This window comes from Seriola aureovittata, chromosome 2, assembly GCF_021018895.1.
Source record: "Seriola aureovittata isolate HTS-2021-v1 ecotype China chromosome 2, ASM2101889v1, whole genome shotgun sequence".
In the NCBI taxonomy this organism is placed as follows: Eukaryota; Metazoa; Chordata; class Actinopteri; order Carangiformes; family Carangidae; genus Seriola; species Seriola aureovittata.
Genome location: NC_079365.1, coordinates 6,969,359 through 7,041,447, shown reverse-complemented (window position 1 = coordinate 7,041,447; position 72,089 = coordinate 6,969,359). Strand labels below are relative to the sequence as shown.

Below are 72,089 nucleotides of genomic sequence, written 5' to 3'. Positions count from 1 at the left end.
ATATTAAAGTGTGCCCTATATTCTTCAATGATTAACGTATATACCATGGATGCTTAGTGCAGACTAATGCTAGAAATATCTGGTTCATTAACCTGAAATGAAAATGAGACGTAATTTCCCGATGCTGCTAGAGAGACAAAAAGCAGATGAGTTCCACCATGAAATGGCATTTCTATAGGAAAGTGATAAATTCAATCAAAAAGGTCTGTGCAGAGAACCCATGAGAATCAATCCTGAGGTTTGTCATCTAAGAACTGCAGGCAGATAGCAGATCAGATCATGCGGGAGGAGTGAGCTGCTTGTCTCCTGTCATCACAGGACAGATTTGTAGAAGAGAGCTTCTGAATAGCTTTGGACATTTGGGCATCTCAGTACCCAGAAGGCTTTGCTACTTGGAAACTGCCAGCAAATGTGAAATGTCATCTCAACGTATTCTTTATGACCTCTTCATTGATTTCAGAAGTGATTGGTTTCTATCTGCCTTTTCTAATCCTTGATGATCTCCAGTGTTTTTAGAATGACACAGTGGGAGCAGTGATATTACTTTTACTTTCATTCTCTTTTATTTTTGCAAATTATGGAAATATGGAAAATCGAGTTTAGAGGATACCCAATCTTGTGTTCTATTTAAAAGTCTCCCACATTCAGTCCAACAGTGATCATATAGTTAATAATATGAAAGATTGAAAGACATGCAGGCCAAGGCCAATAAAACTCTATTTCCAGACCCCATCTGTTATTTTCTCTGCAGTTTCCCAGCTATCTGAAGTCTATCTATCTGACTTTCAGGCTTTTTTCTCTACTGACTGTGTAGAATAAATGAAATATATATAAAAACTTTCATGCGGCCTGAGATGCTCACTGCTTGGGTGAGTCATATGTGCCAAGTTCAAAAAGCCTTCACAAAGTGCAGACACTGCAGTATAAATACTGTCTTTTACTGTAATTGGTAGCGGCTCAGGTGATAATTTGTCTGCTTAGAGACTCAGTGTTGGTGCATCACCTTCAACAAGAAAGGAAAGTAAGGAGCCCACGTAAACAGCCTGTAGTGGGACTAATGAATGAATTACAGAAAAACCCATAATGAGCAGCTGGCCTGATATTGATAAAGAAAATAGAAAAAAAAAAATCGCACTGAAAGAACAAATCCAAATTAACATTCATGAAATTCATGCCGTTTTTCCAGTAATCTCTTTTTTCACATTTTTTCACTTCACACAAAATGCAATAATGTGACCAACAAATATTTAATTTTCAGCAGCAGCAGCAGAAGTAGCAGCAGCAGGTTCAGCACCATGGACAGATCCATGTGTCTTTTATCCAAGTCTGTATGTGAAGGTAATACACAAAGCAGCAGAACAGGGGTCTGCTTCGTCTCATTTGTATGTTTTAACTCAACCTGCTCACTATGCGTTCACAAAATGTTGTTGTTCTCCTCATGAGCCAATTAAAGCACTGCCTTTATCCCAGCCAGTAATCTCAATCCTCCACCAGCTGCCATGTTTATTCACATAGAAAGCTGCTCATAGACTCCCTGATATGTTTTCTGTTTGAGCAGACAATTAAGTTTTTTTTCATATTCATATATATGCCAACTTAAAATGGGACATTATAGATGATGCTGTGTTATGTTATATTCACCAGGACACTCAGCAGAAAGAGCAGAGACAGATACAGCTACTGTGGGAACAGAATGATACAGAAACAGGGTCACAGACAGCAAATATAATGCAGATTTATATTCTTATAGACTCAGCAGCAACACAGAAGATTATCTTTTGAGATTTTCTCTCAGAATTTATCTTCAAACAATGACCATTAATCTCAATATCTCCAAATCTCAATAAAATATTATTTTTGCCCCACTGAACTCTCAAATGTGCATTCATCTTTGTAATGAGGGTTTATACACTGCAGCTCTGCTGTAATATCTCTCTTTGTGTAACTGTTGACAGTCTGTTATTGCTGAGACAGTCTGATCACTTTCTGCATTGACATTCTCAGTCACCTGAGGAAGAGTTGCTCTTCTACTTTTCTTTACATTTTGCACTGATGCACACAAGTATGGATTATCCACCGGGCCTATTAGGCCAGTGCCCAGGGGCCTCTGAACTCTAGTGGACCTCCAAACCCCCCACCAACTGTGGCCTCATCCTGGCTTAGCATTCTTTTTTTTAGTTATCAAATCAAATAAACTAATTTGTGTGAGTGTGTGTGTGCGCTGAAATATGAAGCAATGAACGCAGAGTTACTTGCAAATAAAATAAAATATAATTATTGGTGTGCTGGCTGTATCTGTATCATGATGATGATGAGTCAGGTCTCTTAAAACATCGTGGAAAACAAATGTTGGGTCAGTAGAGCGGCAAAGAGAAAGGCAAAAGAAGATATTAAGAGAAAGTGAAATTCGGAAAAACAGACCATCTATCTGGCCTTTTTTCAAAAGTCAAGCTTGTTAGCAATAGTGGTGCGGCAGAAGCCATTAACGTTAGGTCAGCGAAGCATCAGCATAAAACTGGTAACTGCCCCACCCTGATCTTCACTTGAGCTCGAGACCGATGTGGATGGCAGGGACCTGGTGGCAGGTAGGTTACCAGTTTATCAGCCCCACAATTTATCTATTACTTTTTTATCAGTTTCAGCCAAAAGTTACTTTTAGCAAACTACTTCAACCATTCAGACCTGGCACCAGGATGAAGTGCTGTTAAAGACTGATAGGGGGCATTTTTTCCCTACAGTTCCTTGATTTAACTTCATGGATAAATAATAACAACATAATGATCATATAGTGTCTTTGGTAGAAAGCATTGGTTGTTCTTGGAAAACATTTGGCTATTGTGTCACTGTGTCTCTGTGCCAGGATGTGTGGTAAGATCCTGTATGATAAAGGTTACATATATTATTAGAGAGAGAGCAGTATATGAAACCATCACTCTGTGTGTGTGTGTGTGTGTGTGTGTGTGTGTGTGTGTGTGTGTGTGTGTGTGTGTGTGTGTGTGTGTGTGTGTGTGTGTGTGTGTGTGTGATGGAAGAATCTGAATCATAGAACTGTATTGGTGGAGGTGGGGCAGTATGCGGCTGTGTATGCCACAGCTGCACATTGTTGGGCTAATGTGTTGATATTGCTGCTGGTGGCTGAATAAAGTATTCTTGCAGTCATGTTGTAAAGCCTGTATGATTGAATATATCTCTGATATATATATATATATATATATGAATGTTGATATTGCCATCCATGTCCCAACAATGAACCCTCTTTCAAAGTCACTTTGATCTTTTCCTCTTGATACAAAATCAGCATCAATTGGGCCTGCTCAGCCTTTTTATACCTGCCACACCTGTGTGGAAGCATCTTCATTCATTACTCCACTCATTTGTTCAGGTTTTTCCTTTGACACCCACCTTTTCCAAGGTCGCTTCCAATGTGCTTCTGTTCAGATCAAACTTGACTGTGCAAACAAGACAGAAAAACATCTTGAACTGTACATACTGACCTGGGCATGGCACTTCTGTAGCACCCCAACATGATTGCATTAGGTGACAGCTTTATGACAGAGTAATTTTACATGCTGTTACTGTCATAAAACCAATTTAGTCGTGTCTCCGGGGGCAGAGGCTTAGACTGTAAATTATTTCACTTCCACAGACTGGAAGCTTCTGATTACTGAGATACAGCTGGGGATTGTTAAATGCATTGAAGTGTGACAGCCTATATCTGTCAGAAACAAATCCATTTCAATTTAATACCGTTCTTTGTTGATATGTCATTTTCATAGAGATATTATTTCCTTATTTCCTTATTTCCTTGATTTATGGACTTTTATTGGTGTGTTCTGTACCTAGCACCTCAAGAGGATACCTGCCAACACTCCTGTTTTTCCCAAGAGACTCCTGTATTTCAAGGTCAATCTCCCAGCGCCACCCTGTTTCGTTCTTCCTCTCAGAAAACTCCTGTAATTTGCATGGCCCTAAACCTTTATTATAAGTGCTCATCATACACTGATCCATACGTTTAGTTTGTTTGTTTGACGTTATCCAAGTTGCCAAGTTGTGTATGAAACACAGCGTGGACACATTATCTACACACGTACATACAATTTCAACCTATCTGTTACCACAACCTGGCAACCCACACATGCACACACGCACGCACGCACGCACGCACACACACACGCACGCACACACACACACACACACACACACACACACACACACACACACACACACACACACACACACACACACACACACAAACACACACAGTTACACTCATAAAGTCCACACTATGTGATGGCTCCCTAATGAAGCCCACTATACAGCATGTCTCAGTAGACCTGGAGCTGGACACTGCACACAGCAGCTTCCTGTCCTGCCACCACTGACAGATCCAAACCCATTCAGATAATTCCAGCTACTAGAATGTAATAAATGTCAACAAAACCAAAAGCACAGCACTGCAGGCTGTGACAAATGCAAACCACAAATACAGTTTCTTTATTCATCATGGCCCATTGAAGCAAAGCAAGACATTCAAAATATGTGAATTTTTTCTATTGGAATAACAGCTTTGAGATCCCCTCTAAAGTCTCCAGTTACCAAATAAAGCGAACAGCTGTGACTGCAGAGGAACAGCTGTTGGCTTAAGTGAACAAACTCATCCAATTACCTCCATCAAAGATTGCCCCAGGCATGCATGCATCTGGAAAATACTGATGTGCAGTTACATTGTTGAGGAAACTTTGTTACTGCATGTGTTAGGGTCAATACTATTATTTTTTTACTTGTTTTATTTGTTTGTTTGTTTTATTTCCAGTGAATTAAAGCTGCCCTGGTTCAATGAGAATTAAATGTCTATGATCTCGATGTTGGGATGAATAGACAGGGATGTGTCCATATAACAGAGCAACCTCCATGAGTGTTGCTGTGGAGATGTTCGAGATCACGGTAAGAGTGGCTGTACAGTAAATGTCCTTGATTACGTAAATCTATCACATGGCCCCTGCCTCCACGGCACAGCACGATTTGTTTGTCTCCTAAGATGCCCTTATTGTGGTGTGCTTGTTACCAAGGCAACTGCTGTTTTCACAATGAGAATGTGTAGGATGCCAGAAGCAATGCCAGAATTTGGTTCAATATAGATAACCTAGGCTTTACTTGCACATTGCAACAGATTTGTTAAAAAATTGATATGTACTACAAATAGCTCCAGTTATAGTAAGAACATGCAGCCAAGTCAGTTGACTTGAAGGAACTTCTTCTCAAAACAGATCAAAAAAGGCTGTTCTGATTGCTTCTGTGAGAGAAGGAAATGTGGTGAATAATGGATTAGGATCAGTATGAGACATACTGTATATTGTGTGTGCTTGGACAATCTGAACCCCAGGCAAAATTATACCTCTTCTGAAATGCTGATGTTACATAAGCTCCATTGGGTCATGAAATACATTTTTTACCAACAAAGGTAGAATAAATTAGAAAATGATAAAGTAAACTGAACCAGTCCAAGAATTGGATTTTGATTTTTGTTGCACTGTTGTGTACAAGTATCCAGAACAGTATCCAAAATCTCTCTCCTTATGTACAAAGGCCTTCATGACCAAGCTTTATTGTATCTTAAAGACCTCATAGTAGAACACTTTGCTGAAAGTGTCTCCATCATATCTCTCATGCATTTATATTACACTACTGCATTTCATTAACTTTGTGTCTTGTCTCTCCAGTGGTTTGTGCTGCAGGATCCATATCTGCCACTACTACTCAACATTCATTGTTATTTTTAATTTTATTAATTATTTTCTAATTATTATTAATTGGTGCTGCTATCATTGCTGCTGTCATTTATAACATTATTACACAATACACCTATATGTATCACTGCTATTATTACCTTAATAACCAGTCTGACTGTGCTTGAATCTCCCCCATTCTTTCCTCTCAACCCAACGAGACAGTCAGCCATCAACCCTGAGTCTGGCTCTGTCTGAGGTTTCTTCCTGTTAAAAAGGGAGTTTTGCCTCTCCACTGTGACCATCTCGGGCAAAATGGCTGTGTTGCCTTTACCTCCACATAAGACTACTCTGGTCAATTTGGCACATTTTCACCGCCTAGATTATGCAGTCTCGACAGAAGTTGTCAGAAGTTAGGCCTACCACCTGCTGTCTTGACACTCTACCTACAGGTTTTTTTAAAGTGTTTTTTTTAATTGCATAGCATCAGATGTACTACATATAGTTAATAGTTCTCTCCACCTCAGGCCTTTTTGCAAGGGCCTTGAAGGCAGGAGTTATTAAACCTTTTTTAAAAAGCCTTATCTGGATGCCTTTTATCTTGATGCCCTCAGTAACAAATAACTACAAGCCCATATCAAACCTACTGTTTTTAATAAATATAATTAAAAAGGCTGTTTTCAGCAACTTCCTTGGTGCAAAATAAATTCTTTAATGCTTCTCAGTCTGGATTCTGACCCCATCACAGCACTGAGACTGCACTCGTTTTAAAGTTTTACACAACATTCAACTGTGACGAACAATGACGCATCAAAGGTTTCAGTTTTGGTGTTGCTGGATGTCCGTGCTGCATTCAACATGGTTGACTATTTGCTGCTGGAAAAGTGGGTTGGATTGTTTGGCACTGTGCGTAAGTGGTTCAAATCATATTTACAAGACAGGGACTACTTTGTATTAACTGGTAATTATAAATCTGAGTGAACAAAAATCACATGTGAAGTTCCTCAGGGGTCCATTTGGGGGCCTCTTGTATTCAACATTTACATGCTCCACCCTACTCAGATTATGGAATATCATAACGTCTCTTACAATAATTATGCAAATGACACAGAACTGTACATAACAGTGTCACCAGGTGACTATAGTCCCTTACATGTGCTGAATAAGTAAACTAAATGCAGCAGAAATCTTGGTGTAGTTATGGAGTCTGGCCTACATTTCAAAAGCCACTTAAAGACAATTACAAAAAAGTATTGGGCCTAAATACAATTTGGATTTACTTGTATGCCACAATAAACATCCAGACTTCTTGAGTCTGGTACAAGTTTACTCAGCATCCCAGAGTCAAAAGCAAGTAAGGTGAGTTTAGTTATATGCTTCCCACCTGTGGGGACAAGCTTCCTGAATAGAGGTCTGACAAAACTGTCAGCTCATTTAAACCAGGGCTTAAAACATTATTGTTTGCTTACCAATAGTTTACAAATGTAACATATTTTTAATCTTTACTATTCTTTTTCTTGTTTTTGCTTTGTTGTTAATGTTTTTTAAAACTATTTTAAATATTTTTAATGGATTCTATGCCTCTGTAAAGCACTCTGAATTGCTATTGTGGTGTGCTACATAAATGGTGCTATATGATTAAACTTGCCTTGCCAGGTGCTTGCTCACAGTGGGAACTGTTAGGTCTCTATAATATAGTAAGGTCTTGACCTTACTCTGGAGAGTGCCTTGAGATAATATCTGTTATGATTTAGCCATATATAAATAAAACTGAATTGAATTTGAAGTTTTCATAAATTATGAGGACTGAGGATAACAACAAATGTATCAGTTATTAAATAACTGGTCTTCAAGTGTGTCAGGACAGATATGGATCAGTGCCAGGTTCAAAGAATGGACCAAAAGGCATCTCATTCCTGACCCCTGTCCTTAATACTTTTGACCCTTGTCTTAACTTTTTATGCTTAAACATTTTCCAAATTATCCATGTGTTTAAAGTCTCTTGGTGACAACGTCAATCACATACAAAACCACAGCTGCTACAGCTGCCCATATAGTCACATAGAATCCGGCCTGAGGACCAAACCAACAAGGAGGTACTTACCCACAGGATGAATGATTCACTGAATAATTCAACTCAATCAGGCCAGTTTAAACATTAATGGGTGAGTGGGAGTTCCTCTCGGCACTTCCCTGGGGACATACAGTAGTTGAGGAGACACTCTAATTGCTAACTCTTGCCCAGTAGAAGTCTTTAATTAAAGTGAGTGGAGAGTACTGGAGCTTCCTTGGTGCTCAGCCTGTCGACCTTGGGAGAGTGGCAGAGGGTGACAAGCAAAGTGGTCTCCCTATGGCCCACTCTCTCACAGCCCTGTTAAAATTACATGGAGGGATATGACCCTTGGTTATATTAAGCCATATAACAGTAACTGAGTCAGTTTGAATCCACTCACACCAAGTATTACTATGTGACGTGCTACACAGACAAATCCTAAGGTCACATCTACCATAACATTTGCCTCCCTTGATTCCCTATACCTTTCCAAGGCTTGCTTTATATTATATTATATTATATTATATTATATTATATTATATTATATTATATTATATTATATTATATTATATTATATTATATTATATTATATTATATAAATATGACTGGTTGCAAGGTTAATAATGCATTTACAAACAGTACCTGTACCTATTAAAGCATGAAGTCATGATTCTCTGATCTCTTCTGGTACACATTTCTGTTATTGTAGGGGTGAGTGACGCCACAAAGTTTGGTCCGGATCCGATACCAAGCAATCCCAAGGTCAAAATCACCAATATTGATACCAACACTTTTATTAAAAGTTAAAATGTACTATCATGCATAAAATAGTCATTTACCTCAGAAACCATGTGTCACCATTTATGAGGTGAATGGAATATAAAATTTACCCATGGCACTGGATGCACTAGCACTGGTGTAACAAAAACTTCAATTCTACCCACAGTGAATGCATTTCATAGAAATGTGTCAGAGTGTGGGAGAGCTTGAAGTTACACTGGCCCATTACAGCTAAAATAACTCTGTGTCTCTCCTCAGCACTGATTGAAAGGCAAAGGCATCATTCAGTGAATATCTCAATGCTAAACCAGGTTACATTTCAAAAAACTCCCACAACACCACAAATAACAGCTCATTAATAAAACAGCATTTCAAGCAAGACAAATTAAATGGCAATTTTTGCTTTGAAAAAAAATCTCATCCGGTAATGGCAAATCAATATACCATCCATTATCAATGTGCACAGCTGAAATGGTATCAGTGGTTGCAGGATAAATGGAACTAAAGAGGGGTAAGAGTTGTGAAGGTGGGTATTTATCAAACAGTATTACTGCAAGAACACATCACAATGATATGCTGGTTTGCTAATAACTGAAAGCTGTGTTGGAGGTGCTGAATTAAACATGCAAGGTTGACAGGGCAGTCACAGTAGGAAATATTTATTGGAGAAGTGAAGGGAGCATGTAACTCCCCATTCAATCATACAGGTCTTAGCTCCAGATAGATTTTTATAAAGAATATTATGGAAAAAGATGAATGTTTCATTCTGATTTGTATATTATGTGTAATATACATTATATATGTAATATTGTATATGTAATTGTATGATCAAATCAATCAAGTCCCCATATAAATTCCAGACAAAATAATTGAAATGCATTTTTGAGTTATCTACCATCTCACACCGTGCCATCTGGACACATCTACCTTTGTTGTATCATCCAAAGGACAGATCATTTCAGGTAACCAATTAACATCCCATATTCCAAAGTCATGTAGTCTGCTATAGTATAAGCCAGCTATTCTGTTAGTACCTATTGTATGTCACCAGCTGGAGTGCACAGCAACAGGACAAGCACATTCAACATACAAACCTGAGTGGTGGCTTACGTAACTGTGTGGACTAACCTGAGTAATCACGCTGTGGAGTCATTAAACCGACAGAAGTACAATGAAGAGCCCTCACACCAACCCTCCCCCCTCCCAAAAAAACCATTAGCACCACAATCACCACCTCCGCTCACACAGGTCTGCCTACCATCAGCTCCAATAACCCACCCACCTGCCCACCCACCCCACACCTCCCTTGCACTTTTGACCCTACTGACGTACAATAAATTTCATGTTGTTGGGGAATCTATTGATCCTCATCATCCTCGTCCTCATGGTCATCATCATTGTTCTCTTCTCTTATTCTATACGTGGGCTTAAGAAGACACTCATCTCCTGTTGTTTTTGAGTGGCCACTTTATTGTATGGGTTGATCTGAGAGCCTCTCTTGAACCGAGAAAATCATCAGTGAAAATTGATGCTTTGGAGAAGCTTTAGTGTCATTGACTATGGATGCTTCTCCAGTGGCACAACAGAGGTCAATGAGAAGAGCTGAGAAGTCCTCAGCTGGTTCAGTGTGTGTAAAAGGAGCTGGACGAGTCGCCCAAAAATGAGTATTCTAAAATGAGAAGTCCACCTACACATAAAACACATCAGTGATGGTTAATATGAGGTTTTTTGTTTATAATAGCAACAGTATCAACAAATGAACAATGAGCAATGAACACTGCTTAATTTTTTTTTCAAACAGTGATAAAACTTGAAAGTCAGTCTTTACCTTCCCAGATCTCCAGGGTAAAGTACATTGCTTTTTCTGGACCTCACTGTGTGCTCATAATCAGTGGCAGTTAAAATAGATTTTCTAAGGCTGGCTCTATTCACTGGGTCTCAAAGGAATTGTTTGTCATTTTGTAAAATATGCTTATTTATTCTCTTTCCCAGAGTAAGATGAGAAGCTTGATGCCACTCTCATGAAGTAGAGTCAATAAGCTTAGCTTAGCATAAAGACTGGAAGCAGGAGGAAACTCAAAATATATATAAATATGATTTTTAAACACATGCCTGCCAACACAAAGCACATTCACAGGCTGTAGCTCTTTTGCTTAACTTGTGCACAAACAATAACATAAAAGAGATACTTTGTAGTTGCAGAGGGAGTTGCAATTAAAAACAGCTGGGTGCAGGTAGCGATGAGGTAGCCAGGCACCCAGCGGAGATGCTGCACAGAAGTGCTGGGTAGATTGATAACCTGTTGTTTGTCGAGAAATACTTACTTGCACACTACAAACTTGCACACTACAAACTCCTTCAAAAACCACAAATTTGTGTTTTTGCATTTCATCTGGTCAGAACAGACAGCAATTAACAGGAAGTAGCTTTAGGAATGATCTAGCTGCACAGTCAACTACCCCTAAGAATCATGGAGCTGTGCAATATAAAAAGCCTTTTTCCACTATAATGTAAATACAACATTAAAGGTCACTGTGGCAACAAGTCTTCCAACCTGAACAATCACATAGGTTGTTTTTTTCAACCATCTGATACGACCCATAGGAGTGTCTCCTACCATAGCGCCCCTATGGCAGCAGGCATACTGGACTTTGGTTGTCATGGTTATAAACACGTGGACTGTATAATAACAGTCATGGCTTGGTTAGGTTTAGGCATGAAACTATTTGGTTAGGTTTAGGAAAATATTGTGATTTGGGTTAAAATAAGTACTTCCTCAACTTTAGACAATCTTTGTCGTCATAGTTACAATAATAACAAATTGGTTAACTTTGTCAAACCATGGATAATAGAAACAACATAAACGACTGGTTTCACATGGGAATCGAACACTGCTCTGCTGTTTTATATTCTGTTTTTCATCCATCCACACCAACCTCCTTGTATATACTACGTCACCACACTTTTCCCTCTGCTCCTGAACAGGACAGTCTCATCTGTGGGCATACATCTTTTAAAACTTTGGTCAGAGCCAAGATAGCTGTTTTCCCCTGCTTCCAGCCTTTTGCTAAACTATTGTCTCATGGCTTTTTCGCCTGAACAGACATGAGATTCATATTTATCAACTCTCCAAAAGTAAGCAAATGAACTTTTTTCCGTAAATGTTGGACTGTTCCTTTACAAGCAGTTATTTTCTTTCTGTCCAACTCACCCATCAAGTTTTCTTTTTTTTGTGCCTCAATTGCAACAATAATCCTAGATTTTCTGCTAAATTCAAAGCACATGTATACAATAACAATTTACTACACTCATCATCCAAATAGAACAAAAATAGTAAAAGCGTATTTATGTTGACCACCTCCAGCTTTGCAGATATTTGCTGCCTTATCAAACAACATTGTATCTGTGTCAAGAGGATTGGGTTGCAGATTACTCTATTGTTGTTTGAGTTCACACACAGAACAATGAGTTCTCAATGGCGCATGGTTATCAGTTTTAAACATGAACCTAAAATAAAAAGAGGCACTGGGCATTGTTTGATGAATCATGCCATTGTGAATCTTGGATTAAGGACAGTTGAAAATGTCGCCAAAATATTTCAGGAGAGGCAGGGTATTCAGAGTTTCAGTTTTCAGCAAATGTACCACCAATGTGGCCAAAAATACACTAATCTGTTAATGACACACTAAATGGACAGCATCCAAGGCAAAGACTCAAGTGACGTATTTATGTAGCCGTATAATTTTTGCATCCACTGTCTATTGTCTTCTTTTCGGCAGGATGTTATTAGCAAACTCTGCTGTGCATGTGCACAGGCGAGCTCTATGCAGGAGACTTGTTTTGTTCATTTATTAATAATTTCATCATTCAGCTGTGTTTTTCCACTGCCTCCCATAACTATGGCAACCAGCCGCAACGACTCGAGGAGAGTCTTGGTCTATTGTAAGGAAGGAAGGAGAAAAAAACTCTAATTTTTTCTTACAGCAGATGTTCACTTGTGACTTTTGGCTGTATGAAGGCAGTCCATCTTCCCAGTCAATGGAGAGCCTCTCATCTCCTTGAAAAAAACTTACAATCTGCCCACAAACAGACGTAAACCACATCTCACAACCTACCAGCTGCTTGTAATGCAGACACTGTGTGGGGTGCAGCGAGCAGCAGGCTAGCTCAGGAGGATTAATTCACATCTTCGCTCTGCTTCCACTCACTCATACAATACATCTCATTTCCCTACAGTGTCGATTTTTCTTGCCTCTCAATTCATGTGAGCATCCCACATCCCCCACTGTGTTGTTGCAAGACTTGATCTGTCTATTCCAGTGATGTCTTTTACTGTGGGAACTCAGAGCTGGATTGTGAGCTTTGCCTCGGCTCCAAGACCTGTAGGTGTGATTCCTCTGATTCTTCTTAAGTGTGCATCCCTACGGCTGAACACTCAGAGCATGGATGGATTGCTGAATGGGCCTCCTGCCTGCAGGGGCCCAGGGGGGGCAGGGCAATCTCTGTTTGAAGTGTGCTGAAATGTATTGTTTGAAAGTCAATCAAGAAACTACAAAGAATACACAAAACTACTACAAAAAAGTGAATTTACCACAAACAGATGCAAATCAACCACAAAGAGACACAAAAAGATGCAATATGACCAAAAAAAGATGCGAAAAGATGCAAAATGACAAGAAAGAGATACAAAAACATGCAAAATGGTCACAAAGAGACACAAAATGACAACAAACAGACACCAAATGACCAGAAAGAGATGCAGAATGACCACAAAGAGACACCCCTATGACAGCAAAGAGAAGCAGAACAGACATAAAAAAGTTAAAGATGACCACAGCGCGATGTGAAACAACCAAAAAGAGACATAAAGAAACAGACACACAAAACATCCACAAAGAGAAGCAAAAAAAAAACAAGAGGAAATATAAACAGAGACATAAAACAACACAAAGAGTCTCTCAGTGTGGGCGTCTTTCTCCTGTGTAGAGCGGGAGGGGGGTCTTTTACACGTCTGTGCCCAGAGGCCCATTGTTTTCTTAATCTGTCCATGCTTGGAGGGGTCTGGTAACATTCAGCCACTGATGCACATCAGAGCTCTCTCTGGTAGCAGGGGGCCACTTGTCAAAAAGAGAAGCTCCTGCTGGAGTTTGTGCCTTCAGTTCCTACTATGCAAACAACATTGGAGGATCAACGGGGGGTGGGGGGGGTGGGGGGTCGCCAAAGGATCAAAATTCATACCTGAAGACAGCATCCCCTGCAGAGGCCATTTGTGTGTGTGTTCATCTTGGTAGGTCATTGGCGTTTCACCTACAGGGTTGTCAGCTCCTGTATGTGCCACAGATTGGGAATTTAATTTAACTTGCATCAGGAAGAGACATAAAAATATGCTGTATCGAAATTATACATTGTGCTCAAAGGTCAAAGCAGAGTGGGCGGCTTGTGCAGTGATGCAGGTTAGCACGGTGCTGTATGACTCAGATATAATCATTGTTGTTGTTTTGCTCTGGTTTCACTCGGCCTCTTCATGCCTTATCAATATTCATTTTATGTTAAATATTTTACTGTTTTTTTTATTTTAACCAACAAATCTGTGTTTCTGAGCTGGAATTTTACTGCAACGGCGCAACAAATGCTCAAATCCTTATCTCCTGCCCACGAGTCTGGCACTGTCTCATGAAAACAATTTGCCCATTAGTCTTAGGTATTAAAAAGCCGGGTTGCTTATTTTTTTTCTACTTCAGATCTGGAACCCCTTGTGTTTACCTCATTATAAATGCTTGCGGTTTACATTTTAACAGCTTTAAGCTTATTATTTCTGAGAGTTGGAGAAAGGATAAAGGAGTTAAGATGTTCCTTTGTGGTTTGGTGTGTCTGCACTCTATGTCTCCGGCTCAAATGAATTATGTTTATGCAGTAGTAAAACAAGCCTGGAAGAGAAGGTTGAATATTATTCCATTAACACATTTCATAATATGATGATTACAGAAACAACAACCCACACTGGTCACAATCCTGCTTTAAGTAAAACAATTTTTTTCATCAGCTCTTCCTTTTTTCTTTTTGTTTTTTTGTGCCTCTGTGGGTACTAAAAGCAAAAAATGGAAACCGCTCCTGTGCCTTGGCATTAAAATTTCATGGTCAACATATGTGGTGGGTTTCATTTGCTGGCTTTATTATGGTCTTTCATTCCTGACGGTAAAAGACTGGCAATGTTTGTGCTCATTTGTTGATAAATGTTTACACCAACATGTCTCCAGTGTGCATCAGCCCAAAGTTGAGCAATAATAGACAAATGGTGATTCAACAGAATAAACACATGAGCTGTAACCAAAAATATGTTTGGAGAGGAGTAGTAGGAGAGTTTTTTTTTGTTTGTTTTTTTGTTTTTTCGCCCCCACCATCACCAGCCGTTGAGCAGCTGGACAGCCTGAGGGATAAACAGTATTTAGTGTCCAGAGGGCACAAAGGAAAAGAAAGACCAGCAAGTCAAATGGGTCTTAATAACAGCACCGTGGTGAATCTTTGAAAACTGTATTTGTTATAAGGCTTAATATAGATTCTGCCGGGGAGTCAGCGAGCCAAGTGAGGTGATGTTGTATGTTGGTGTTGCATGTGCTGGCTCGTGGCAGAAATAGAAGAAGAAAAGAGCAGAACACTGGAAAGGTATACACCAGATGATGGATGATGTTTCCCCCGAGGCAAGTGCGATAACATTGCTGGATCTAAACAACCTGCATTATGAATGGTTTTGTTCAGTCTAGCTAGTTCATGTGAACATCCCGAGGTAATCTCAAAAGGGGCTGAAAACAAGCGGAGACCATCTTTGATTCACAGCTCCTCTCTGAGAGTGGAAAGGTGATGATTTTTTAATTTTCGGATAAAAAAGATCATATGTGGTTCCAAAGTCAGGAGTCGCCAAAACATTTTTCTTCCTCTTCCATGAGTAGAGGTGCGTGTCTATCCATAAGGCCTGTTTCTCGATTGTCCCCACTGGGGAGCGCTCTGACGTCCAGTGCGTCTCTGCGGGGAGTAAGTGAGTGACACTGCTCAACCTGGGGCTTTTGCTAACTAAGCCAATGAGTTCCCTGCTCCCTGAGGCAACAGTCTCTGCTCTCAGTGATTTATCTCTCTGCAGAGCGGAGATGCAGCACAAGGCCGGCTCAAACGTCACTTAGCACATGAAAGAAGGATGTGCAAGCCGCAAGGTTAAATGGGATCAAGACATCAATAATTATATTAAGCATGAGAACAGGAAATGTGATGACCTTATGTCTGCACACTCAGGTGAAAAATAGAAAGACTATTACACATAATTAAAGGGAATCATTACGCCATGTCAGGAATTCACTGTATGGTAAAGGTATCATGTTGTATGTTCTTTAACAAACAAAAGAAAAGCAATTTTATGTGAGGGATTGCAGTGTGTGTGACCCATAAGCAATATATAAACTACCATCTGATAATACATCGTCCTGTCCAAGAGAAATGATTCATGTGAAAGTCAAGTTTATTTGGAAAGCTGTAGGAGGCTCGCACACCTGGTCTCAAGGTGGTAGGTTGTTTGTGTGAGTCCTCTTTTCCCTGAATCTTAACGGTAAAGTTATGGCTGAAGTAAAACCTTTTAACGTTTTTAACAGGTTTTTGAGCTGGAGGAGCAGGGCCGTCACTATGAGCCAGTTTATGATCCATCAGAACTAATTCATAAGATGTTCAACCATGTTCCGACATGGTCAACGGTGTTTATACCTGATCTGAACAGCCACTCTCAAGCTAGCTGTCATATAGAAGGGGGAGATGTAATATCATTTCAATATGGGGATAATGGTGGACATTTTCAGACAGTCTCTCCAGGAAGTAATTCATAGTGTTGCAATTGGTTGCTCACAAGAAAGGTGCCATAAATATCAAATATCAAGTTTTTGGGGTTTTCAAGTCTTGTTAAGGACACACTAAGTAAGTGTAAGTAATGAAAATTATGCTTTACAATAATAATAATAATAATAATGATCTTTCATACAAGAAATGCAGCTCACAGTGGTTTACAACAGAAAAATTACATGCACCAAGTGCTTCACATGAAAAAGACATAAAAATCTTTAAGCTAATAACTTATGAAATCATGGAGGTTTCAACTTGACTTAGTGTAACAATTGTCCTGATTTTCCTTCTGTATTGTTTTTCTGTTAAACAAATCAAACTGCGGCACTGAGCCGAACCAAACTCCACTGTTGGCCAGGGATAGTATCCACAGGCTAACAAGCACTGAGTGTACAGTCTGACTCTGGTACACGACCCAGTTTGGCAAGCACTGAAGCCCCCAGGCAGTATCAATGGTGACGGTACATTCAAAGCGGATCGGCAGGTACAAGTTGTCTGCTTCACTTTCAATCGCTGGAAGTCAGTTTGTTGATATATAAAAGCTGAGTAGGAGGAAGAAAGTAGGGGCTGTTGTGAGTGTCGGACATGGAGTGTGGGTTGTTTGTTCATTTCCTGTAAGCAGACACACAAAATACCAAAACTCGACAATGGCTGCAGTGCTCATCTGAACATACAATGGTCCAGTGAAGAACAGGTAAGCAAGCTTAGATTTTGCAGGAAAAAAAAACTGTGATAGGAAACACAGTTTGATGTGTAAATGCTCAGGCGGATTGTACAAATCTTAGTTGAGAATTTTATAGGTGGGAAAAATGGGTTTATGTGTCGTCAGCTACAGCCCCGGATCCACTGCAGGAAGCAAAGTTTATAAATGTTCATATGTCTCCACTCATGCCCGTTGCTAGCAGTCATACTGGCAGTTTTAACTAAACTTTCCATTTTAATTTTACCATTACCTCTCCCTTAAACTATGTTTTCCTGCAGTCATTGTATACTTTTGCTTAATCTCCATCCCTCTTTCTTCGCAGGCTCACAGTTTTTATCTCTCCATGTTCTTGTTTGCTGCTGGATCTTGCCCTGAAGGGTTTCTGTATTCTGGAGAAACACAGAACCACAGCAGCTCACTGAAACCTTTAGCTTGAATGAGTTTTGAGTTTTACATTTCCCGCTGGCCTGAGGCATGTCTTGGCCGGCGCCGTCAACAGTACATTTCCATCCGTCCATTATCTATTCCACTTATCCTTTGAGGAAGCCAATCCCAGCTGACATTGAGCAAGGGTGGAGAACACCCTGGACAGGTCGTCAGTCTATCTCTTAGACAGATATAGAGACAAACAACCATTCGTGCTAACAACTATCCCAGGTAGCAAAATGAAACTTCTGGGCCAACATATGCCTGGGTCCTCGGCCCGATTCTGGCCCATATACTTCCACATCTGTGCAGTGTCTGGCTGTTATCCTCCGGTGTTGCCTAACAGCTGTAAGGTTTTCTGTGTGTGTGCCAGAATTGGTCCAGATATGGAAGTAACATCTGACAATCATGTTGTATATGGGCCAGATTTGGGCCGTGGAACTGGGAGAATGCTGTGCCAGAAGAAAACAAGCATGTGGCCAAAACATTCATTTTGCTACCTGTGATGGGCCATTTAACCTAAACTGCATGTGTTGGGACTGTGGGAGGAAACTGAAGTGCCCAGAGGAAACCCATGCAAACAAGGCCTTGGCCGAACTGGGGTTCGAACCGAGATCCTTCTTGCGGTTTAGCAACAGTGCTATCCACCCAACAGTAAACTTGACAAGCAGTAATATAGCAAGCAGGAATGTATTGATGGACTTCTCCAAATGAATGCATCAGGAGCCAAAAAACATCTCACATCTCTCGGCATCACGCAACCGTCTACCAGCAACCTAATAAACGACATGTTCACCAGTGAGGGACCAGGTCAGTCAAAAACACACACATAGACAGCATACGCAGCAGGGCTAGCTAAGTTGCTAATAACAGTGTGACACAATGGTCCGTAGGCTACACAGTTCTTACGTCTTTGTGGAGGAATTACATCCATCAGTCATAACATAACAAAACAAAACTGCTTTCAGTGTTGTGTCAGTGTACTGTACATCACAGCAATGAGTGCAACATAGCGATCATATAACACTGAAGACAATATCTGACCCATTACATCAACACATAGGGTTAGCTCACAAAATTAGTGGTCTGGTGATTGGAACAGGGTGTCCTGGGATGGAATTACTGTTTCAGTCCACCACTTGCTGACAGGTAAACATGCCAGACTGCGGGTTTTCTCTCACTCTTGTGGAGTTTGAGCAGATGCGTATTGATGAGAATAAACTTTACTTGTTAACAATGCATCCACAAGACTAGATCAAGAGAAGCTTCCTCATCTCTACTGTCATGGAAAATATAAAACATCTCTACCTGTTAATTTTGCAAGATTTTACAGTTTATCGTTTGTCATGATGAGGAACTGTTCGCTTTTGGTGAGACTAGATGATTTAATGTGTGTGGGTACACATCACATCACTGTGTGTGTGTGTGCATGTGTGTCCGTTTGGCCTGGGAGACCCGTGGGATGTAATCTCTCCCTCTTCATGCCTACATCCAAACTCAATGTGCTCGGGATTAACAGGCCAGTAAAAGTTTATTGATGGAATAGTGGCACTTCACCTCAGCAGGCCTGACTGTTATTGGAAGATATGCATTTATAGATAGGAAATCCATTGCGAGCAGGCATTGTTATATGGATAGTGGCAAAATGAAAGATGTTCACTCCCTTACAAATTCAATTTCTCTGATATCTATAGGAATACAATAAGGTATTGCCGCCTCTCTCCTCTAAACGTGTGAGCAAGTAAGAATCAGCATTCAAGCTCTCTGATTCTAACCTCAAGGGGGATGTGTTTGTGAAATTGGATTTTGCCTGTTATTTGATACATTATCTTCAGAAGACTTTGCTCACACACTGATTCCACTTAGTACCATATCGAATTAGTTAAAGTATGAAATATGTGTAGCGTGACAAGGTCAGCGCCCCCCCCCCCCGGAACATCCAGTGTAAGATGAAATCCATCCAAAACAATCTGCATGCATATATTTATGTGTTTTTCCATCTGTAACTGCTTTCTAATGAGACCCATCAGGAACAGCGGGACACTAAAGATAAGAAGTGGTAATACAGTAAGTGCTGATAATCTCATGCTACACGTAGGACCCCTTCACACTAAACACACTATAATAAAATCACCAGTCACTATCCAATGTTCTCCTGTCACCGACATGGTTGATAGCTACACACTGGATGGTATGGGGGGGAGGGGGGATTGCTTCTGGAGCTGCTCATTGGAAGATGATGGGGGGGTGGGGGGGTAAAGTGCTGATCCAGTCATCTCCGCCGGCTGTGACCCATGGCACACACCTCACACATGAACTGAAATATTCATGACTAATCCTGCAAGTTGGGGCAGATAAAAAATTCATCATTAAATGAGGAAGTGACAAAGGAGGCTGAGGGTGTGTTTCAGTGATGCAGTAAGTGTTGGGGGGGGGGGGGTGCACACAATAGGAGCCCCGTTGCTTGCAGCGCAGATGAACACATTTCCTCTCTCTCACAGGAGTCGCTGATAATTAAGAGCACAGAAATATCCCTCTTCTGAGGTCAATCCCTCTGCTCCCTGTTTCCCTCTTACCAGCGAACCCCCCCCTCATCTGCACTCCCACCGCTCGCTGTGTATCGACTCCATAAATCCATAGAATGAATAATTTGCTTATGAGGCTGAAGAACAGTAAGTATCTCACAGTAAAACCTTTAATATATAATTTGTCATCTTTAGTCTCTAACTTCTTCACAGACTTCTTGAGAATGTATAAAGCTGGCCGTCCTCCTTTATGATTCAACGCATAATTATTCTTCACACTTTATTATGAAATCCATGCAGTATTTCTAATAATGAACCGAATGATAATCACATTTTAAAGGGTGAAGTGACGACCACGTGTTAGCGGGAAGGCACTGCATTTTAAAGTGACATTTACACTCTCGTTCCCTCTGCAGCCCCATCCCCCAACCACCCACCCACTGCCACCAGATCTCACACAGAAACACATACACACACACACACACACACACACACACATACACAACATCTTCCCTTTCTCTTCATGCCGCTGCGCTCTCTGTTCTCTCTCCTCTACAATATGCAGCATTGTGTAAGAGACCAGTTGAAGAAGATATGACAGTTTATTTAAGGGGCCACATTATATGGAACTTTCAAAAAAGAATCTGTCTTATAACACAACATAAGTCATGAACATTCACTGCAGGTACAAAGATACAGTTGCAGGAAAAAGTCAACCCCTCAGCTGATGACAAACAACAAAGATAACTGGAGTCAGGAGTTAGCAAATGTCAATGAAACCAGATTGGAGGTGTGGGTTAGAGCTAATTTGACTTATAAAAAACACTCAAACATTTTGAATTTGTTGCTCACAAAAAAGATCTCAGAAGTCTTAGGATCAAGAACTGTTGGTTTGCATAAGGCCGAAAGGGTTATAAAGTGATTTCAAAGAGTTTAAATATTCATATGATCAGTTGGGTGAAAATGAAGCCCAGAGTGACAGTTAAAGAATCAAATCATTTTGCCTGGGACATGGTGTCCATAGCAGGTCACCACAGAAGAAGCTGCTGCTCAAACTCCAAAAAAAACATCAGAGCACATCAGTAGTTTGTCAAAGAACACCTTGACACAACACTAGTTGGACAATGTTTTGTGGACTGATGGAACTAAGGTCGAATTGTTCAGGAAGAACACAAAGCACTACGTATTGTGTAAAAAAAAAGCAATATACTAACATCATGAGCATCATGATTTGGGACTTTGCTGCCTCTGGGTCCGGACAGTTCCACATCGTCGAGGGGAAAATTAATTCCCAAGTTTATCAAGGTGCCTTCCAGGATAATATCAGAGTGGCTGTCCACCTGCTGAAGCTCAGTAGAAGCTGGGTGATGCTATAGGACAATGACTCTAAACATCAAAGTAGATCTACTACAGAATGACTTCACACAAAGAAAATCCACCTTCTGGAGTGGCCCAGTCAGAGTCCAGACCTTAATCCAGTAGAGATTCTGTTGAAGGACCTCATACAACGAGTCACACCAGACATCCTGAGAATCTGTCTGAGCTGAAGCAGCTCTGTGGGAAGAATGGTCCGAACTTCCTCCTGAACATTATGCATGTCTGATCAGCAGCTACTGGAAGAGCTGGTTTGAGGTTGGTGGAGCCAAAGGAGGTTTGAGCAGTTATTAAATCCAAGCACTGGGAATGTTTCATGGGTGTGTTCAGTAAAGACATGGAAGATTGTAATAATTTGTGTGTTGTTAGCTCAGTCACATTGTGTTTCTCTCTACTTGTGACTTAGATGGAGATCAGATCACATTTCATGAATTAACAGAAAACCAGGCAAATCCAAAGGATTCACACACTTTTTTCTTCCCACAGCATAAAGGGGAGCACATCAAAGTCAGGGTTGAGAGCATTATGCAACCAGGTTTCCTAGTCGCAGCCTTGACAGTCTATCAAGATGCTGGATCCTGTTCTCCAGGTTGCCATGGCTGCATCAATGAAAGTTGTGTCATCTGATCTGCCATCATTGCATTTAATTGTTGACACTGACGAATCATCTCAAAGACATGTACAAAGATTAGTAACATATTTCTATAAGTAAACAGCCTCGGACGGCTGAACAGGAGGGAGAGAGGGAGAGAGAGGGAGGGAGAGTGTGATAAGCTCCCTGGTCAAACATTTCATTGTGAAAAGTCATAAGTAACAGTCTGAAAGTGTTTGTCTGATGGATAAACTAATCCTGACCCACACTTTTTTTCCTCCTTTCAAATTTACCCTCAGCCTGATACATAAAGTGTAAAAATATCGCTTTTTACAACAACTATTTGCACTTTAACTAGCTAAAATGATTCATCATCATCGTTCATCCTCCTCTGTTGCTCTTATCATTCATCTCACATAACTGTCAGTCACTCTAACTCTTCCTGATCCATTGTGACACTATGGCAGCACATCAGCGGCAGCACCTCGATGTGAACGCTGCGTGCACCGGGTGCGATTGGATTTTGATTCTCAGAGACATAATTGCCCTCCACCTGAATAAACCCGCTGTCACCGTGTAAAACCGCCATCCAAAAATTGCACAAAGCAGTGATAGAGTTGCTCTCACCAGTCTATGACTTATTAAGTAGGTGGCTTTTTATTCCCCCCTTTTGATCGCTTCGAGAGAGCTTATCAAATAATGTTGTCATGGAAACCATCTATCTGTGAACCACCTCTGTTGGTGAGGTGGCTGTGAAGTAGTTCACAGTAGGGCAACTCAGATCATCTAACTATAAATTCATACGTGACCTTGAGTATGAGCTAAACTGTCAAATGATAACAGACCTGGGTTTTATAACAGGTTCGGTTGAATCAGGGGAAACTGATTATTTAGAAATGACAGTTCATGGTGAGCAATCCAGTTTGAAAATTACTTTTTGTTGAAATGATGCCATTACAGAAATCACTGTAATGCTTTAAACAACAGACCACAGTGCCACATGCTGAATCACAGCATCCCTTTCTTCCTTCTTCATCAGATCACACCTTCGGTTATGAAACAATCAGAAAAGTAAATTGCATGATTTGACATTTCATGTTGTCTCATTATTTATTTATTTATTTATTTATTCTATTTAATCCGGTAAATCCCATTCTGGTAAGCAACCTGGGCTCTGATCTCATCACTCCCTACAAAGAAGCATCGGGCTCAGCACAGCAGGGAGTGTGTGGTTTGACGACAAACATTTCCCCCCAGAGAAAGGAAGAGTCGCAGCCTAACGATCCCTCACTGGCTCCCCAATCACAACCTGCCACCAAGAATCAAACTTGGTCATTGGGTGTTTTGTCCCCGATCTTTACATTTTGCTGTGAAAAACAAGCCTCCTTCTGATGGATGAAGCTGTGCTACCACAAAATAACTGCTTCACATGTTCCTCTGCCTTGAGCAGCACTTTAGCAGCACAGCAGTGAGAAGCAGCCATTACCATATGGCTGACCTGTTCTTCGCCGTAGGTCCTGCAGATAGTCGCCACTCAGCATTGAGCACCACTTCCTCCTCACAAACTAACCTTTCACAGGAACGCCAGTTACAGTTCTAGATAGATAGATAGATAGATAGATAGATAGATAGATATATAGATAGGATTACCTTAACAGAGGATGGTGCAGTTGATTGTGTCTAAAACCTTCACTTCATTATTGAATGGAAGGCATTGTAATGTAATACGTAACAAAGCAAGCACGTGGACGCCTCTGCTTTTGGCACAAGAGCACTTTTGTCCACTTATTTCCTTGCACACAGCGGGATTACAGCAGTGTTGGCGTCCTTGTGATCTCAGTCTGACAGATGGACCTGAAGAGTCTGAGGACACTGCTGGTGACTTTTACAGGATCTCAGAATAATTGCAGGCGGCTGTTCAGAAACTAGACGAGACTCTTCTATCCTTCTTTTCCTCTCAGAAAGTGATAGATCAGGAGGTAGTGTAATGATTGACATTCATCAAATGTATGTCAGCCATCTTTTTGGTAGATAACACAACACTAATGATTCCCTGGAAAGAGTCATTTTAGTCAGTGAATTTGGGCTTGAGCCACTGGCGGTAGTTACAACAATAAAAGGAAAACTGCTCTGAAATGTAATCTCTCATGTTTAATGCAAGATGAAGCTACCCTTAGATACGCTCTCTCTTTCTCTTTCTTTTTGTTTGCCTCTCTCTCTCTCTCTCTCTCTCAGACACATGCACATATCTAAATATCCTTGAAACAGAATTGTTGGTAAAAATCAAGCAAAGATATCTCTCACATGTGGTAAAGTTTTATTTCTTGAAAGGTTTTGTCTCCATTCTGTGCTGTGACTGTTTTTGCTATACACTTGTTTCATGTTGTCACATCCAACCACATCACTGATGGAGTTTCAACAGCCTCCACAGGAAGCCTATAAGGATGAGCTGAATGCCGAACAATGAGGCCGCCGCAGGGTCCCTGTCCCTACAAACCTGGCCTCACACAAACTGTGTGCCGTACCTTGCATGACTGGACCTCTGCATAAATGTATGAGGACTGCGGGAAGCAAAAATGTGCTCTGGGTTGACTTGCTGTGGGAATCATGCTTCTCCGAAGATACATGTAAACATCTCTGTGTATTGTAGGGAAGGGAGTGATGAACATCAGGTTCACAGAGGAGCTGACACACACACACACACACACACACACACACACACACACACACACACACACACACACACACACACACACACACACACACACACACACACACACCTGCCAGATCTCACCAATGCATTGTGTGAACCTGTGTGTCAAAGTTGATCCAACGACGGTTGGGAAGTGGATTTGAACTAACGAAATAGCCAACCAAAAGACACTAACAGCGCTACGTTCAAGTATAAAAGCAATCACTACGCAAACCTATCCAATAGACCTTTGCCTGTGTGCAGCCTGTATAAGCATAATTACAAGAGTCATATTTGCTACTGATAATTTATGCAGATGTTCTAACAGTAAAAAGATAATCTGTGATGATTTCCCTCTTCGTATTCTGATATAAACCAGATTACAGGATTTCTTATAGTTTAGCACAAATACTAGAACTTGTGTGAATGTGTGTGAATGGAACAAAATCCACCAGCAACTCTAAAACTCACACATGAACACATTATATTGCTTTTGTTTAATCCATACAAAAACCAAAGTCAGCCGAGTCACTTCCCCCAGCTGGATAATAGTCATGCTTATAATCTCCCTAGGAAAACTGCAATATGTTGTTTTTACACATGCACTTTGTACTGATTAAACAACCAAGATACAGAGTGTTAAGTAGTGAGTGTTAGAGGTGCTGGTAGGTGGATTCTGTTACCTTCAGTCAGAGCCAGACTACCCGTTTCCCCCCGCTTCTCCCTTCAGGCTAGCTTCTTCTTTATCCCACAGACATGAAATTGATTTCGATTTTCTCATCAAACTCTCAACAAGAGAGCAAGTATTTTTCCCAGAATGTCAAACTTTCCCTTCACGTATTACAATTGATTTGTGATGTTATCACTGTTATTGGCATAGCTTCTCCTGCCTTTTTCTCTCTGACAGAAGTAAATCTGTGGAGCTTTATCACCGCAGTGACCGTGGGTATTCATTCATAAATTCTAAACCAAACCCTCAAACCCTTTGACAAAAATGAGCTTACTGGGTTATTTCAGGGGAGCCAGAAATAGCACAGAGAATCTTGGCAAGTATTAATATACAGTACCTGCCATAAATAAACAGACATGAAGACAATTTGAATGTTGAACAGCTCTTCCACTTGGCTGTATGCCTGCAGAGCTCTGGCACTTAAAAGTTCAACACAAAAACACTCAGCAGCAGCACTGTAATCAGCTTTAAATAAGGGAGGACCAGATAGTAATATTCTTTTTGATCTGAATTTCATTTTTGTCACTATCTAATTTTAGTTGGCATGTCACAAAATATCTCACAACCGCTTAATTTCTATTTTGGCATTTTAACACCAGTAACAACAGGAACAACTCTGGCTAATGGTACATTTAAAAGCCTTGCAAATAAATAAAGTTGAATATATTCTATGAGTAAAGCAAGTTCTCACATTGTTCCTTTGCTGCTGAAATGCTTTACCACAAAAATTGTTCAAAAGCCCTCTCTTCTGCTGGATTTTATAATGGTACAAACCAGATCCTACACATACTATCTGCAGCCTCTCAGTTGCTCTAATTTTAATTTCAATTTCACCACCGACTATGATGCAGGATGCTAAAAAAACTCCCACTAAGGGGGGAAGTGGATGGATCTGCAGGCCGTAAAGAGGCCTCTCAGTGCTGTGATGGGCTGTGATGGATTCATCCTTCCTCTGGATAGATGGGACCGTGCTGTAACAATGTCCGTGACATGGAATCAGATAAACTCATACGGCCTTTCCTCCCAGGAATAATGATATCAGATTCTACATGCTGGTGCAGAGAGACAAGAGGAAAAAAGACAGAGGACATAACAGATATTGGTGAATATGAAATGTCAAAGCACGCCAAAACCGGGAGGTGAGAGACAGTGATAATGTGTTAGCACAGACACCCTTTTCTAATAAAAAAGATGAAATTTACCACTATGAACCGTTTTTAACCCGTGTTTTCTGCAGGTATCAGTAGTTAAAATACATACAATACAATCAGTATGTAATAAAATAATTCTTACATCACTTCTGATGCCTCCAGCTTTGACCTTTAAAAGTGGCAGAGAAGTGTTGGCAGCACCCCCTCTGTAGGGGTGATAACAAGTCACGCTGTGCTCTTCATGACTTCACATCACCTGGCTGGGCTCCTCTTAAAAAGCCTGTTTCAGGAGATGCTGTCATGCACTAGTTTTCTGCCAGAGGAACCAGACATTCATGGACGGTAACCAAGAGAGGGGCATATTACAGTGATTACACGAGGCTTACTGTTCTGGCATGTTGCAGTAATCAGGAACAATAACAGGTTGACATTTATCACTCTCACAGGCTTTTAAAAAGCTCCGTGTTGTGATGCTGGTGAGTACAAAAAGCTGGGTGTAGCTGGTGACTGATTATAAAATCATCTTTTCCCCATCATCTCCTCAATATGTTCACAAACACAGAAAAATAACCCCTCTGATCACCCGTTGCTATAGCAACTCTAGCTTGAGCGCTGTGATGCTGCAAGGCCATGTATGCCGTTGTGATATGAGGCGTTTGCAGTGAAACAGCACAGTCTGTCTGTGACCAAAAGTACTAGGCATGCTGTAAAAAAGAATAGAAAAAAAGAAAAGCATTGGGAAGCTGGTTGAGAAAAGAAAAACAACAATGAAACAAACTTTTTAGTTAAAAAAAATAAACACCATGTTTAAATCATGTGATCAGAAGGTCTGCTAAACTGAGATCAGTAAAGACAAAGAGCTATATACACTCTGTGGTTGGGCTGAGAGGAGATAAAACACACACTACAGACAATTATTGGTAAGAAACTCTAACCTCTACTGTGTGACTGAGTCTCAAAGCGTGTGCCACCAAACTTCGACTCCAGTCACAATCAACCACAGAGGAAGATGTGAAATCGCAGGTTCTCCATGGCGCCTTTGAGACTCCTGCGAGATAAGGAACCCGCGGGTCTGCCCTAAAGAACGTGACATCCCGGTGACAGATCCCTGGCGTCTCTTCTGTCCTACTGTCGGGAGATGACAGCTTAGTCTACATTCTGCAATAACTCCTACTTTGCTTCATTACATCACTGATGCAGTGGTGACAGGAAAGTGACTCTTAAACACATCAGACTCTGCTCTGTGCGACTTTTCAACTCTTCCCGAGCCCCTCGGCGTTGTTAATCTTGTCTTATTTCAATCGTATTATTGTGCCAGTCTGCTGTGTAGTTGTGAGGTGCATTTACTGCTTAATTTGCAGTGTGTTATCATCAACCCTCATCAAATACACTCATTTTGCTTCTTCAAACAAACCAAAAATGTACCAAAATCCCACTAAGATCCCACCAAATTAAAACTCATCAGCGTTAGGACAGTTATGAGCATTCTGAAACTAATGAACTGCCCCTTGAAAATGAGTGACCCTGCTGTGCCGCGATGCCGCTCCACTACTCCGTCAGAAGACTGACCGAACCTGGCAAGCACATCGTGAACAGCTGAAGAACCATGATCCCAGTTGGCAGAGGCTGTAAATGGCCAGTATGTCAGCTTTGGCTTCTCTCGGTGGTTGCAGATGGCACCCAGCGACACCGGGGTCAACGTGCTGTCTGCGGCCCGCCAAAAATACTCATCCTGGGTGGGAGGCTCCTTCTTCACCTGCCTCAGCAGATTTCACCACATGTGGGTGAGGAGGAGGCAGCAGCATTTAGCAGAGGGATCCATTTCTGATTGCAGGAGGTGATAGACAAGAGGTAGCTTTTGATTCGATTTTCTTCTTGGCGAGGATACAGTTTGAAATGAAAGAATTAGCAGCCTACAGAGCATTTTAGAAAACATTACCATGTGACTCCATCTTCTCCCGTAGCAAATGGATTGTTTTGACCTTTGATTTCGTCATTGTGAACATATGTGGGGCATCGTACAGTATCTGTCACATTGAGGGAAAACCATCTGCTCTCTGAGCATCCCGTGTTTTGATCCGTGAGCATCCACTGTTTTTACTTCCTCATTTTATGCATACATTCTTTCTCACTCTTCATCTGTAATATGTGTGGACGTGTGGACCCCCGAGGGGTTTGGATAAGTCGCAGAATGTTAGAGCACGATTTCATCTCCAACAACAGGCGGAGGTTTGCTGCAGATGCTTCATTTGGTAGTTTAAATGTTTTTTCCAGCCAAATGATAGGGAGAAAAAAAAGAGTTTTTATCACCTACTACTTGGAATTGAGCCACGCAGATTTTATTTCAATTGGCGAGATTTTGATGTTTGCACCTCTGAGATTTCTGCTGCTACTTAATTTCAGACTTCTCAGTAGAACTACAGAGAAAACATCAGAGATAACATCACCTTTCCTGGAAAGAGATGCTGGTGAATGTTTGAATCCTTTTTTTCCAAATTTGCTGGCTCCACAAACAAAATCCCCTCACTGTATTAGGTTTGAGGCAGGAGTTCCAGAGACTGATGTCTCAAAATCTTGAAACGTGTAACCAAAACTATTTGCATGGCTGCTGTAGATACCAGCAGATTCAAGGGACAAAACAAATTCACGTCAAAATGGACCAACAGAGAAAAAACAAGTAAGTCAGAGTGAGCTGGACTTTCTGTCACAAGTACAGGATGTCTGATGTAGTTACAATAGTCCACGGCCGCCATCGATCTCAAGAGACCCAAACTGTATGGAGTCGGGAAAAAATAAAATAAACAACAAAATAAAAAGCCCTGCACTTGTAATTTTACTATGAGAAAGTATTAGCTGTTAAATGTACTTAAAGCACTCATTAGGAAGCATAATGCCCCCTGTAAGAGTGTTATTAATTATTATTGGATTAGTATCACTAATTACTAATGCATTGTGTATGGAGCACTTTAATGTTTTAGCTGGTTGAGGTGGAGCTAATCTGTTGGGTGTAAATGCAACATATTTTAAATGTCGATCAGATGTGTGATCTTGATCTTCAAACGGACTTATCACTACCACAGTGTTCCATAGAGTAACATGAAGTGCAAAGTAGCATAAACTGGAAATACATCAAAATTGCACTTAAGACTTCAAAACGGGGCTTGAGTAAATGTAGTTAATCACTGCTGCATGTATACAACTTATATAAAACACAGAAAACATTTGATTTCATTATTCTGTTTTTATAGGGTAAAAGCCAAATAGATTAGCAGCAGGAGCTCTGATTGGCTAGCTGCTTTATGGCAGGAGTCTGGTCATGTCACACTGATCACACTGGTCTGAATAATTCTGCCATTCCCTTTACTTAAACTAAGTATGCTTAATATGTCTTTTATTTGAACCTCTTTTTTCATTTTGTTATGTTTAAGTGTTTTGTTTTGGTTGTTTTTGCGTGTGTGTTATGCATTTGTTTCAAACTTACTATCTAACTGCATGTATTAAAACTACTACTGCTTTTAATGACTTTTATGACCCTCACTTTACAGACACTTTTGGTTAATCAGTTCATTTAGTGTAAAGTGTGGCTGGAGATTCATATTTGTCGAAAGGCGGTTAAAGTATAAATGAGTGTCCAGGTTAAATGGTGCTGCACTATCTGCTCGATGATCAGTGACAGGCTGCACATCGCACCCTGACTGTGATCTGTCAAACACAGTGTGAGCAGTAGGCTGCGGTTTGAACTCCTGCAGACTTGTCTCTGACCCTTCTCCCGCTGTGTGCGCTGTGCGCTCTGGACACTATATTCCCTCCCTCCCTCCTCCCCTCCCCTCCCCTCCCCTCTCCTCTCCTCTCCTCTCCTCCCCTCCCCTCCCCTCCCCTCTCCTCTCCTCCTCGCCTCTCCTCACCGCGCAGAGCTCGACGCGCACAGGCACAACAGATGGTACAGTACTACAGACCGGAGGAGCGCAAGAATTTCATGCACAAGTACTTTTATTTCTCTAAACTTCATAGGAGCGTTTAGTATAATAGGAGGTGGGGGGCTCTCGACTTTGACAGTTACTGGATCCTACGTTTAGAGGCGGTATTTGGTGTCAAGGTAAGTTGTGATTTTTTTTCTGAACAGCCGTTCACATTTCGAGGGGAATCAATGAACTCAGAGCAGGATCCGCAGAAAAAGCTCAAACTGCGATCACTTCCAGCAATTTTCTCCCTTTTTCGACGTATTTTAGCCTGTTTGTAACACAAACCCCAGCCGTTTAAGTTTGCTACATAATGTTTTACAGGATGGAGAATAATAGACTTATGAAATAAAGCTCCATCTTCACTTAATCCACCATAAAATCTTAAACCTTAAACACAAATTTAAATGGCTTCTTCACCATTTGGGCAAAGAAAAATGAGTTAAGATTTGAACCTGATTGCACGAAAATATTTCCATAACTCATCCAAGTACATTCACATAAACATTTCTTAAAACTGACACTAAACACAAGGCCAGTGAGATGTTTCCTGTGAATTTACTTGCCAGACTTTGCAGTTCCAGCAAACCAGCAGCTTAATGTGGGTATAAATTAAGGACAAACATCAGATCTCCTCACTTTCCTGAACCTGCATTTTTAAGACAGTAAGAGTCTTTAATATTCCAGGAGTTTATTACAGCACTAAGTCTTCACTGACTCCACAGGCACACATAAGTGCTGATGCTGCAACTGTGTGGGGATGCTCATGTCACAACACTGAACAACATTCAAACAGACAATGATCATTTTTAGCGACTTATACCGAGCTCCCCCTACAGCGCAAACTTTTAATCTGAAAAACCAAACAGACAGTAGCATTTCAAAGGTCAGCAATGCTCTCTGACACTGTGTCTGCTTTGGTTTTTCACGTGCTGTGTGAGTTAAAGATGATTTAAAAGAGAGAAACTTCAGGCATGAAACCACAGGATGATGATAGGAGACCTCTAGACATGAACGCAATCAGTCTAATTAGGACTTTGATGAAAATCGAACACCTTTCTTGCGATGCCTCAAGTGTATAATGTTATGAAAGCGAGAGGGTTTTTTGAGGTGAACGGTCATCAAATACCACATGCAAAAATGCAATTTTTGTTATTCAAAACACATGCACCGATGACCTTTGTAGACATTAAAATTAATCAGGGTTTTGGAAATGTGCCCGAATTAGAGTTTTTCATTCTGTAAAGGCACAAGTTCCTAAGGACTAACTCATGCCTCTAATGCAGCCGCCAATCCCTCTGAACTCTTGCATGTTCAGTGCCTCAGGTGAATATTAGAGTGTTTGACCTTTAGTTCTCAGTTTTCATTAAAACTCACATGGATCAAGTTTCAATCTACCACTTGAATTCATTATTATTAATCTACTACTTAGATATGATTTCAGGTTGGTACCTTTGGCAGCTCAGTAAGCCAGCTGAGCCACACATGCCAAGAGTTACACAAGAAAAAAAAAAAAAACTCCATGGGAGCATTTCCACTATAAGTTGACATCATTCATCCATATGTAATGTCCTAAAGGCCCTTTAAGATGAGCAATGTGCACTGGGTCACCGGTGAGCTGTATGTAATGATTTGCTCAGTCCCAGAAGAGGTCCAGACCTGCGGTGGACCCCAGGTGGCCCCATGGCAGAGGCAGCCACAGGAAAGCGCAGCAGATTACCACATAGCCTCACAATTTGTACACAATTAGATCTCCAGGGAGAGCCGCTCCAGCTTGGGTCTGTTGCCGCTCTTGATTCTGTGTGAGCTGCTGGCACGACAGAGAAACGTGGAAATGTAAGGATCGCTTTGAAAATGTGACTGCCGATGTACACATTTGGTAATGCTTGTGAGATAATGAGGGTAACAATGATGCTGTAAATTAATGGAAATAAATAACTGGGAGAAGAGTAGAGTACAGTAGGTTCTCCCAGATAGCTGTGGGATCAAAGTCTACTCATTCATCTGCTTTCATTTTATCCACATCGATGTCTTCTCTAGAAATACTGCACAAATACATCCCAATGTGCAGTGTTTCATCACTTTCTGCCTTTGGTGTGGTACAGTACATATGGTGCTGTCTAAGTATCCGTTGTCTCTATAGATATCATACATGTATTTTCCCCCTCCTTGCATGTGGCTTTATTTGTGCTCATTAAAATTTTTATAGAACCTTTGAGAGTCTTCAGCCACTAATGCTCCTGTGCAGGAGCCACACCACAGAGCTCTCACACAGTCGAGAAGTGCACTGTGCTGAATACTCGCACTAGATCAAAATCCGAGCGGCGATATTGGGGCATAAATTGGTATGTGCTGCAGTGAAGTGATCATGTGAGATGATCTAATACCTGAAATACGCCGCTTTTCATTTATCAAAACACTCTTTGTACAAGTGGAGACTGTGGATGCAGTGACTTTCTTGGCTGGTCCATTTTGCTTTGTTTGTTTGTTTGTTTGTTTATTTACCCAACTTTTAAGTGTCTACCTGGAAGGACAGGGTCATTTTCTCTACGGAGAGTGAAGTGCACATTTCGACAGTAAAGCACAGGAACATTGTCACTGAGAGGAGGCAGCACTGCTGACATTATTGCAGCACCAGAGATGCTCCCAATGTGGCATTTCATTATATTGTTATGAGAAAAAAAAAGTAGCAGGTGTTTGAGTGTGAGTGAGGGACCTGTATTATACCAGAGAGGGGAGTTTAATGACTCAAGTCAGAGACAACATCCCACAAGTGTGGAAGGGTTAGATCTAAAGTAATAAGATAGGACTGGCTCTTTTTATGAGAACTGGTGTGTGGACTGCGAGTGTAGTCTCTCGCTTTGAAGAGTGGAATCAAAAGCGTGTGGATACTCTGCCACTGCAGAGGCTGACTGTTGTATTGACTTTACATAACCCACATGTGAGGTATATCAGGTATATGAGGTAATTACATCTTTTGCCATATTAACTCTATATATATTCATATCAGGTGTGGTATTGACGATAACCATGATATTTAAAAAATGAAATATTAATATTATGTTAATATTATACACATATGATAATATTGTGATGGCAGATGTTTGGCCTTGTGGATCTTTTATTGATCAGCTCATCTGGTTGCCGTTTCACTATTCATTAAATGCCATTGTTCTTTTAGTACTCTTCTGTACAGTTATGAATACAGACTCTCTCTGCACCTCCCTACACTCATATTTCCGTCTAATTCATTTGTCAAAATAAGAGACAAGACGCACAATTAATAAAGTTAAAGATAACTTTGACTGACAGCATTATTATTATGATTATTTTCAAATTCTCTATAGATATAATGATAATATCGTTATTGTAAATACTTTTGGCTATAATAATTGTGTAGTGAAAATCTGATATTGTGACATATATATTTATTATATATCTAGATATTTAGATTTCTTTTCTAGTCTCAACAAACAGCCAAAGATATAAAATACTACACTGCACAGAGGAAATTAAATAATGTGATACATGCTTGCTCATTAGAAAACATTTCCAAACGGCTTGCAGATGTTTTTTTTATTTTTATTTCACTAATATGTCATGCAATATGAATATCATACTTTATGTCACTTTTTGCAGAGCAAATCCTATTATATAAATCAGCTAAATAAATCTTGATGACAGTCAGTTCTATATATGTTAGATGCTGCCTCCATTATCTCTGATTCAGTGTAGGATATTTTAGCTAATAAGCGCCATTTGATTGCCTCTCCAGCTTTGCTGCTGCTGCTGTCCACCCATCAAACCCGAGCCAGCTCTGTCCTCACATGACTCAACCAGCAAAAATAAGTGACACCATGAAGTCAGAGACAAACTGCAGCAACACATGGGTTATTTTTTGTAGCCGTGTACAAGCTCACTCCACTTACAGTGGATCAATATCCTGCTGTGAGTGAGAGTAAAATGAGGGGGCTACTACAGTGAATAAATCCTGCAGTGATACCTGTAGCAGCCTTTAAGCAGTCATGCCATGCAGCATCTGACATTAAGCAGCTAATCTTAGCATGAAAGAGATGCTCACGTTTGTGACAAAGATGGTGGAAGCTTTCAAGATGAACTCACTAAACCTACAGTGCATGCATGCATTACTGGGTGTTGTCAACATCCTTGTTATAAGAGCTCCTCTGTGCACATAGTGACTTTCTCTCTGCTGCTTAGTTAATCTTTATGTGTCAGTAAATATCTCTGCCATCATTCAGATCATCTTCTATCTGTTATAGATATTAATATTACGTTTGCACACCTCCCAAATCTGAACAGTGCATAGTGTGGTTGATTCAACACCTGCCAGGACCCAGGTTTGAAACAGAGATGAAAAGAAACATACAACCTGCAGCCAGGGGAACTATAATTAAGGCCTGAGTAACACACATCCATCAGTCAGCATCTGCCTTCATGCATTCATATAGAAAACTGCGCAAACACATTTAGACAATTCAGGTATAAGCTTTTACAAAATGGTCAAAGAGAAAAGAAGCAATGGGAAGTGGTACTTCTGCATAGGCTACTTCTTGTTGCTGTGTAATGTCAACTAACCATACGTGATCCTTTGAATTAAATTTGTAATAAAATCTAAATATTTTACAAATCAGTGTGGAGTTTGAAGTTCTCATGATTATGATCAGGCTAACAAATCTTTAAGAGTCTATCTATGCTGATTTAGCATTGCATTCCTATATGATTGTTGGACTTGCAATGGACAAAAGTGTCAAAGTCAATGAACCAAACCATAGATATGATCTATTTTATTCCATGCATTCGTCTTCTTTGTCAAAACCTGGCGCTAACATTATCCACAATGCAAAAATCAGTGGTATCCCCAAAACTTATCTACTCAACAGGTCATACATGAAGACCCAATTTTCCACCTGTCCACATTACAAAAGTTTTGGTTATTCAGATGAGAGATTTATGAACTAATGTTTTTATCCGTTCTCTGTTCAAGTGGGTGGAGCTCCATTCAAAAAGATAATGTCACACATTTCTGTGCACCAATCAGGATTCAGGAACATTTGAAATTACCATCTGATGACAGTTGTGTAGAGACCAAGCAGCAACCTCCGGAGCTGAGATATGAAGCCAACACGGAAGTCCCAAAAACTGTAGTTGTTCGAATGGCCACTGGAGGCTGACTCCAAAAGCCAATCAATTCTCAATCAGTGGCTCTCATGTTAAAATGCCCAACTTTACAGCAGAAATAAACATGTTTCAGGCTGGTGCAAAAAAAAAAGGTTTAGGCTCTTTAGCTAATTTCCCTTGTTGTGCGGTTAATCCACTAACAGAATGTGAAGAAGTCTGTGTTGTGTTTTTTGTGGTGAGTAAAATCGTAGTATTATTTTGTTTATACGTTAGCACTAATTAGCATGTATCATTGTCTGCATTCGGCATACAAATTAGCTCATTAACTAGCTAATTAACAGGCAAATAAATTAGCCTTGGGTTAGCCTTCGAGCAAGACGCCCAGCTGTGCTAATGATGCTAACGGGAGTGTATGCTTGCCACTGTTGTTAAACCAGAATGCACCGAAGTCTGGGCTCCACACACACACCCCACCTCTCTGCCCATTTTTGGATTAGCTGGGAGTAAGGCGGAGTCAGGCACTGCCAAGATAGCAGTGGCGGAGCAGCTCACTCTGAGCTTCCAAACTGCTCTTCAGATACCAATGGGTGACTGTAAGGAGGCTACGTCCATCTTTATTTACAGTCTATGGTAGAATCCACTGACAGTGTTTCATTGTTGACTCTGGCCTTTCCTTTTTAAGATAGTTTTGCTTGTTTCCCTCTTGATATTGCAGCTCTACCCATTTGTTGCAGACTTACCAATCTGTTTTGTCATTCAGTGTTGGTGAGGGAGGTAGTACCACAGGAAGAAATGACGACAGTGTATATCCTCTATAGGAGGGTCAGCTGTGGATTAATCAGCCTTTCATCTGTGCTGTTTTCTCCTGGCTGGTTTCTTCTTGTCACAGGCATCTGGGAACAAATTACTGACATAAACTCTGTCATCATTCATTATGGGTTCTATCAGGGGGAGCACAGTACAACAGTTATGTTGTAATGACATATGGCACTGTCGGCTCTGTTTATGAGAAGGAAACAATTAGTGTCAATTTAAACAAAGAGTGAGACTGATTTCATCAATGTCACCAATCATGATTAAGACACAGGAAGCGTCCAGTTAAAAAAACTCAAACAGAAGGAGTGTTTTCTGCCCTCAAACCTCATGGCACCATGCAGCTTCAAAGAGCCACCCTGCCAAGCATCCACAAATAGAAAATTTGAAGGGGAATTTTAAATGGAAATGGATTAATATTTCACCTCACCATTGATTCATGCTGCCACTGTAGACATTTTCATCTGCGAGCGAGTCGCTTATGCAAAGGCATGCGGTGACGTTACTGCAGTCTTGATCTGGAACATCCTCTCCTTTCCACTGTGCATCAGAAGTAATGGGCCTCCTGTGTGGAGCATTGCTGTCATCGCCACTTAGTTTGCTGCCCGCTCTGTCATTTTCTCATTCACAACAGTGGTAGAGATAGCAGGGTTTGAAACGATAAAGGCTGTGATGGATGGAAGGTATTATTATTGAGTTGAAGTGTTTGCTGACTGCGTCCTGAAGAAATAGGTGGCATTTTCCATTTTATTTGAGTGTGCAAGGTAATTTTCTCAGGTGACATTTTATACATCACTTCAAGTCTGCTGCATAGTTCTGCTCTATTCAACAAAACACTGATTAAATGTGTTGACATTTCTAATGACTTCTTCTGTTACTAACCAAAATTAGACCAGTGCAAAAAAAATAGAAGAAAAAATACCAGCAACTGTTGAAGTAAAACTGAAAAGTAGATTATTTTCTGAGAGAAACATAATTCACAAGTGTCATGATTCATGTGTCACTCCTGTTATTAGATTCTCTGTCCCTTTTAATATTGTTTCCTGTACATGTTGAACTGGTCTCTACTGCATGTTGCACAGGTGAAGGACAGTGGAAATCTATTTTCATTAAAGTTGCCTGACAGAGCCTGAAGACAACTGGCAGTTATATGACTACAATCGATGGCGCTCCCTCATGCTCCGGTAGTTTGTCACCGTGGTGATGCATGTGCTATGAGTTGACCCCTTGAATCAGGACTTAATGATGCTCTGGCATCAGCCTGAAGGAGAGATTATCATACTGTTTTTAGACACCTTGATAGAGAGGCACGTTGGAGGTTGAACTGGCTTTATGATCTGTGCATTTTCTGTCTTTGAGCTGGATTTTAAAGTAAGATGACAAGCTCAGCTTTGTCAGCGTGCAGCTTTGTCAGCGTGCAACAGTGCACTTTTGGCTGCTGGCGAATAAAGGAGGAGGAGAGGGGGGGGTAAAGGGCTTGTTAATGAAGTAGGCAACTTTTTAGAGAGAGTGCAATTAAATCAGAAATGTTAAAGGAGGTCTGAGTCACTGCAGGAAGCAAATATGAAGTTCATTATTAGTACATTGTATTCCAAATTTTTAATTTGCAAATGAAGAATGAATAAATTACAGTTTTTTTTACTGGTGATTCATGAGTCCAACATCCACTGTATTTTTTTTTTACCTGTTTTTCTGTCTCCTCCAAATCCTGAGTGATATATCAGGCTCTTTAGCTGCTAAAAGCTCCACTATTTTAACCAGCTAGTCTCTAACTGTGTCTGTCTGTTGCTTGGTGCAAAGACACTATGAGAGCAATATGAGGGTGAACGAGAACAGTGCAGTTGTGGTCTGGACAGTTAAACAATGAGCTGCAACTCACTATAAAGCCCTGTAGAGAGCTAAATATTCAGCTTCAGTATGAGCGACCCCTTTCACATTGTCACATTTGATAACTTGTTATGATAAAAATATTTATGGCTACTGGAACACCATCTTTACAGCTTGGCATTTTCCTGAAGCTGTGTGTTGTTTTTTTTTTTGAATAGGAGGTTGTAACCTGCAAAGCTTCCAAGAGTAAAAGATTACAGCAGACTGTGCTGAAACTCACAGTCTCTGTGGGTCTGCCCTTGTATGTGTTGTAACAGAGGCAAGATATTTGCTGAATATATTGTTTATATGAAGCAGAAACAAGTTTATATTTCCAACCCGAATGTGCCTCCCTAATTAGACTAAAGTTTGCTTAATGAGATGCAGCAATTTCTCAGTGAATGAGATCCACTTTGCAGAATCTTTGTCAACAGATAGAAGGAGGCAAACTGGGCTGAGGGAGCAGGTGGTAGACATGAATGAGCAGATCCAATAAAAAACATTCAAAACAACTGTTCCTGCTCCTGTTGCGTGAAAGACACAATCGTAGCAGTGATCCATGTGGTAATGTACATGAATGTTTCATCTCTGCTCTCTGTTCGAAGACATAAACAAACCTCCTGCACCTCCAAAAACACGAACAAATTCAGCAATACGCAACACACAACATGCAATCTCCTCCACAGCACATGATGCTTTTCTCTGCATTGAGCATGAGCGCTACTGTACTATGATGCCATGCTGAAGGACTTTGTAACCAAGGCAACTAACAACAGGCGCAGAGAATGGTCAGATTAGCCAGTGAAGTGTGAAGAGGAAGCATTTCAGATTTTACATAAAGCAAAACGGCCAAGCTGCCTTACATCAAAACAGCCCTTTAAAAACTGAAATAAACTGTTTCACGTTGATTACTTGCAGCAGCCTTTGTGGTTCTGTGTTCTGATCGTCAAGTTGCATAAGCAAACGTAGCTGCTTTCTCTTGACAGACCAGATTTGGATATTTAGGAATAAGTAGAGATTTTTTTGAGTACAAATTCACAAAGGAATATTTAAAGCCAGAGCTCAAAGGCTGAAGGCACGTAGCCGAAGGCAAGGCTGCAGATGAGCTAATCACAGACTTCAGGAAAAGAGCTTGGTGGAGGTGGATGCCTCCATTAGCGACAAGGCTTCACACCTCAGTCATTCATCTCGCTACCTCCCACTGCACTGACCCCCTGTCACATGTTCTGAATCACCTGGCTCCTCGCCACTCCTCCCTGCTTGTTCTGTCAGTGTGTTATTGCGAGCCTCTCTCTCCCTCTCTCTCTCTCCTCACGGAGCACACCAGCACACCAAGAGCAGATTAACTGTATCACTGCCTAGACAAAGCCAGAACACAGAGGAAAGTATATTTAGGCACAGACTGCTACTATTGACTGGAGAAAGGCCTCAGAGATGGGCTTTTTTCATTCACGTGGGAGGAAAAGAAGCATGAGTCCAGCTTTGTGGTGGATAGTAGGTTTTTGTAGAGCAGTGAGCCTGCTCTTCCAGCCACATTAACTTATATGAGAAAGGCCAAGCGTGCATCAGAGGACCAACCCCATGGGCTTTTCACTGTTACAGCTCCAGATTTCCCAACACACACATTTGTGCTGTGGATGTACGTTTGCTGCGACACAGCATGGTTTAAATGAGTCAGTCGGTTCAGACCGGCTTTATTGAGCCTGCACAGTCACACAATATTTTTGCCAGGAACACTGTCGTCAATCCTCCTGAATATAAAACTGGAACAGAACCACATGTCACATATGACATGAAACAAACAGAATTTTAAATCTTCAACACTGATACACAATAACAGCAAGTGTGTTGGATTAATGAGGAACTAGAACAAAAATAATTATACGTGCACTACATGCACATTTTGTGCTTTGTTCATGAATATACAGTGTAATACAGTGATATAAGCATACACTGTTTGTGCAGACGCTCAAAGTTTATTACTATTGCAAGACACGCTATCCAATAGTTAGTTGAGTGATTTCAATAAAAAACAAGTTGACAACCTCATGGTGGCACCACAGCAAAATACAGCGGATTACCAAAGTCAGAAGCATTCAACCTCCAGGGATCATGAATATTAATATTGTGTCAAACTGTCCAATTAATAAGTGAATATGTAATAGATATTTAATTGCATGAAAACATTAACAACAACTGTTGTTTTCAACAACTGAAAACGTTGACTTGCTGATGGTGCTAGAGGAAAATTAAGGGGAAGTCAGTGGGACTCATCCACTGTGTAAAGCAACTTAATGACAATCCATCAAATAGCTGTTTTTCAGAGCGTACAGACAGTTAGGCTGATAAAGCCATGCTGCTAATGTGGGTAAAAATGGAAATTTGAAAATCTATAATATCAGAAAAACAGGTCAAACTCCATCTGCTGATGAAGCTCATGTGATAGAAGCAAAAGCTCCAGAACAGCTACGAAATTGACCTTGAGTTCACGTTTTTTTCTCAACCAGTGTTTGTGGATTATATTATATTTTCCATATATTTTCTAACATGCATACACCAGACGAAACTTACCAACACATTTAAAACAGAACACATCTAGGTACATGGTAATATTGTATGAAATCTCTATGAGAATGGCCCTAATCATGTAACACAAAGCACTGTCTGCTCATATACACTGCATATAATTCCACATTTGAACCCATACCACGCCAGTCTTTTTCTATACAGAGGCAAAAAGCTGAAGAAATAAATGAGGTGTTGACAGCTGTGTTTAATGTAGTGAACATCGCTGGTGGGATCAGATGATAATCTGCTGAAGGGGTACATGATTTACACATCCCGCCTGAACTTTAGTTGGGAGGCAGATAAATGTTCCAAAAGTTCTAAAAGTAAGTTTTCCAACTCAAATATGCTTCACCTAAAAGTGAAAGTATTAAAAGGGAAATGTACTGTGTGGATTTAAAATAGATGCTTCGATGCAGACAGTACAGTAAGTAGATCTGAGCTGGCGGCAGTTCGGGACCTGTAAATGTTGGACCATGCTCTCTTCCCCTTTGAGGAGGACAAATGTGATCACACTGTGAGTGTGAAACATGCATGAATGCCTAGATCAATTTAAGCACTGGCTGAAATGCGAACTGGATGACGTTCTTTGGGCGGTTCTGTGTTTGCTTGCGTACAACAGGAAATGTAACCAGCATGGGGATCGGGTTTCGCTTGGCTCCGCTGAGGAGCAGGTGGGCTGGACTGGTGGGCAGGCGGTGCTGTGATTCCGCAGGGGCTGTGGAGGCCATATGCAGGACAGCTCATCGCCCCTCACCGGGTCTGTGTTAACAATGGGCCGTAACACATGTACTCGCCCCGGTCTCTCTCTCTCTCTCTCTCTCACAAACACACACACACACACACACACACACAAACACACACACACACCCAGGAGCAGGCAAAGTTCTCTCTGCAACAAGAACATGTCATCTCTTGCAGACAGAGGCAGTCCTCTCCTGCTGTTTCACCCATGTGACCACTGTGTGTAACCATAGAAACATGGCTGTCATCATGCGTTTACACTCACTTGAAACTTGTAAGCCAATGCGGTTCTGTTCAGTCGGCCATTATGACTTGGACTTGCTGCAAGTCATTCAGCAGCGTCTCTCCAACATCTGTTTACCTGCACACAGAGACACACACAGCGTCATTTGTAGAGCAGCTAGAAATTCAGTGCGAGTCTGCTTCTCCTGCTACGTATCCAAAAGCAAACAGCAGTGACAGGATCCTAATTTTCATGAACATTCTGTCAAGAGAGATTACACATGCCTCATCCTGCTGGGTTTTCTCCCCCATAGAGAACGGCTTGTAAATATGACAAGGCTGTGGAGAATGTTACAAAACTGACTTTAATTACATATTAAAATACTGTAGGTTTTTGTGAAAATGCAAAGTGGAAACTGGATCACATTAACCTCTAATATTCTTCCAGACAAAAAAAAAGTAATTATTATAATACCCCCATTTTAGGGCCGCACTGGTGTGATTATTGATCCTACAGGAACAGTCTTTTCGCAGCCAAAGCTTTATAAGTGATGCACAAACACAAAGGGAGCTATTATCCTCAAATATGACACAGTCAGTGAATTAACCAGCTCTCACTGCACATATCTGAAATCATCAGGATGCGACAATGTTTTAAAAACCTTTGCAAACATCTTGGATATTTCAGCTGCAGCTTTCTTTCGGCAGAGCATCTGTCAAGTTGTGTTTTATCTAATTAATGACTTTGCAGCCATTTGCTGATGGGCCACTCAGCCCCACATCATATTTTGCGATGACTGCTGAGGTGGAACAGCTCACTTGTCAACTTTGTGTTTTATTCATGCAGTTAAAACGTACCTAGTATGTTTGAGTAGCAAAGATTATTATTCCCACAAACTCCATCCTGAAAACATACTGTACACCTGCTATAGCACACCCCCCACCCCCTAAAGCACACACAGAAATACACACACAGCTTATTGGAGAATATGACACTTTCCTTTGCTCAGCTCACAGTTGTGCCTGGGGAGCGTGTGGCTGTCAGATCAGGGTACTGTACTTTACACTGTTACTACAAATCCTGTCTGAAACACATGCATACTGATCAGCTTTCTGCCTTAAAGTGCCGCAACACACCAAACTAGCATACCCACTTCCATAGGTATTCATTAGACAAAGGGATCATGTGTGCAAATAGACATTTTACAAATTCAAATACCTTCATTATATTTCTCAGAAAATCAGCTTATAATAATCATTACATGACGGAGCCACATTAAAAAAATAAAAAAAAAAACATAAATTTATTTCTTACAGCACTAATGGCTGAAAGGTTCAAAGGGGTTAAAGGTTATTTTAGTTTGTTTTTTTAAAGTAGTTTTTTCTCTCTATTATTAGAAATTTTTTATATATATTATTATATATAGGTTTGATATGATTTTCATCATAAAGCACTTATAGTTTAGTTTTCTCCTCTCTATTAAATATATATTTTTTTACTTTTTGTGTTGGCTCAGTTTGAAAGAAAGATGTGAAAATGTGATAGTAAACTTCACTGGGCATTGTGACACTTTTAATGTAAGCTGATTTACATAATCTTGTAAACATGCCTGATTATTATAATTCATAAATAATAGACTCTAAATAATTATTAAATAATCAGTGCTGCTGCCTGTTATAGTACTTACTGACTACCAAAAGAAAACAATAAAAGCATTTAAGCCTAATTAAGAACAAATGAAACTGATTAAAAATGAAAATAATGAAAATAATATCTAATTAGGTGAATTTTTTTGCATTTTGTTTTACTTTCTTGTTTTTCATTGAGAAATCACATTCACAAGTCTCAGTAGTCTTGGTTTCAGTTTCCTTCATTAAAATGAGGTGATTGTGTCATCTGCTGTTGATACCCGTCGCACAGCGCAGAGTGGACACACTCTCACAGGTCATCGCTGTTTGAGCAAGCCCACTCATTTCTTTGTCTAACTGACCTTGTCTAATTTTGAATATCACTAACTAATAAGTGTTTTCTTGCAGAGGTTCTTGCTCTCTCACATATTACATTGCCATTTGCAAATAACTGGTTGAAGTAAACAAGCGCAAATCCAGTCTGACCGAATAAAGCATGAAAAATAAATGACTCTCTGTATTGAAACGTGCAGGTCGAGAAGAATTTCTACCAAAACAATGTCCTTGAATGATTTTTAAGAAAATTGGTGAAATCTTTGCAGACTTTGAGGTCACAATGGAGTTGTTTATATTGATTGGCAATGCTTGCAGACCCCCTCTGATGCACATGTCGGCACTCGGTGCAACAAGCCATTAAAACATGACTGATCATTCCTTTAAATCAACACAGGGATTCTCTGGATGGGGACTAAGACAATCATGATTCTCAATCAAGAGTTTGCAATAAAGCAATAAAATCTAATTAATGTGTAATTTCAATCTCAATCTAAAGCACTAATACAGTTTTCAATGTGTTCCCACTAATCAATTGCTTTGGGATTAAAAAATAGACAAAGCTGTTCCTTTTTTCTCATTTTCTCACTTCTGTTTGGCCAACAATTCAATTTCAACTGCATTTGAATCATAACAGCACCACTGTTCTGCCAAAATCTCAGTCTCTGTCCTGTTGTCTCTGAAATAAAAGCAGGTTCATTCAAACAGAGTGTGCTATGATGACTGACTGAGCCCAAACACTGACGATTCGGAAGCAAATCTGTTCACAGACATTTCACCGGGAGTGGTAAATTAGAAGAAATATTTAAAGTAGGATTAAGAAAGAACATGATGTGACTGTGCTTAATTTACTTAATATCTCATTCCAGCATCATTAACTGTGCAGCAGCAACAAAAAAAGAAATCTGCAAAAAGAAGAGACAACCATCACATTAACTAACACAAACTGATACAATATCACTGTTCCATTTTCTAGGCTTCTCTCCAAAGCAGCAGGCGTTAGAGAGAAACTTCTCTTTGATTTCACACCAAGCCCTCAGACAACAACAGCTCTGCAGCAGTCCAACCCATCAGTTTCTATTCCCTCCAAAAACCTCGTAACACACTTCTTACAAGCAGCGGCATGGTGCCCTGGCCATGAAGTCTCTTCATGCTGTTGAGTTTTATTAGCTCTCTCCAAATAAAAGAGAATTTAAATGAACATGCGGATAGCTTTCAAGATTGGACTTGGATGGAGAGCTAACAAAATCTAAAACTGGTTAACTTCTGAACAATCAGGAGGCCTGTGTACGACACTGAATCATTACTTCCTCACCGTTCATTTCATGTGTCAGATTGCATTGTGCTGATTTGAGGATGGTTTCCAGCTGAAAAAAAATTGAGTTAGAATATGAGTTTGCACAACGTTAAACTTCCACTGCAGTATTCCTGTTTTTGCTGACTCACGGGTTTAGCTGAAAACCAAAATCTCATCCAGAGCAGAGGCAGTTAGTTATGGCAGTTAGTCACAAGATCGAGACAGCAGATCTTTACTGCTGAGCTGTTTTAGAACACTTTTTAAAATGACTGATCTTATTCTACAATTATCTATTATTGTTAGCTTGATTTTTCTTATGTATGTTTTATGTAAATCTCAGCATCATGTTTGATCTTTTACAGAACTTATTTTGAAGTACTTTTGCTGAAAAGTGCAGCCTTTGCACTGCCCCACTGCCTGTAGGCTGAGGCTATTTCATTAGCAAGAATCACAAAGAATGACTGTAAACCATGCAGATACCCACATCTTCATCACATATGCATTGCCTTTGAGCAATGTATTCATCATAATAACGCATTCAGTCTCAGTTGTGGTGGACTTCAGACAAAACCCTCCAGATCTGCCTTGTTTTAAACATCAGGCTCTGGGTGCAGCAGCAGCAGGACCCCCCCCCCCCGTCAAAGGCATTTTCATGCTCTGAACTTCCTATTTTCAGTTCAGTGAAAACGATGATATAAGATGCCGTCTCTCTCCCCCGGTGGAGAATAGAGCTGTTCAAACCGAATGAGAAGAGAGAATAAAAGATGGAGCTAGCACGCAATGCTACGCACACACGGGAGAAACTAATGATAGCATTAGACACAATCTGTTTACACAGAGGAGGGAAACACAACAGAGAAATATTTGTTGTCATATTTGGAGTTAAGGAGAAATGTGTTCTGTTTTTGTGTCTGCAGTCTGTAAAAGGGACCTTGAAAGATGACGTCAGTCTCACTAAGATAAACGACTGCCTTTCTCTGGGACAAGACCTTGTAGCATTTTTATACATGGCACTGTCAGTTGGTCTGTCAGTTAGTCCACCACTGCGGTGCAGACTGAAATAGGCCTATTGCCTTGAAATTTTCAGGGTCCTCAAAAAATGAATCCAAATGAATTTGATGATCCCCTGACTTTTCATCTAGTGCCACCAGCAGGTCAAACTTTTCACTTATCCACTGCTTTTTATTCATGTGACGCCTGGACCAGTTGTACAATTCATGTTAATGGACCAAGATCAACTGTACAGATGTTTGCTATAGGCTTAGCCCGAACAAGACATTATGTTATTTTCCTCCAGTCTCTTTTTTCTCTCTTGTCTAGATTGTATACAGATGTTTCCTCTAAATGCACAAGTCTTTGACTTTTTTCCATTGACTTTATATACATCAGCTTAAATCTTGTGCATAACATGTTTCAATCTGCAATTTAAAAAACATTAGCTGCACAGCAGGTGCAGCTGCTGGAGTTCATCAAGCACTGACATCCTAGGCTTTAGCGTTTCCCCTTCATAGAGGCTGGTGAAAGCAGATTTAGGAGGTGGATGAGATTACAGTCAGAGGTGGCTGTCACTGCAGGTGTGGACATGTATGAGACAAAGACAGAGATGGAATGTACAGTACGCTGGGTGTAGAGGCTGGTAGGACTTTCTTCGTTCAGCTAATGTGATTCTGCATCTTTCCCAAAGAACAATATGCTCCTTCTCTTGCAGGCAGACAGTAGCACACGCAACGTGACTGTTATCTGGGAATCTAGCTGAATAACTTACAAGATGGCTCTGCACTCAAACCCCCCCCCCCCCCCCCCATCAAACCAACCCCCCCCCCTCCATCAAACCAACCACCCCACCCCACCCCCCGAGCGCCTAAATGTTGGACAATGAGGACTTAGACTCTCCCGTGGCCTAAGGTTGCCTTCCGCTGTGGTTCAGCTATAATGCAAGTTCCCCTTAAGTTGGCCACAGGAAATAGTTCATCCCACGATGCGGAGGCATTGAGCGTGGTGTGGTATTGTTTTCTTTCAAATGTTATCAATTTACAGTCTCCTTCTGTCTTTTTCATTAATGGGCTGTCTTGAATTTACTGCTCATAATTTGTGTCTCTTTTGTGCGATCAATTTCACAGTCAGCACTCTGAGGGGACTTTCAATTAGTGTTAGCTTGACATTAAAACTGAGCCCGCTTTATTTATTCCTGCCTTTGGATGATAATATTTCATGTAATGTCGATTTTATGCGTGGCAATTAAAGTTTCTGTCCACTGAAGCAGGAGGAACTGAAGGCTAATGAGATTGGCTCTGAACAGTCTTGTGTTGTAGAGGAGAAGCTGGGCCACTGGTTCTCCTCATGTAAATGAGAGACCTTTTACTCAGCATCACATTATAAATCATTTACATTACGGTTATGTTTCACAATGTGTGAAATGTATTTGATCATCTGAATAATGTAAATATGTTTACATTTGCATTTACAGTAACTGCCAATCATAAGGAATAATATAGATGTTAATTCCAGTGTTTAAAAAAGATGACATCATTAAAGCCCCAGTGTGTATTACTTTAAGTTATTAGAACATATTTCAAACTATTCTGATGGCATAATTTGTTTTTTTGTGGAAAATATGACAATACTGGTGAAAGTTAGTGCTGGGTATGAGTTTCTGTCAGTCCATTCATCCCAGTGCCTCCTAGATTGATCCATGGGCCTGTGTTGATCCCTGCCACTGTCTTTTTTGATTCTACTACAGTAGGGTTTGCTATTGCTACAGATGCAACATTAGCATTAACAGCTGTTAACTTACTAGTCTAGAAGAAATGTTGCAAGTTCAGTATCAAACTTAATTCCTTTACTCACTAAGAGCCGTTTCCAGCAGCGGAAAGCAACACCAATGTTAACTCTTGTCTCTATCACAAATTTTCTTCGTCTGAAGTGAGCATGCTAACCAGATAGCCCTGGTCCGTGGCGTCACTTTCCGACAGCGACTCACTATAGCTTCCAATCTGTCCTGAAGTCATAGCGCTGCTCAGAGGGCGTATTATAACCTCTTGCCTTGTAAACGCAAAGATGGCCAAAGCTCTTGTCGAGCGACGATGACCACCACCTGCTCCTGGCAAGAAACACGTTTGACAACAGAGGAAACTTACAAATAGCCTCTTTAAATGTAACTAAAACTTGAATTCTTTGGGTTTTTTCACATAGTAGAAAAATCCAGAATAAAATATCATAAAGAGATGTAAAGCAAAGCAGAATGTAAGACATACAGTTAATAAAATACAGCAAGAACTATACCACAGAACATTCTGTTATATTCAATAAAGTGCACGTTTTGGACTAAAATGTACTCAGCTTGAACAATTCACAGGAATGACTGTCAAAGTTAGCTGGAAAGGAGGTTTGACTGGGAGGAGCAGGGCAGGCAGCAAAAGATGGGAACCAGGCTGGAGTAGTGCAAGACGACAGGGCAGACGCTGTACAGGGAAGAGAATCCAGGCTTTAAGACAATGAGTGGGTGAGGCTGGAGCACCCAGGGGAAGGCAGTGGTGATGAACCAGAAAGGTGAACAGACTAGATCTGGCAATGAATGGAGGGAAGAGCCAGTGTAAATATACTGCAGCAGCTTGTTAAGGTGACGAGGTGATGCGTAGGAGAATTGGCAGGAGCAGGAACCAGGAAGCCACACCCAGCACATCCACACACACACAAAGGACCACAATACACAGCAATTTAACCACAGGGAAACCGGGGACTAACAGGGAACACCAGAAAGGGGAAACACCAGGGAGTGAGGGGCAGAATCCTGACACATTCCCTTTTATATGAAACAGCACCTACTATATGAAACCATATGTACTGCCATATGAAACATGCATACATTATTTAACAGCAAATAGAAAATAGCTTATATAACACTGGATGTGTTAACCGGTACCCTTCAAATTAAAGCCTCCATTAACTCCACATAAGGTTATTTAAGAATTTAATTTAATGCATTATTCATTGTAACAGCACACACACTACTACAGTTGCAGCATGAGAATTAATAGTGGTTGTGGTGATATCTATGGAGAAAATGTAATGCTTTATTTTTAAGTTGAAAGTTCTACATTTGGATTTTTTTAAAATTTTGTATGCCATCTGGGATTTTTCAGGTTTCTTATTGTTTACACTACAGTAATGGAGGCACAATACACAGTACATGACATGAGTATAAATTTGTGGCCCAAATTTGTGGTGTTTGTGTGGATGCGTGTGGATATGCAGGCCAAGACTGTGTTCATCACTGTCACGCAGACTTCACCAGGTTTCTCAGCAGATTTAATGTCTCCCTTCATCATGCATTTTTTTAACTGTCTCTGTAATTATGGCATTGAAACTGTACTGTTACCACCTTATGGTGCAATTCACCTCACTCTCCTGCACCAAACATGACACAAAGGTACAGGAGTTTTGTCAGGAGAGACATTTCTTGGGCTAAAATTAGAAATACTGGCTACATCCATTGTAAATAGGAAAGGACACAGTGTAATATATGGATTCACACTGCAATGCACTTGCGCATATGTGCACTCAGGCATGCACTCATGTCTATACACACAGAGACACTATTCTCCCTCAGGATGGATTGTCAGTAGTTGTTTTGTCAAAACAAGTTGGCATTTGTCCTCACACTCTCTCCACAGACAAAGCACTTCCGAGCCATCTTACCTGAAGAGTAATATAAAGTACGTGCATACTGCCCACTCTGAAGCGCCCTGCGGCAGCCATATTGAGGTCGACGGTGGACGTGCAGCCGCGGGTGGACAGGACTCGGTTGTCACAGATTTTTTTTGGCCTGCTTCTACTGATTAACTGATGGATTAACTACTTAGTGACATAAGTGTCATTGAGTTGTTGTAAACATATTTATAACTGCATTAGATTGTAGTGGCATGTTACTGTATGATTCCTGCCATTGGCTACATTGTTAAATTAGCCTGTAAACTGTTAAATTAGCCCATAAGCGCGTTAGCCAACCATCCAGGTTAATTTTCACTCACACTCCTCAAGCTAGAACTCAGTGTTTTGGAAAAGTGACTGCACTAAAGACAGTACATTGTGTACGGCATCATTTTTCTTTTCTTTTTTTTTTTTTATTTATTACACTACCACTGAATATAGGTACATACATAATTCACTCTCTTTTTAGGATCCCTCTGTTATCTCTCATTCTCTCATGGACCACCATGATAGTGCACAGTTATTCTATAGTATTGTAGTGTATTATATTGGTATTTAAAAATATATAGAAATAACTTAAAACTTTATTTGTAATAACCAGTGTTGGGCAGGAAAGCATTACTTAGTAACATGTTACAGTTATGTGATTCATTTTTTAGGTCCCAATTAACAGTTATTAATCCCAGTAATGTTTTCTTACTTTGGCATTTTAACTCCTACCAGGAATTAGATGATGGTTCATAACGGATCAGTCTCTCTGCATTCAGTTGATAGACTGGTCCAGGATTTGCCAGACCTTGGTGCAGGGGCTTGAGGTGGGGCGACGCAGTTAGCTTCTACCAAAAGAGGAGAAATGTGACTCCTGATTCTTCCAAAGTTGTCCTTGAGTCCTATTCACATTTTCTTTGCAGCCATGCCCAGCATTAGCCAGGAGTACATGTGCATTCAGGAATCACCTGGTTTTGTTGGATGGTGTAACCGCACAGCTGAGGTTCGGACTGGAGAACTGTGTGCATTCACAGAGGCTAAGCTAGCATTAGCTGCTGGATGGTCCAAACTATAGGATGTCTGCTTGTTAAAACAAAAGTCTCCTTTTCTATTTCTACACATGCTAAATACAAAAGATACCATGTTTGGGGATAGAAGCTTCGGAGTTGTTCAGAAACACCTCTGGCGGAGCTGGGCTGAGCAATGAAAGTACAGTAACAAGCAATACAATACATTACTTTTGCTGCTGAGTAATTACTAAAGTAATGTGATTAGGTATTAAAGAGCAATGTGTGAGGAGTAATCGATTTCAGGCCTGATGACAGGCAGGCAAACTGCTGCACATTTAGAACAATTTAAGAACATTGGTCATCTGTTCGATCTGTTCGTTTATTGGTCTTTCCACTTCCTGTTCAATGATTGATTTCTGTGAGCCCTTTTTAAATACCATAATTTGTAAAGTGAGTCAGACTTGTGAAAAAACACAAATAATGATCAAAATAATTAAAATCAGATCCCAAAAATCTCCATACAGCTAATTTTAAATGCAGGAAATGAAACTTCTCCCTGTGGCAAACAAAGTTAAGCCCACAATTACTATTCAACCACCAGTAGCGGAGTCAGCTTATCTGCTATGCTAGCTTGAATCAGTTTAATAATTGATGTAACAAAACCAGAGCATTTCATATTCACAATGTCTCCATGACTTGCAGGTTGAAAATGCAGCAAAAAAGCTTTTTTTTTTTCTTTTTGCCCTGTTTAAATCTGCGCCCTGCAGTCCTTAGCGAGGTGCTTCTGCTGCTGTACTTTAGGTCTGTGGCTACCTCTGTTACACAACCATTTCCCTTGTGTAAGGTAAATGCTGTTAGTGCTGGCGCGACAAAAGAAGACACTAAGAACAGGTGCACTTACAGGTGCATCGTGGACAATTGTGTTACAGGTTTGAGGGCAGTTAGTCAGCTGTTTGTCCGTACTGATTTTAAGTATACTGTGCCAAAAGATAAAAACAGACACAGCACTGTTAGTCAACTCTGAGACACATCCTCATGCTGCAGTTCACACGGGCTCTGAGGAGCTGTTCACTGGCTTTGTAATAACATAAATATAGTTGATATAAATTCCTGTGTACTGTGCTGCCCAATTACAGCTGTGCTTTTTGTGTCCCCATTGAAACAGAAAAATAATGTTGTGGCAGGCGGCAGGTGGAAGTCCCGACTCCTGGGGGTGTGCGAGATATCGATTATAAACCTGTGACTCTTTTACAGTAAATGTGAAAACATCCTGCAGCTTTACCTCCCCTTTAGAAGCTGTTGTAAGAGGGGGCTGTAATTTGCCTTGTGATTCCTGTAAAGTAAAAGGTTAAGCCTGGGGTGCAGTTGCTGCAAGTGACTCTCCGTTGATGGGCTCTGAGTGTGGTGCTGAGAGAGAGAGAGAGAGATGGCACAGGAAGACAGAGGGAAGTGAAGTGGAGAAGAGTAAGGGGTTTCTCTTCTTCTGAAGAAGCCTCTGCAGTGTTTTCTTATTCAGTGAAGAATGCAGCTATATGAGTCAGATTCAGACATGAATGACAGCACATAGAGTGGGATTGTGATTATTCTCTAAAGGCAGCCGGATGATGGAGTCCATGGCCTTGAATAAGCCCTTGAAAAAAAGACAGGATAGATTGCGAAGCTTCCCATCGTCCATGATGTCTGGCAAACAAATGAGAAATGTAATGAATTCTTGAGAGATTCGCAGTGTGTGAGGCTGACACAGACACCGACAAGCAGTGCAGCACACTGGACTGGGATTAGAGGAAGGATGAGCAGAGAAGGCTGGTAATTATTCTAGCACTGCCAGAGTTGCCATGCTTCTGCTCCAAGCACACTGTTAAGCAAGTGCCCTGGGACACAATGATTCCTCGATACAAGAGAGACACGAAATGTAGGCCCAGTGAGACGTACTGTGGAAATGGAGACTATCAGCCATGAATAATTAATTCAACTGTGTATGGACCCACTTTTTATAACCTTTGCCACCATCTTTACTCTGATCCTGCTCCATAAATGCTGCTGATTGATACGACTTTCCGACTCTGGGTGTATTTCCCACGCGCTGTTGTTACCCTGCCCCCCCCCCTCGTTACAGACCTCTCAGCGCCACACTCCTCTGCCAGCTCTGCAAAGGTTGAAAAGGCAATGCTTAATATGCTGCATTGCAACCCTAATTAGTGCGGCCAGAGGCCCCCCCCCCGAGACAGTGCGTGCAAACTTTTATGTCAACATTTCCAAGAAGCCATTTCCCCTTAAAGTCACATGTAAAAAGACATCATTCTTGCGCGGTGCAGTAATGAGGCAGTGTGATGATGTTGCAGAATGTTGTTTCCTCTTCCCCAGCGAGTTTCTGAGAAGTGCTTCCACGAAGACACTGGCTCTCCACTGAATTAATGCAGGTTAGACTGTACACTGTGAAATAATATACATATAAAGTACTTTGATTTCATCCCAATCTTGGACGCCTATTTCTTCTCATTACATATATATATTCAGGGCGCAGTGCAGTGATAATTTCACCACCTCTGACAGAGCTCCTGTCAGGGTCATGTACCAACGTGTACATTTATTGCATAACATCAATATTCCACCTGCAGTACAATGTTCATATAGTAAATCTCAGCACTAATGGATTCTCTTGGCCTTTGGTTCAGCACTTCATCCATAAAAGTTCAGTCCGAGTCAGACAGCTTTGACATTAATGGGATTTGACTGTTACTGCTTAGCAAGCAATAACAATCATTAGTAAATTTATATATGCCACATTTTGTATCTATGGAACACAACAGCTGCAAATGCAAAATGAGATTATATGATCTAAATTGATTAGATGCTGTTTGGGTTGTATTAGCATCACTGCTGGGCTGCATCCGCGTTATCTGAATGACTTACGTCCTGACACCTGCACACCCTTGAAAACTTCTCTGATGTGTCGTGTCCACACCCGACTTGAAAATGTTTTAACACTTATGGTGTTGTTCTGTCTTTAAAATGCATGTGTCGTCGCACCTAAATTCCAAGTTCACACCCGCAGCTAGAATCAGATTTCACATAGAATCAAGTCAGGTCGGATGAGCTTCACAGAATACCTGTGCACATGATTTACTGTTGAGTTGCCATTCAGATCACACCTCTGACACTGCAGCTCAGTCTGACCTCTCGGATCAGGGTTAAGTGCTGCTTGCCTCTTACTCAGTATATGATATGTATTTGACACCATCATAATTTAAAGATGGAGGAGAAGTTAGAAACTAAAGTGGAAAACGCACTGGTGCCGCAGTCATATTATGTGTGTCAAGTGCCGCCCTTAGCACCAATAGTTCGTGCTGCAACCAGAACCATACACAAAGTTGGACATGGTACAGACATTAACTTAAAATAATAAAAACTATCCAATCTCCACAGCTATGGCTCGCCAGGCAACACCTTTTTGCCATTGTCTTTGTAATAACGAGATGGTGGGTCATATATGTCTTATATAGGCATTTCTAATATGGCTGTTTTACTCGTCCCTCGTTTACTTTCAGCACTGCATAAGTGTAAGGATTCCAAGTCAAGACAGAGCTGATTCTCAAAAGTCCAGCAAGATCTTGACTTCTCGTTTTCTATCCCTCAGACCTTCAGTTTGCTTATTAAGCATAGTTTCCTTGCAATTGCAGCTCTCTTTACCGGAGGAGGCAGCGAGAGGCAACTGTTTGAGCATCTTTCTCACACTGGTCTCTGTTAAGACTTACACAACTGTCGCTATCCCTATCTGTGTTGACCTTATCTTTTCCTTTCAGCTCAAGGCAAAGAGCTATCGCAGTCTCTTGGGCAATCTCAGGAGATCAGCAGGGATGAAAGAAACTGAATGTCAAGGATGTTTATTTCCTAATAGCTGGAGAGTCTGTCCTTGTGGGGCTGAGGATCCAGCCAACCTCCAGCAACAGAGGCAAAGACAGAGCATCAGAGAGGGGGACGATGATATTTTAGATGGCTGAGCTGAGCCTTGTCAAAACAGAGATAGCGGTTTGTCCGAAACACTTGAGGCGGGCTCGGGGGAGTCAACACAGAAGAGGGATGCTGCTCCCTTTAAACTTAAAAGTTGAAACTTTTTACCAGTTCGTCATTCTGTGTCCTGCTTACCTTCTTCCCAAATGATCCCATGAAAACCAGCAGTAGATAAATGATGGCAGTGTTAAGGGGTTTAGAAAATTCGGATTTGTTTAATGCAGTGCACGTGTCACAATATCATTTTCACTGCTTATTTATCACAGCCAAAAGAATCCATGATAACAATATTATCGTGATATCTATGGAAAATCTGAATAATAATAATAATAATAATAATAATAATAATAATAATATTAATGCTATCAGTGAAATTCATCTTTAACTTTGTTTAATGTGTGTTTTGTATCTTTTTTGGCGAATGAATTAGACTCAAACATGAGTGTAGGGAGGAGGAGAGAGAGTAAGTGGGATGGTAAATGGACTGCACTTAAACAGCACTTTTCTAGTCAGATCAACCACTCAAATCGCTTTACACTATAAGCCACATTCACCCAGTCACACACACATTCATACAGCGCTTTTTTCTACACGTTGAGCACTTCTACCATACACTCACACACTCACTCACACTGGAACAGCCATCAGAGGCAATGCTGGGTTCAGTATCTTGCCCGAGGACACTTTGACAAGTGGACTGGAGGAGCCAGGGATCGAACCAGCGACTGTCTGATCAGTGGACAACCCGCTCCGCCTCCTGAGCCACAGCTGTCCCAGACTCTGTAACAAAAGCGAAAGAACGATTACACTGAAATGAAAAGTCAACATGATGAACTCATTAGCAAAAGAAAAAGTGAAGGTTATTTGTGGGTTTGTCGACTCCTGTCGTGTAGTCACTTGATCCATTGTTAATAAAAAAATACTGATTAGTGCAGCTTCAAACTGAATATATATCTGATTAATGTGTGCATGACAAGCCAATAAGATTGCTCTCACGTTAGCAAGTCTTTCATTTAAGATTTATTCAGACTGCAAAACAGCATGCATAAAATGGACAGAGTTTTCAGATCATTGCAACCCATACAACTTTTTGGCAAAGCCAGTTAGTGGTCTATACAGTAGTTTTATTTGTCTCCAGTAAAGTTTAGCTTAGGATGAGGAACATGAAATCAAAGCTGATCATCCATGTGCAATTAATAGAGCAAATTTTGTTTAATCATATATTTTTACTTTGCTCAGGGGAAGGTTTATCTACGTAAAAACTTGTTAAAATATAACTGTTGAGGCACTGCATTGAGAGAGAGAGAGAGAGAGAGAGAGAGAGAGAGAGAGAGAGAGAGAGAGAGAGAGAGAAGATGTGAGCCAAAAAACTGAACAGTAAATGAAAGATGTCCAAAATCAAGGAAAACACTTCTTCATCTCAGAAAAATTTCATGGTGGGATTAGTGCGATCAGCTGCTCCCTCATGTTTATAACCATACCAAAAAGGCACCAGCCATTTCCCTGAGGTGTATCATCACATTATACCACAGCAGCAGGTAAAATAATCCCCCTTACCAATGCCTTAAAAAAAAAATCCTGATACAGCGCTCTAATACAATGCAGTCTAATCTTATTTAACCTAATCTTAGACTTCACCTAAATTAGCCGAACCTGTAGCCTGATCTTAAACAGGCCGAGGGAAGAAAAGCCTCATTTTGCTGATCACCTTGCCTGGCTGAAGCGGGAGCTGCGCTTTGCCTGAAAAACCCAAGATCTTCATCACTATCCATCCTCCATGTTGTAAATCTTCACCGCATCTGCAGAGAATCCTTGGTGACACAGCAGTGCGGCCCAAGCAGGCTCAGCTGGCAGACCCAGGTCACACACTGGGCCATAAAGCATCACGAGCCATCGATCGCTGCTCCCGAAGGGCAGATAACAGTCAGAACACGGGGTGATAACGCTTGAATGTTGCTGATGGTGGTCAGTCCAAATGGGGCCATTATACAGCCTGTGTTGTGATACTGCCGGGATCCTGCTCTCTCTGCTTGAAGTGCTTTGTAAATTCTTCAAGCATCACACTAATCAACACTTTAAAAAAAACAAACAAACAAAAAAAAAACATGGGAGAGGCTGACTGAGATACTTTGTGCTAAACTTTGTATTTTTTTTTTCCTATAGTCTTCTTATTGTTATTTGTTTATTTTACAAGCTCATTATGAACACATGAAAATAAAGTCCTCATCGATTGGGCTTAGAAACCTTTCCAAACCCACAAAGGCCCTGTTTATTTGCTGGATTACTTCATTAAATTAGATTTCATCATCATCATCATCAGAATATCTTTTTCAGTCTCTCTTCCTCCAGCCTATTATCCCTCTCTACAATGCTACGACTCTCTTGTGGACTGTTACAGCTGCTTGCTGAATATCAATGTTTTCAAGCATATTATAGAATTTTTTTCCCTCACGTTTCCTAATGCCAGACTCACTCTGAATTACCTCCATTTAAACCACTGGTTCCTGCAGAGCTTTTGTTTTTCCTCTTTGCACCATAACTTCACTGAGCCACAGCATTTACCACAGAGAGACAGTGCAGTATATTGAGAGTGAGTGAGAGCGAGAGAGAGAGAGAGACACAGGGAGCCAGAAAAGGTCAGCTCCTCGTGCCGACTACACAGCGCAGACTGTTGCCTCAGATGAGCAAAGGAAGTTCAGAGAGAGCACAGTTTTCTCTCAGCACATTTGAGACATCTCCGCGCCGAGCCTCGGTCATTTATATTGGATTACAGGTCGATTCGCGGAGCTACAGTGAACAGATTGCCCTTCTTACACATGGCGCTATACTTCTCACGCTGGCTGCGCTCATTTACATGTAGACATCCATCACCCAGACTGCCAGCGCAGATGGATTTTGTGTGTCTAGGAAATAAATATTTCTCGCCCCTTTATTCATCTGGAGAAATTTCAGCACCGTCCTGCTTTGCATTCAAACAGCTTCACATACAGAACATTCACTCCAGCTCAGGACTTGTCTGCAGTGTTGTACTATCGGGCCTTGAGCAGTTTTACTGGCGTAAGAAGTTGTGTGGAGCCTTATTCAAGGACACTGGTAGTAGATGAGAGAGGCAACAACTGTTCTCCCAGCAGACTTCTCCAATCTGTCCAGGGATTTGAATCAGAAGAACACTGAATCACATACTTGCTTGTTGTAAATGATCTGATCCCACTTCTGTTTTTCTGCCTTTTTTGTTTTTTGGCAGCTTATACCCTTGAAAACAATTTACTCTAATTTATCTGGCTATTGTAAGAGCATTCGGCAGTAAAATCTCCCTTTCGTTGTGTGTTGAATCACATGATGTCTGGGGTTGGGTAATACTACAATACTGCTGTCAAGAGAGATGTAAGAGATTTAGCCATTTGAACCAAGACAGATATCCCTTAGCAGATGTATCAGGCCATTGTAGGCAATATTGCTATAAGCAGGACCGCTTTATGGCGTTATTAGATGTATATGATCCTTGCATTAGTGTGATGAAGAGTGAACATTTGTTAGACATTTAATGCGCTGAATCCCCAGTTTATCTATAAACGGTTTCTTAATTGCGTTTCCAGAAAATTTACAATATCATCATTTTCTGGATAATGTGCTATAAAAACACACATACCATTTATAGGATTATATATAAGATTTCATCCATATCTCCCAACACTAATGTGTGCTTAGTTTCACAGTGAGAGTCACGTGTTTTAGATCAGACTTCAATGCCTTAATGAAACTCATATATAAAAGAGTCCAACTGATAAATTGACAATAAATTGTAGTACAAGAATTCACAACTGTGTCTCCTAGAAATGATGTTAAAAAAAATGGATCACTGGCTGGATTCTGTCCAGAGGCAACAATGTTTTTGAATGAATGCAGCTCTACATTTATTAACAGCAGTGGTGGTGATTGGGGTGGCTGGCGGATGAACAAAGCACATGACATAAAAAAGTTGATTGATGTTGTAGTCACTAGAAGTTTAACTGCAATATAACTGCAATATACTGTCAACGTAACAAAATCCACAAAACAAATATACCGTCTGTGAACATTTTACTGGTATGTTCAGTATCAACGTATTATCCACATGTCAAATACGTAAATTAACATTTCCTCATTCCGTTAATAGAAAACATAATCAGTAACCAGTCACAAACATATTTGCTGTTGCAGTTTAGTTGTAGTGACACAAAATTTCAGGGAGACGGTTGAAATTCCAGATAAGTTTTAGGTAGCATTAGCTTAGCTCAAAGACTGGAATCAGGGGGAAACAGCTAGCCTGGCTTTCTGTGAAGATAGCAAAATTCACCTACAAGCACCTTGTAGCTCCACTGTACAAAACCGTCAGTGTAAAAATGAGAATTTGCTGTTTCACAGTCAGTTATGAGCTGCAATTTTGCTTCGCTGGGAGCAGTAATTTCCTGTCCAGCTGGAATCCAGCTGCTCACGTGGTGTGTGTCAGACACTTGAATAGTTGATTGAGAAATTGAGTCCATCACGAATCAGAAGACGGGGGTGCTACAGCGTAACTTAATGTGCAGCTAGCGAGTCTACTTGCATAGCTGCTGTAGCTAAGCCCTTAGCACTGAACTACGAATACAGCTTTAGAAACAATGTTATTACATAGTTCGTTTCAACAGTACAGTGTCCCATTTTGTACATATCTTGGTCATTTAATGGATGGATTTATTGGATCAAAAATTACGCAAAAGAGAAATTGGTTGATATATCAGGGTATTAGATTTTCTAACTGTCACTGTTACCAGTATCTGCTCCATTATTCTACTCTGCTACAGTATACAGCATAGATTTTAGGGTTTAGGCACACATGCTCGCTTACACAGACAGAAATACAGTCTTAACTGCATCCCATCCATTAATATACCACTTATACTTTGAGGGTTGCTGGCGGGCTGGAGCAAATCCCAGCTGACACTGGGCGAGAGGAGGGGTACACCCGCCCTGGACAGGTCGCCAGTCTATCACAGGTCCGACATATAGAGTCAAACAACCATTCAGTCTCACACTGGAGTCATCACTTAACCTGCATGTCTTGTGTGACTGTGAGGAAGCTGGAGCACTTGGAGAAAAACCCACAAGTACTAACCACTGCACCACCGTGCTGTTTTGAGATCTCTACTCCAGGGAATGAAATACTAAAAAATGTCTCTTCCCTTGAAACACAAAACTAATAGTTCCAACTTAACTGACTCTAATTCTTAGACAAAAAAAACCAAAAAACAGAAAAGAAGAAACAGAGTAAAGTAACATAGGATGGTCTCAAATTTCACTCCATGCTGTTAAAGAGAGGCACAGAGAGGCGGCACCGCAATTAAGTGTTGATGCAGAGCTCGTAAAGTACTTTAATTCCTCTCTCAGTCCTGGGGTGCTCTGCCTGTACTGGCCGGCTCCCTGTCTTGATTGGAAATGCTTCACTTGTTGCTGCGGTTTCCTCGCCAGGCCCCGCACTCATTAAATGCTGCTCCTTCTGCTCCCTGACCCCCACGTTTTGTAAGTTTCATCCCACAGAAAAGCACCAGTACATTCAGTCCAGACTTCTGCTTCACCCCAGACTGTTCCCCCAGCTGTTGTATTAGTTATATAAAAGTTAGATCCAAACATAAAGCTGACTCTGTGCAGCCGGCTCTGAGGCTCTGGACTTTCTTACTGCAGGATCATGAAAGGCTCTGTTACATTAAGTGAAACAATCCGCTGCGCTGATACTGCCTCTGGTGGCTCTTTAACTCTTACACTTTTGACAGGCTTTCTCAGCATTATGCTACTTCTGTCTTATTATTCATTCCACTCTTCTGTCTCTCTCTCTTTCTCTGTTTCTCTTACCACAGGTCAGGAGAGGCCATGCCATTTGGCTGTATAACAATCGGGGAAAAGAAGGATTATAACAATCCTTCAGACGTGACAGATAAATATGACCTGGGTCAGACTGTTAAATCGTGAGTATCTCTCCAGCGGCTTGCAGAGCAAAAACACCCATACAGACTCTTGAATTATGTTTCTATCTTTTCTCAAGAAACTGTCATGATCTGTCTTTATATTTCTGCAAATAACTCTGCAATGCTTCCTTTCAGGGAGGAGTTCTGTGAGATATTCAGGGCTAAAGACAAAACTACAATGAAAATGTACACGTGTAAAAAGTTCCTAAAGAAGGATGGAAGGAAAGTCCGCAAGGCTGCGAAAAATGAGATCCTCATCTTAAAGATGTGAGTTGTTGGATTGGGACTAATATTCCCTTCAGTCCAAGTTAAACAATGCATGATTAGTTTTGTGTTGGAAGATTTTCATTTGTTTTTTTCTTTTCCTTATTTCACCTTCTTAAACACAAGCTGCACAGACGACATGGATTTCTAAAAAGAAAAACGAAGCAGAAATGTTTTTTATTTATAAGTAATAAATTATTGAATTCAATTTATTATTAATAATAATAATAATAATAATAATAATAATAATAATAAAAGTCAAGTGGACCTCACTTTATTGACTGATCACACAGTTTATCTGAGTCGTTTCCTCTCAGCTTCTCTATTATCTAACTTTCCTGTAAAATCCACATCAGCATAACCTGGGTCTTGTCAAACTATTTGTCGCTGACAGCAGGCGGCGCAGTGAAGCACGGCGATGATGAAGGTGTGATTTCTATGTAAGGAGCCTTTCAAAACATGGATTCTTATTCTTCTGAAAATTGCACTTCAGACACAGCAATAACGGGGATATGATGGAAACTGCTCCAGTTTTTCAGGCGTTAATCATCAGTGGGGGTTTTTATTGAATAATCAAATGTGATGACAGTTTCAAAGGCTGCGGAGAATGCCTGGCAAAACATCAAATGCAGTCTTGAATATAAAATGCTTGAATATAGGCATTAGAAAAGAAAAGAAGTGCTCATTCAAGTACTAATCCTCATTAATTTATTTTTATGTCTTCCTGCACATTGTCAGTCACAAACAACTTGGTTTTTTCTCAGTTAGAGTTTCTGACTCAAAGTCCCCCTCCACCCAAAAATATGTTTTAATTGTTACTTCACACGGTTGTTTGGGCCTCATTGTGCAGAGTAATGTATATGCAGAGTTTCACACTAAGGCTCAGTTGGAAGCCAGTTGTGGTTCAATATCGTCACCTTCCTAAAATAATGGCCTAAGTCATGTTTTGACAAAAATGTTTTTTTTGCCTAAATCACCCCCTCATGATGCTGGCCACCTCTGGTAAAATCGCCTGAATCCTCAGTTGAGGGGAACATGCAATTCTACCCCCGGTTGTATAATGGCCTATGTCAAAAGTGTGACTCTTTTGTTGAGTTTTTTGTGTTTCCTGAAAAACCTGAAAAAATGACTTAGGCCATTATTTTAAGAGGGTGTCGATATGCAGTTACACAGGTGTGACATGGAGAGTTGAGACATCTTGTGTCCAGCAGTTAAACTTTTGAAAGGAACAAAACTTGCATATTCATAGATTCTGGACGTTTTAATGATTGTGAGGGAGTATATGTAATTTTAAGAATTTTTAATGAGGTAATTTAACTTTTTTTTTGTGTGGGAGAAGCATATGAGACACAGATGATTCCTTCTTACAGGCAGAGTATTAAAACACGTCTGGAGGCGATCATTAATGGTGTGCAAGAACTTTGTCATTGGTAATAACTTCACCTCTCACTGCAGCAGCTGTTTTGGCAACGTCACAGAACCATGAATAATGGCCTTAAGTGAAGAAGACATTTGCACCATTAAATGTATAAGCACAAATTACTTTTATTTTTTAAATTATTTTAATTTTATTTATTTATCTCAAAGAAAACATAGGGCATTGAATACACAATTAGTGTGGGGAAAAATGACATTTAGATGTTTTTGTTCTACAATGAATAAATTTTCTTTTTTTTTGACAGCAAGGTGTGCTGACCTGCTCAATTTGAAATTGCCTACTAAAACACGAGAAATGGAAATGCATGAATTTCAAAAAAGCTCTCAAATGTTGCAAAAATAGAAAAAAAAAAAAAAAGTATACGCTGGCATGAGGTGGTTTTTCAGACTAATTGACGAACCAATATTCTGAAAAATTCAAGTCGTGGCGCCTGCTGCATCATGCCCCAAAGAGCCAGTTCCAACCGAGAGGCAGATGCTGTAAATCTGTTGTCACGTTTAATTGGGATGATTTCGTGAGATGAGAAAAAAACTCAGCTTTATTCATATAACAGAACTCAATGGAAACAGACACACAATTGTGTTTTGTCGACTTTTCTAAAAATGTCTGTTTTGGGCAAGACTGCAGTGCAAACCCGGTAATTGAAGTAAATGAAGCCTTGGAAGTTCAAGTTCAAACAATTCCTACAGCTGTCCCAACTTTTGATGATGACTTACAAACCCTCTGTCTGTACAAAGGTAGTGAAGGAACAGACTGTGTTCTCCACCCTCTGATGCATTATTAGGACAATACTGCAGGAAGTAGGACGGTATATTTCTATCAGAATGGAGAGAAAAAGGAAGACAGTCTGACTGATCAGGGGTTCATCCTACAGCGAGATAATGAGCCAAAACATTAGAGGAAAGGAAAGCAAAGGTGAAACAGGCAAAAATAAAAGTGCAGCACATTCGTAGGAAAAGTGCTGAGACAAACTTTCTGAACAATATTTGATTTCCCTCGTAGAATGTCATGAGTGTGTCACTGAATGTCAGATTAAATTTAGTTCAACAAGTAGATTCCATGATATTAAATTTCCAGGTGTTTATTTGTACTATTCTTTAATTTCAAACACAGAGACTTTGAATGATTTGAATTTAAATTTAACAGCTGGAAAAATCCAAGTGTAAAAAGTATGACCGGTAGTGTAGGCGTCCAAAAACCCTTCTGGAATAAAACCAACCCTCCCCAAACAATATGAAGCAGTACTGTCCACTTGTTACGTATGACTTTCTTTGTTTGGTTGACTGCAGAGTTGTTTACATCTTCTCCTTGGCTGAAACTGAGTTTCTGGTGTGTGATGCAGAGACAATGTGGGATTATGCACAGAGGGACATTACACAACCTGCTCTTGAAGATCGTTCAGTTTTTTTTTCTTCAGGGCAAAGCAGAGAGCACAGAGCTTTAGTAGCACAACGATCCATGTGAGGAAAGAAAAAGAGCGGTGTAGGCCAGTGCATGCAGTGCACTCACACTGTTACAACACTTACAACAGCTGGATCAGTGGAGAACAAACCCTGATTGGCTGCTGTAGAGAAAACAATATCATTGTCCACATGTATCTGTGATAAGCTAAAAATAGAGCATGTCCCCATCTGTGCCCCTTAGCTACCTGGACTACATTCATCGCCATTTTAATTCAACGCACATTTTATGTATATGTGCTTTTAGAAATACCAACAATAGAACAAGAATTGTCCAAACGATGTCCACTACTTTCTTCTAAACAGCTGTGCTTTCCCTCGGCTCCCTGATGTTTGGGATAAGTAAATTACAGTTGTGAAACACTACACCTGTCAGTGACACAAAATGAGAACGATGCATTAATGTCCCAAATCTTTTTCCACTCAGTAACCTGTTTAGCCTTGAATGAATGAGTAAAGCCATTTCAGACGGAGCTTCATTCTTTTTTGACCGTGTTCCTTGTTCAGTTCTTCAATATAAAATGTGAAAAGGATCATGGAGGCAGCAGGAGTGTTTTGTCAACTTCATGGGGCATTGACAGGCAGGAACACCACTCTGCAGCTTCAAGTATTGTAGCTTTATGGGTTAAATTCACCATGAAGTTTCCCAGCTGGTACTGTTGCTGTCTTTATGCCCATATGGATAAATTAGAGCACGTAAATCAGCTTATCTGTGGATGGGCAGTTGAACATGCAGATCTCAGTCATGTCTTGAATGAATGATTCAGATGTCGTATCTCTCTCTCTCTCTCTCTGTGTCTCTGTCTTGTGCTTTGTGATGCGTCTCCTCAGGGTGAAGCATCCCAATATTCTCCAGCTGGTGGACGTCTTTGAGACCAAAAAAGAGTACTTCCTCTTCCTTGAACTGTGAGTTCAGATGTCTGATGAGCCGGGAGAAAAGGCTCTCTGCTTGTCTTTGCTGTAGCTGGGGTCTGTTGAACTGTATGTGCTGATTATTCACTCTTGGGGAAAGAGCGGTTGTAGCCCGAGGCCCTGTAGATATGAGAACATCTCTGAACTCCACTCATTTGGTATTCGGATATGATTGCTTGCTAGCTGCTCCATTCTCATCAGCATGTGTTCTTGGGGAATTTGATGCATTTCCATGGATGTGCTAGATGTAGGATACTCATCTTGTCCTTCGAGGACACTTGATTTATGGGTTTGTGGTTAGAAAGAAAATGATCAAACACAAAAGAAACAGTGGGGATATGACTGAAACCATTTCCTTGAAACAGGTATGGCAGATTATGCAGTCTTGTCAACAGATTTTACTCTGGGAATTATGTAATTTCAATTTAAATATTCAATACAAATATGCAAATATATATATAAATATGAATATAAATATGCAAAAGTACAGTTATATATTTTTATACTATCAGTCCTTTTTTGCCTTTTGAATAGTCTCATTATTGTCTCGTCATCCAGCAAAGACAACAAATGCTTTTCAAAAAAAATAAAAATAAAAAATAGATGCCTGAAATCTCCTGAGGTTGAAATAAAATCACATTTGTAGTTTTCAACAACAAACACCTAACATATTTCTTGTTTCTACAGTGCAACAGGCCGAGAGGTGTTTGACTGGATCCTGGATCAAGGCTACTACTCAGAGCGAGACACCAGCAACGTGGTGCGCCAGGTGCTGGAGGCTGTCGCCTACCTCCACTCCCTGCATATCGTGCACAGAAACCTCAAGGTAACACACCACAGGACTTGGACTATACTGACTAATCTGGGTTTAGGCAGAAGTAAATAAGACATTATGACTGTGGTGGCAATAAAACTGTAATCCATCTAAAAGGATTTCACTGTTCACCATGAACTTCTGCTTATATAGTCACTGGTCTCTTTTTACCAGGACTCATTTCACTGTTCAGAAATGACAACACCACTGAAATTCATACTCTGCACCTTAAACATGAATATTATATTAACTGTTGTCACTGTAATACGTCATTGTCCACAGTTGGAGAACTTGGTTTACTACAACCGTCTGAAGCACTCTAAAATAGTCATCAGTGACTTCCATCTTGCCAAGTTGGAGAATGGACTAATCAAAGACCCCTGTGGGACACCAGAGTACCTGGGTGAGCATATAGATTTAAGAGGTTGTCGTATGGACAGATTGGTGGAGAACGTCACGTCTCGGCTTTTAACGTCAGGACATTTTTATCAAATGTCTGTGCTCTTCTGCAGCTCCTGAGGTGGTTGGCAGACAGCGATATGGCAGGCCTGTGGACTGCTGGGCTACAGGTGTCATCATGTACATACTGTAAGTTGTGAAAGGAAAAATGAAGAGAGATTACTTAATAGACCTTGTGTAAATATGGTATACAGATGTTTTCTTGACTCCCAAAGCTCTATTTTTCCCAGGCTGTCAGGAAACCCTCCTTTCTACGATGAAACCGATGATGATGATTATGAAAACCATGACAAGAACCTGTTCCGCAAGATCCTGGCAGGCGATTATGAGTTTGACTCTCCATACTGGGATGACATCTCTGACTCAGGTACTTTTAGGATAATGTTAACACTGTGAGGGAACAAAATTGCAGCTTGCTGGGTAAACATTTCAAATTCCAGAGGGTTTTCCCCTCTTCTTACCTCTGGAGTGTTCAAACACGTTGTATTTATGTTCCCATCCATCAGGAGAATAAACGCTTTTTCATTGAGGTTTGTCTGTGTGATTTCTCTCTGACAGCCAAGAGTCTGGTTGCTCGTCTGATGGAAGTGGATCAAGACCAGAGACTGACAGCCCAGGAGGCTATAAACCATGAATGGTAGGCAGCAGAGCTTTGAGATATTGTGAAGCCCATTTAAATCAGAACAAAGTGATCAGACTGTATTAATGTGATCAGAAAGGCGGCATGAGATCGGGCTTTCTTGCTTGTTTGACACGTCAATTATAACTGTGTTGGGAAACTTAATAGCATCAAAACTGAAGCTTCACTTGACAATAAACCAAAGCTGCTTTCCACATTATCCAACATGAGTTTAAAAGATATTTTTAGCAGTGTGACACTAGGGATGGCAATGTCTGAAATATCTAAAACAAATATTTTGTTCCAGGCATTCAAGGTCCCTGAGGATGTATTTCAGTGACTTTGGTGATCCAATGACATTTCCTTTAGCACCACCTGCAGGTTGACATTTTCAGATTCCTGTTGAAATGTCCTGACAATTAGTGGATTCACTGGTATCAGGGATGCCCCCTTAAACGGGTTCAAATTGCACCTGTGAAACTTTTCAGCTGTTGCTGGTGATGCTTCCTCTTCAGTGGTTCCTCTGACTTGTGCTGTTCCCACTAGGCTTCATCTTCGGCCCCATTCTTTTCCACAGACATGTTTTTTCACCATGTCAAATTATACACAACCACACTGGTTGTGATTATCACTGCTACGCGGATGATTTCCAGATGTTAAAAAGTTAAAAGTGCTGGATGACCCTGAACTTTCTTCAGCAAGTGAACATAAATCTGAAATAACAGAATTTGGCCCCCCAGAGTTCATCTCCTGAAACTAATGACATTCAACTCTACTTTACTTATATTTAGTATTAATTAGCCAATGTATGTTAACACATTTAACCCTGCAATGACTGATTTTTTTGGCCACTTTAAACAAGAAACAAGTTTGCATCAATGACTGTATTATAAAGACGAACGACGCATCTCCACTTCTTACTGCACAAAACTGAAGCCAAAATATCAGGGATACGAGTGTCGCTATGTTGCACTGGTGACGTAATTTTGAGCCAGAGTCTGCACAGCAGTGATCAGGGAGAAGAGTCACAGTAACAAGGTCCTGCCCAAACACCTGCTCGACCCAATCGCGAGTCAGTTACACCTGTCAATCATGATGTTGCACGTTTTGTAGCATCAAATAGCTAATTAAAACCAAACTTATCAGAAAAATGAACAATTGAACACTAAGGAACGTGGTAAACATTATACCTGCTAAATATAAGCATGTTAACATTTTCATTGTGAGCTTGTTAACATGATGATGTTAGCATTTGGCTTACATCACCACAGCGCCTAAGTACAGACCTCACAGCTTCTGTTTTGTCTTCTTCTTCTTCTTGGTATAACCACAGCACAGTCTGTGTCCCAGTATAGAAAATAATCAAATTTGCAGAAAGCACCCTTTGTTATCTGTTATTTTCTTATATGGGGGCACCTTATTGAGCATTGCTTTGGCGGTTGCTACTGTTTGAAGGCATTGAACTGTTTATTATTGTGTTAAAAAAATCACATATTGATCAATTTTCAGTTCGACTGTTCGCCCTTCTTAGTTGCATCTGACAGAGGCGCTTCCAGCAAACTATAAACTTTGAACACAATTGATCGTCACAAAGGCAAAAGCTAGAAGAAAAGGGCCCAGGCAGAAAAATGATTAGAATAACAATAAAAGGTTAAACAGTCCTTGGCAAAAGTTTTTTAGTCAGAAAAAAGAAGAGTAAATTGAGTGGTACTGTGTGCAGCAGCCTGTGACATCCAAAGATAGGGGAAGTATAAAGCTGTTGTGTTTTTCCCATTTTGTGCAACAGGATCTCTGGTGGTGCAGCTTCAGATAAGAACATCAAGGAAAATGTGTGTGCACAAATAGAGAAGAACTTCGCCAGAGCTAAATGGAAGGTAAGCCCTTTTGTTCTCTCCTCGTGGAAGCTGTTCTTCAAAATTCCTTCAGTAGTTGTGTGGTCCTTGAACAGGCAGGTATTGTAGCGCAGTATTGTGTAACTGTGAGTTGAGGCAGTCCGATGAGAGTTGATGTTCTCTGAGCAAGTTTTCAGGTTATTGAACCTATCGGAGATCAGTTTTTCTACCTCCTCCCACAGAAAGCGGTGCGGGTCACCACCATCATGAAGAGATTGAGAGCACCTGAGCAGAGCGAATCGAGGGCAGCCAGCCCAGCAGCCGGCGCCCCAGCAGACCCCGCAGCTCCCCAGGCTGCCACCGACCCCTCCGCACCTTCATCTGGTGCAACACCTGAGGGAGCCCCCGCTGCGGCCACAGAGCTCCCTGCCGGAGTTGAGATAAGCCAACCAGCGCCAGAGGCCTCAGCCGGGGTGTCAGCGTCAGACGCTGAGCCACAGCAGCAGAGCCCAGCACTGCAGGAGGCCGAACCCACACCGCGTTGTAATGGAGAAGCATCGACTGCTCACCACGCACCCGCCGGGGCCGGGGACGAGCAGGGTTAGACACCCGACCCCTGCCCCTTCCCCGTGTGACCTCTGCAGTCCCCACCAACTCCTGCACACTGTACATTAGCTGCTAGCATGGTGACACTGACTCTGCTTCTCTCTCACTTGCAGCATTAGCATCATCTCATGGAGGCTGTGTGCTACCTTTCCTGAGTGCTGCGTTGCATTGGCTTTCTCTTTACATGTATTGTGTCTTTTTTCACTGACCCCTCTGGTGTTTTCCGTCAGATTACATAAACCACATCTATCTCCCCACATTATAGGTTTATGGGCGAAGACAGGTTTGCTGTCAAGCTGTGGCTTACAGCTGAAGTCTTCTCCACTTAGTGATAAGAGAATATAGGAAGACATAATTGTGCAGAAAACAGCTTTTATTCCTTTTTAATGAGCCAACTTGGGAAACTTCTCTCTGCCAGTCTTGCAATTATAGTATTTGTTCTGAGAATCAGTAGAAAATGTTTTGCTTTTCCCTAAATTTGGATCTCGTACTGTAACAGAGTAAGTGCAGGCCCTCACATATATCCCTCTCACATGGGAAATATATTTATCTCTCCTATATGTTATTGTCTACACCAACCAGTTATTGTGCGTTGAACAATACTGAGATTGGACTGGGAGTTTTTATGCCCAGTACTGTATTTTGAACTATAGGCAGCTTCACACATAAGCACACACACAAACACTATGTTCCTTTGCTAACTTCCTGCTCAGGAAAGAACCTCATAGCTGTAAGTGTAAAGATTCTGTATATAGAGACCTTTGTAGAAGTAGCCGAAACAGCATGCATTCTCACTTTTTGCTGTTCGTTTTACATTTACAGCCACTTGGTGGATAAAGATGCGCTACTCGTCTTATCGCAGGCCACAGCACTCTCGCCTCTTTGCCACAAGCCGTGTCGAGGCTAATGTTCTTTTCAAAAGCTTACTGCAGCTACACTTTGCTGTCTTATTACTACTGTTCAGTTAGCACCCCTGCTGTCAATGTAAGTTATATGAAAAGAAAATTTTGAAAAAAAAAACTGTCATTACATAGCAGTTCTATGCATTCAAATTAATTTGTAGCTTTTCTTATTTAGAAACATCACAGCAGACTTCATGATATCTTTATCCATCACGTGACACAAATTGTTTCGTTTTTCTTTTTTGTTGTTGTTGTTGCTAGTTCTCAGTCTACCTGTGTCTCCTCTGACCTAATCCTGTCCTTTGTATTTGGATACTGACTCAAATGCCACACGTCTTAATATTTGGTTTTAACTGTAAAAACAAAATGTGCATTAACAGACCACATGCGGCTTTCAAGGGAAGACATGCATCATTTTGACTTTGTGGTAACTAGGGTCATCTTTACCAACTCAGCTTTGTTGACCTGTATTGTACTGAAACAATGTATGAAGCATATGTTTAACATTTCAGAATTTATTTATTTTATTTTTTATTATTTATCTGTGTATATTTTTTTTTTTATTTACAAAGATTTTCAGCTTCTACTTGATAAACAGTAATAACAAACCATCCTCTCGTCACTGGTCCCCTCGAGCATTAATAAAGAGCTACAGAAGGAGTTCTCTGTAATCACACTAGAGGAAATTGAGCAATATTCGACTGGCTGCAGAAACTGTGATTCCTGGTGTCCATGTACCTGTCAGTACAAGTCTATAGTCCTGGCCACTTAACTAACACCTGGCTGCTGTCGGATCTGCGTGTGTGTGTGTGTGTGTGTGTGTGTGTGTGTGTGCGTGCGTGTGTGTGTGTGTGCTGTGCTGTGCGTGTGTGACCAACATTATTTCCTGCTTGAACACACTATTAACCATTGGTTTTTATTCCCTGGTCACACAGAGACAGCAGCCACATTGTTAATACAATTATTAAATGATATCATTAAAGTGTAATGTGTCCTGGCTCGTGCTCGGCTTCTTTGTCTGACTCTGCCCAACCTCAAGAGTATTTACTGTGCAGACCTGTGAATTTATATGAAAACGTGCATTTCAGATCAAATCGGGAGAAAACTGATCACATGTATTTATTCAAGTTTGAGATAAGTTTGTATCTACACTGTATTTCTACATGTATCTCCTTTTCATTTCTGCTAATATTGATCAGTACACACACCGATCTTTCAGATTATACCATGATCAGATCGTTTCTTATATTGTTGAAGATAAACATTTAGATTTTAACGAGAGGCTTAACCAGAAGAGATTTTTATGTGAATAGATTATTTCATGTGGTCCGTTCTATTTGTTTAGATGGCAAATAAATACTGTTGAAATACTGTTACATGGTTTAAAGCAATGCTTTTTTCCCCCAATACATTTGTCACTATATTTAGTACTCCCATGTCTGTTCATTTTACCATGCACTTACAGGTGTATTTGTAGATGTTTGCCAGGACCAGTGGTCACCTGTAGGTCCTGTCCTGCATTTGTGAGCTCTGTACCGTACTCCTTGACTGAGTTGATGACTTTGATGGTAATAAAATTTAATTCATCTGTTTATTCATGCGTGGTCCTCTCGTTTCTCTACAGTCAATGGACAGAGGGTGCATGAGAACTTTCAAAGCAAAGATGGCTCTGTGGAAGACTATTTAGAGAAAACGTGGGAAACAGCCTGTGTCATCACGCTCCGCTTTCCCCTTAACCCGGTGGAGAGCATCTGTGTTACACTGTCTCGATTAGCACAAGCTTAGCGCCCTTCCTGGTGCGGTGTGAACTCGTGTTTGAAAATCCCAGCAGTGCCATTTGGTGACACATTCCAGGATACTTGAATTGCATCGTGTTGGAAGAATAA

General features: G+C 40.7%; 1 protein-coding gene across 1 annotated transcript; it reads left to right on the top strand.

Moving 5' to 3' along the window:
• The first annotated feature begins 30,545 nt into the window (after window positions 1-30,545).
• Window positions 30,546-71,797, top strand: camkvb (CaM kinase-like vesicle-associated b). The gene is made up of 11 exons (XM_056364512.1): window positions 30,546-30,726; window positions 60,790-60,897; window positions 61,033-61,164; window positions 64,891-64,965; window positions 65,659-65,797; window positions 66,068-66,188; window positions 66,298-66,373; window positions 66,475-66,611; window positions 66,803-66,881; window positions 68,650-68,737; window positions 68,938-71,797. The coding sequence occupies exons 2-11, from the start codon at window positions 60,803-60,805 to the stop codon at window positions 69,298-69,300; spliced, it is 1,305 nt and encodes a 434-aa protein (XP_056220487.1). The 5' UTR covers window positions 30,546-30,726; window positions 60,790-60,802; the 3' UTR covers window positions 69,301-71,797.
• Window positions 71,798-72,089: the final 292 nt, after the last annotated feature.

What these genes read in the sequence shown, in the direction of transcription:
- camkvb (XM_056364512.1), top strand. Translation starts at nt 60,803, where the DNA reads ATGCCATTTGGCTGTATAACAATCGGGGAAAAGAAGGATTATAACAAT. An exon ending in TGGGACACCAGAGTACCTGG is followed by an intron (nt 66,189 to 66,297) that starts GTGAGCATATAG and finishes GCTCTTCTGCAG; the next exon opens with CTCCTGAGGTGGTTGGCAGA. An exon ending in TCGCCAGAGCTAAATGGAAG is followed by an intron (nt 68,738 to 68,937) that starts GTAAGCCCTTTT and finishes CTCCTCCCACAG; the next exon opens with AAAGCGGTGCGGGTCACCAC.